At 35.4% G+C, this 72,089-nt stretch overlaps 4 protein-coding genes across 14 annotated transcripts; 2 read left to right on the top strand and 2 right to left on the bottom strand.

Moving 5' to 3' along the window:
* Nucleotides 1-8,529: 8,529 nt before the first annotated feature.
* Nucleotides 8,530-13,220, bottom strand: LOC140864188 (transcription factor bHLH84). 10 transcript variants are annotated; one of them, XM_073268182.1, is made up of 7 exons: nt 12,651-12,972; nt 11,062-11,246; nt 10,051-10,327; nt 9,682-9,951; nt 9,517-9,582; nt 9,366-9,431; nt 8,530-8,807 (listed from the first exon to the last, which is right to left on the bottom strand). In XM_073268182.1, the coding sequence occupies exons 2-7, from the start codon at nt 11,121-11,123 to the stop codon at nt 8,706-8,708; spliced, it is 843 nt and encodes a 280-aa protein (XP_073124283.1). In that variant the 5' UTR covers nt 11,124-11,246; nt 12,651-12,972; the 3' UTR covers nt 8,530-8,705. The 10 variants fall into 10 exon arrangements, with proteins under 10 accessions (XP_073124283.1, XP_073124284.1, XP_073124285.1 ...); XM_073268183.1 differs by having other exon boundaries at nt 12,684-12,972; XM_073268184.1 differs by having other exon boundaries at nt 12,838-12,972.
* Nucleotides 13,221-44,677: 31,457 nt separating this feature from the next.
* LOC140863500 (uncharacterized) lies at nt 44,678-52,191 on the bottom strand. Its single transcript, XM_073266965.1, has 9 exons — nt 51,985-52,191; nt 51,533-51,613; nt 51,327-51,447; nt 51,142-51,236; nt 49,732-49,803; nt 47,340-47,633; nt 47,120-47,228; nt 45,205-45,391; nt 44,678-45,054 (listed from the first exon to the last, which is right to left on the bottom strand). Exons 1-9 carry the CDS (start codon nt 52,006-52,008, stop codon nt 44,964-44,966), a joined length of 1,074 nt encoding a protein of 357 aa, XP_073123066.1. The 5' UTR covers nt 52,009-52,191; the 3' UTR covers nt 44,678-44,963.
* Nucleotides 52,192-52,921: 730 nt separating this feature from the next.
* LOC140865137 (mitotic checkpoint protein BUB3.1) lies at nt 52,922-56,615 on the top strand. Of its 2 annotated transcripts, none has more exons than XM_073269658.1 (10): nt 52,922-53,031; nt 53,148-53,282; nt 53,397-53,527; nt 53,800-53,882; nt 54,799-55,065; nt 55,243-55,318; nt 55,512-55,592; nt 55,943-56,021; nt 56,118-56,218; nt 56,315-56,615. In XM_073269658.1, the coding sequence occupies exons 2-10, from the start codon at nt 53,163-53,165 to the stop codon at nt 56,400-56,402; spliced, it is 1,026 nt and encodes a 341-aa protein (XP_073125759.1). In that variant the 5' UTR covers nt 52,922-53,031; nt 53,148-53,162; the 3' UTR covers nt 56,403-56,615. The 2 variants fall into 2 exon arrangements, with proteins under 2 accessions (XP_073125759.1, XP_073125760.1); XM_073269659.1 differs by having other exon boundaries at nt 52,949-53,041.
* A 1,044-nt stretch (nt 56,616-57,659) lies between these two features.
* Nucleotides 57,660-60,993, top strand: LOC140864504 (transcription initiation factor IIA subunit 2). The gene is made up of 4 exons (XM_073268731.1): nt 57,660-57,851; nt 58,308-58,457; nt 58,692-58,742; nt 60,640-60,993. Exons 2-4 carry the CDS (start codon nt 58,329-58,331, stop codon nt 60,778-60,780), a joined length of 321 nt encoding a protein of 106 aa, XP_073124832.1. The 5' UTR covers nt 57,660-57,851; nt 58,308-58,328; the 3' UTR covers nt 60,781-60,993.
* Nucleotides 60,994-72,089: the final 11,096 nt, after the last annotated feature.

The raw sequence follows: 72,089 nt of genomic DNA, 5'->3' as shown, positions 1-72,089 counted from the left end.
CCCGGAACATCTAATTCTCAATGAAAATGAATCAATTTGGCTCAATATGAATGCATGTAAACAATCATAATACATTCAAGTAAGACAATTAACATGCAAATATGTGATTTCTTCGAAACACTCGAATCAAGTCGGATTCGAGTAACTCGTTCAATTCAAGTCTAAGTCGTCTTATACCTTCTCGATGCTTCAAAATCTTCAAATCTATAAAGCACAAAATCTCATTCAAAACTCATTCAACTTCCTAAATCGCTAATAAAAAAATCAATACTATATCGGCTTCGATCTTCAAACGATACGAATTTTGTCAACTCCGAACTACACGGCCTTCAAACCAAACAAGTAACAAAGGCCCGGAATTAACAATCAAACCCAACTGAAAACGGTTCAACAATTCAACGAATCAAAATCCCAAAACTCAAACCGGCGGCATAACGGCTATATTATGATCAAACCTAAAACACAGACAACAGTATAACATCGAAACCAACTCAAATCAAAACCAAATCATCAATAAAGACTCAAAAACAAGAAATCTCAAAACTTCAATTTTCGAATTATGCCTCAAAAATCATAACAATTCCGAACGACGTTCTTTTTCTGATCTGATTGAGAATAAACGATAAGAACTAGTTCAAGAACATCATACCCAAAAAGAATCGAATTTCAACTACATCCGGAAAAATAAAACATATCTGATCGAAGAAATACTTACGATAGAACGAAGATCTCGCACCGTGATCGCTAATCTGCCTTCAGATTTAAATTCTACCGGACGGATCGAACAGAAACCAAAATCTAAAAGCTTGAAGTCACGTTTGGGGAAGCTTCAATGGAGGAGGGGGCATAGAGATGATGAAGGAGAAGGGAAAAATGAGACTAAGTCAACCATCCAATCCAAGATAATATAATAAATCCCAATTTTGCACTTTAGTCCCTGAAAATTACAAAAATTGCAAAATAGCCCCTGATCAAAATCAAATCGGCCCTCGACTTCTAAAATCTCTGATTATCTCAAATAAACTCAATTAAGATAAATTCGGGCCATTACACATGTACTAGTATCAAGTGATCAACATTATCCACTTGGTATATGAGCCACCTCTTGAGGCGACGGCGCAGCGTGCTATATACCCTGGGCCCGGTCTATGAGCTTGTTTCTTGACCTGAGAGCCTTGGTACCCAGTTTCACTTGCATACATGCACGTATAATACCGTATACTCATACTCTCGTACTAATCTTATCATGCTCACATCTCGTATTTTGTTGTATCTTGGCACCCTATTCCATGGGGCAGGTCTGCGGCTGGATGAGGCGGGTAGTTCCAGGAGGACCTAGGCGTTGGAGGACCAACAGGGTTATTGTCTAGGCTTTTTTTATGTATTTGTGTTAATACAATGGTTTATTCGATATGGTTGTAAACAATATTTAATTGTTGTTTATGGTTTTTTCTGTTTAAATTCTGATGATTTATTTTACTAAGTTAATTGCATGCTTAAGTTTTTGATTAGTAGGTGATCACGGTGCGGGTCACTACAGAGGGAGAAGACAAAAGATGATGGGCGAAGAGGATGGTTTTTAGCGTTTGAGTGGGTTGGGATTTTTTGATGGGCTTCGTAGATTAGTTATAATTCTCGAACAAAAAATTTAATAGATGAGAATATATGATTTTGTACAATAAATTAATTGAAAAGAATTTTATTCTATTGTTCTAAAGAAATAATTGAATTATGTAATATTGAAGTTATTATTTTTTATTGTAAATATAGATAGATAACGTAGTGACCGTGACAAACACCGCAACCCTTCCGCGACATGACATTGGAACTGGAATGGCAGTGACCGTAACGAGCACCGCAACCATTCCGGCGAACATGCTTTGGAGAAATGGAATAGCGATGTCCTAGAATTCTGGACCCTAATATTTGGAGGGTCCATGTGGTCACATATAGACCCCATCCGAGAACCGCCAACTGCCGGATCTCCACACTTGGTGCATCGAATGAAAGTCCAAAATGATCTCTTAAAACCGCGATGATTTGGTCTACAGAAACACCAACAATTGGGAGTTTATCGAATTGTTGTTCGGCATTTTCCGATAATGTAACTGATGAAAGTGGTCAACGGCGAAAGAAGATCTGGCGAAGTGGAAGATTTTTTGAGTTTGACTTGGTTGGGATTTTTTATGAGCTTCGTAGATTAGTTGTAATTCTTGAAAAATAAATTTAATGGACGAGATGATTTTGTAAAATAAATAAATTAAAAAGAATTTCCTTCTATTGTTCTAAAGAAATAATTGAATTATGGAATATTGAAGTTATTATTTTTTATTGTAAATATAGATAGATAAGGTAGCGACCGTGACAAGAACCGCAACCGTTCAGCGACATGACATTGGAATTGGAACGGTAGTGACCGTCACGAGCACCGTAATTGTTCCGGCAAACATTCTTTGGAGGGATAGAATAACTATGTCCTAGAATTTTGGACCCTAATTTTTGGAGGGTCCATGTGGTCACATATAGACCCCGTCCGAGAACCTCCAACTGTATTTCGTCAACAAAAACGCCAACAACAGTGTATTGGTCGAATAGATTCTCAAGCGAAGAATGTATGACTCCAGCACCTTGAATTTGAAAGACCAGGGCCATCGCAACGCTGTTGCAAAAGGGAAGGACTAGTAGCATGTTGGTTTGTTTTCACGGCTACCGCATAGGAGATCCAACCAGAACATGATGCTGGATGACATCTTGAGGATCCTAAGTTACAGTAGTACTCGTCCAATTTCCATAAATACGAATGAGGTAGATATTGGTCTTCTCATCAATAAACCTAAGGAAATTAATTATCAAAATGTTGTTCAGCATTTTTCGGTAATGTAACTGATGAAAGTTGTCGACGACGAAAGAAGATTGGGCGAAGATGGAAATGGTCTTTTTTTAGAGTTTGATTAGGTTGGGCTTCTTTGATGGGCTTCATAGATTAGTTATAATTCTCGAACAAGAAATTTAATGGATGAGAATATATTATTTTATACAATAAATTAATTGAAAAGAATTTCCTTCTATTGTTCTAAAAAAATAATTGAGTTATGGAATATTGAAGTTATTATTTGTTATTGTAAATATAGATAGATAAGGTAGTGACTCTGACGAGCACCGCAACCTTTCCGGCGAACATGCTTTGGAGGGATGAAATAGCGATGTCCTAGAATTCTGCACCCTAATATTTGGAGGGTCCATGCGGTCACATATAGACCCCGTCTGAGAACCGCCAATTGCCGGATCTCCACACTTGGTGCAACAAAATGAAAGACCAAAATGATCTCTTAAAATCGCTATGATTTGGTCTACAGAAACAACAACAATATGGTGTTGGTCGAATAGATGCTCGAGCGGCACGCGGAATCTAGAAGACCATGTCGCAACACAGTTGCAGAAGGGAAGAACTAGTAGAGCGTCTGTTTTTTTTTTTCACGGCTGCCGCAATTGGAGATCCATCTGTAACATGATGCTGGATTCATCTCTTGACTTCTTGAGTATCCGAAGTTACAGTAGTAGTCGTATAATTTCCTTTAATTCGATCGCGGTAGATATTGGTCTTCTCATCAACAAACCTGAGGAAATGAATGATCGGAATGTTGTTAGGAATTTTCCGATAATAAAACTGATGAAAGTGGTCGACAGCGAAAGAAATCAGGAAAAGAGGACGGTTTTTAGAGTTTGACTTGGTTGGGCATTTATGATGGGCTTCGTAGATTAGTTATAATTCCCGAACAAGAAATTTAATGGACGAGAATATATGATTTTGTACAATAAATTAATTGAAAAGAATTCTCTTATATTGTTCTAAAGAAATAATTGAATTATGGAATATTGAAGTTATTATTTTTTATTGTAAATATAGATAGATAAGGTAGTGACCGTGACGAGCACCGCAACCTTTCCGCGACATGACATTGGAACTGGAATGGTAGTTACAGTGACAAGCACTACAACCGTTCCGGTGAACGTGCTCTGTTGGGATGGAATAGCGATGTCCAAGAATTCTGGACCATAATTGTTGGAAGATCCATGTGGTCACATATAAACCGCGTCCGAGAACCGCCAACTTCGTGATCTCCAAACTGGGTGAATTGAATGAAATACAAAAATGATCTCTTAAAACCGAGATGATTTGGTCTACAGAAACACCAACGATAGGGTGTTGTTCGAATAGATGCTCGAACAGCACGCTGAATCTGGTAGACTAGGCAATGTAGGACATCACAACACAGTTTAAAAAGGGAAGGACTAGTAGCGCGTCGGTTTTTTTTCACGGTTTTCGCAATTGGAGATCCATCCGGAACATGATGCTGGATTCATCTCTCGACTTCTTGAGTATCCAAAGTTACAGTAGTAATCGTTCAAATTCCTTCTAATTGAACGTGGTAGATATTGGTGTTCTTATCAACAAACCATAGGAAATGAATAATCGGAATGTTGTTCGGCATTTTCCGGTACTGTAACTGATGAAAGTGGTCGACGGAGAAAGAAGATCGGACGAAGAGGACGGTTTTTAGAGTTTGACTGGGTTGGGATTTTTTGATGGGCTTCATAGATTAGTTATAATTCTCGAACAAGAAATTTAATGGACGAGAATATATGATTTTGTTCAATAAATTAATTGAAAAGAATTTCCTTCTATTGTTCTAAAGAAATAATATAATTATGGAATATTGAAGTTGTTATTTTTTATTGTAAATATAGATAGATAAGGTAGTGACTGTGATAAGCACCGCAATCGTTCTGCAACTTGACATTGGAATTGGAACGATATTGATCGTGAAGAACACCACAACCATTCCGGCGAATATGCTTTTGAGGGATGGAATAGTGATGTCATAGAATTCTGGACCCTAATTTTTAGAGGGTCCATGTGGTTACATATAGACCCCTTTCGGGAACTGCCAACTGCTGGATCTCCACACTTGGTGCATCGAATGAAACGAAAATGATCTTTTAAAATCTCAATGATTTGGTCTACAAAAACATCAACAATATGGTGTTCGTCGAATTGATGCTTGAGCAGCACGCTGAATCTGGAAGACCAGGAAATGTAGCCCATCGCAATACAGTTGCAGAAGGGAATGACTAATAACGTGTCGATTTTTTTTCATGGCTGCCGCAATTGGAGATCCATCCGAAACATGATGCTGGATCCATATTTCGACTACTTGGGGATTCAAAGTTACAGTAGTGTTCGTCCAATTTCTTTCAAATCGAACGCGGTAGATATTGATCTTCTCATCAACAAACCTAAGGAAATGTGTTAGCAATCAATCCAGAAATTTAATATTTTGAGAATTACCAGACAATTAAGAACACAATCCCAAAAATAAGATGAACCCAACGCAAACAGATCAAACACAAACTCGCGCGAAATCAAATAAACGATGCAAATATTTACGTGGTTCGGCAAGGAATTTGCCTACGTCCACGGGAGAGCAACACAACCACTTTATTAATCACCAACAGATAAAAATCCAAGATCAAGAATAGAGCTTATTACAGAGATAGACTAAAATAAACTCTCAAGCTAGATACAGACTCAATTCAAGATTTTATACTTGAATTCTTTCCGTCACAATCTTCGTTTTGGTTTTCTCCTCCGAAATCTCTCCTTCTTCTATCTCAATATATTCTGAAGAATTTTGATTTTCTGTTATTCTCGTTGGCGTAGCTTCGATCTTATGTATAGAGAATTACACCGACTTTCTTCTTGGGCTTTAGGTCAACAGTAACTTAAGACCCAATTATAAAGTCAACATGGTCCAACCCGATAAGCCTTCTCACTTCCGTCTGATCTGCTCTAGTACATTGATCTGCCTCCAAGATTACAGCTTCACGAACACTTCATTTGACTTCTAACCAAGTCCCAGTACTCGAGCAATTGATCTGCCTGACTTCATCTGAAAACTCATCTGACCATCAACTTTGATCTGATCCCAGTATTCGATCTGACCATGAACTCATCTGATTTATGAGCTCATCTAACCTGTACTCTTCGATCCGATCTCTTCTTTATTCTCATTCAATCTGATAGAAGCATACTTCAACAATCTCCATATTGATTCTTTCAGGTTGAATGCTGCTCTCCAATCTAGCCTTCATAGGATAATTTCCAATCACCGCATTAACTAAGTCCAAACATTTCTTGAACTTAGCATACTGCAGTGACTTTGTCATAACATCTGCAGGGTTTTCTTCTGATGCTATCTTCACGATGATTACATCTCCTTTTTCAATTACATCTTTGACGAAATGCATCTTCACATCTATGTGTTTCGATCGTTCATGATAGACTTGGTGTTTCATCAAGTGTATTGAACTTTTATTGTCACAGTGTACTACAACTTGATCTTGTTTCACACCAAGCTCTGCTATCATCCCCTTTAACCACAATCCTTCTTTTATGGCCTCAGTAACAGCTATGAACTCTGCCTCAGTGGTAGAAAGGGCAACCACTGACTGTAGATTAGACTTCCAAATGATCGCTGAGCCATAAAAGGTGAACACATATCCAGTCAATGACTTTCTCGTGTCTAAGTTTTCAGCAAAATCTGAATCCACATATCCAACCAACGGATCAATTCCATCTTGTTGTTTCTCAAACTTCAACCCCAATCCAGTTGTGTTTATGAGATATCGGAGAATCCATTTCAGAGCTTCCCAATGATATGTACCTGGATTAGCCATAAATCTTGACACAACATTGATTGCGTATGCCATATCAGGCCTACTACACACCATTCCATATATGAAACTTCCCACTTCACTAGCATATGGTATACCAGTCATCTTCATCTTGTCTTCCTCACTTTCAGGTGACTGATTCACAGATAGCTTCAAATGATGTACCAGAGGGGTCAAGACAGATTTTGCTTGATTCATATTATACCTCAGAACAACCTTTTTCAAGTAGTTCTTCTCATTCAGATTAATCTCCTGCCTTTTCCTGTTTTTCACTATGTCCATGCCCAATATTCTCTTCGCTTATCTCAGATCTTTCATCTCAAACTCTTAGTTGAGTTGTTGTTTCAAGTATGATATCTCTGTCCTACTTTTACTTGCAATCAATATATCATCAATGTAAATCAGTAGATACAAGATAACCTTCCCTTCATCCTTCTTCAGATAGATACATCTGTCATTTTCATTTATTTTTTAAAATGAAAGCATTTTTATAAATATGTATATTTATAGTTTAGAAGTTGAATTATATATTCAATCATATAATTATGGTTAATCTAACATTTTATTTAATGTTTGTCTTAAAATAATTAAAATTATAGTAAAAATTAAAAACGATTTTTCACGCTTAAGCTCGTTCTAATCTCGCTTAAGCATGAAAAACTTGAAGTTTGACCTCCACGCTTCGACATGCTCACGCTTTTTAGAACCTGGAATTTTGGATTAAGTATCTCTTAGGCACAATGCTATGCGTTAATGCACCCTCTATATCATCAAAAAAATATGAGTCTCACTGTTAATAACACATACTTCTTCCACCCACAATTTTTTTAACATTAACATTCATTATTTATGGGTCTCACATTCCACTCAATAATTTAAAATTATTTTATATTAAATAATACATTTTAAATATATTTTATAATATTTAAATTATCATTTATTTTCAAAATAATAATATTACTTTTTCAGTTTTAATTTTATTAATTTAAAAAATAATAATAAAATTATTTTAATATATTTATTTAATTCAAATATAAAAAAATTGAAATTAAATATATAATAAAAATACACTATCAATCCGTTGAAAAAAAAACATGTACACATTTCATAAAATATTAATATTAAAAAATAAAAATAAAATATAAAATATAAAAAAACAAATATATTATTTTTCATCTAAAAGATGATTCATAGGTTTAATAACGAACATATTCACGAATTAAACCAAATATTGCAAATTATGCTTAAGTTTAGTTCGTTTATCTTAACACATAATAAAACGATTTTTTATCGAAGCGATCTTCGGAAGCTCACAATCGGCTTTCATTAATTTGAATTCCTACCAACAATGGAGTTTGTTTATACTTATAAATATATTGTATCAATTTAGTTAGTTTTTGATAACTAATAAGAACCTCACTCTGAACTATTTTATTTAAAATATCACGTGTCGAACAATACTAAAAATATAATTGTTTGGCATGTGTGGCCCGTTCCTTTTTCTTTTTTTTTACTTGCGTTACTTTTAGGTATGTCTTAAATCTTAATAACCCATTGTGATCCCTAAAAATATCAAGTATCAACCGAGTAATTAACTTAAAGAACTGATGATAATTATGCTTATAATGTAAAACTATTCCTTTCATGTTGTATGCAGACATAATGAACAAAATGTTGGAGTTTAACTTGGAAAACAACCAAAAAGAAGGAAAACCACAAAGTACACCGGTGCATGGTATTATTAAATATTAATTAGACTCAAGAAAGGAACAAGAATTATTAGGCCTCGTAAAAGAATTATATCGCCGGTATATATATTAAATTAAAATGTCAAAAAGGAGGGGAAAAAACAATAAAAAAAAAGTAGCAATTCTGTATTTATGTATGTATCATGTGATATTTATTCAAAAAAAAAATTCAATCGAATTAAGTCGTCGTCGTCGTCTTAGTCGTGGTAGTCACAGTCAGAATTAGGATTGTGTTTTTGGGGATGGAATCTTGAGATCGAGCCCGATGTCCATCCCATTGTAGGCGATTGGAGCATACATCCATAGATCATCAGAGCTCAAAAGCTGCATGACATAACATTAATCAAGATTTGGAAATCCACAAGCAACTCAAGCTCCAAAAGATATAAAGCCACAAAAAGTTTTATTTCATAAAATCTAGACGAGAAAATAATACATTGAATAATCAAGTGAGTGTTTGCTATCACTTAAAAATTTATTATTGGTTTTTTGCTTTAAAAAAATCAGTTTTATGTGTTTATTATGAGTCAGCTTATCTAGTGAGATGGAAGCAGCTGGTTCTGCTTCTACAAATGTGATATTTTGTTTTCAAACACTATCTACTACTTCTTTTTTCCCAGCCTCTCCATAATCTATAAATTTAATCACTTTGTTAACACTCCCGAAAGTTACATTGTCAACACAGGAGGTAAAGGTTCTTCATTAACCAATTTAGAGGTGGAGCCAAAGGAAAACTATCATGGTGTAATTTATTTTAAAGCGTGACATTTGCACGTTCCCATCTTAATTGCTTTCTTTAATGGTCTTCCAAATTAAAATACTGGTTTCCTTCATGCTTACATCACTCTAGATCTGCATGCCAAATTGTAGAACAATTCTTACCTTAATCTGAAGTTGCAAAAATTTTACATATTGAACAGCCTCTTCAAGCATTGTGCTGATGTCAACCTATCAAAACAAAAAATGATTATCACTTATCAGATTCCCCTTCCAAATTTCAATGGCGAAGGCGACCCAATTCAACCGAGCTTACCTTGGTTCCATTAGGGACAAGGCCCTGCAAGATTCTCAATCTCTCATTGATTCTCTCTCTTCTTTTCTGCAAAATGGTGAAAAGATTATCATTAGCAAACATATGATTGGATTACCATCTAAATCTAAATATGTTAAATAAGCACAATACTTTGCAGATAATTACCCTAGCATAGAGGCTCTGAGGATCAGTTGCTGAACCCCTACTGGCTCGTGTCTTGCCGCTTGAGTTGTGAACTCGACCACCCTTCGGAATTGAAGTTGAAGACACCCCATGCGTATGCTCAAGTGAAGCAATCGATTCATCCTCCGAGCACCAGCTGCTAGTGCGCTGCATTAAAGTTGCATTACTGCTATTGTCATTGTAGTTGTTTTCATAGTCATTGTTGTCTAGCTTCGGGAACTTCTTGAATTCCATGCTCCTGTTACTTTGATCCTGAATGGCGTGAGAAGACAAATAAGAAACCGGTAACTTTAATCCCATTCAATCGTCAGATGAAAAATTTGTCAAATAAAATCTATTTTCTGTTCTTACTTCTCCAGGTAGTCGAGACCTTTTCTTGCGCATCTCTGAAGGGACACAGAATTTATCTTCCGCCAATGGTTCCAGCACCGGTGTTTCATGCACCATTCCTAGCTGCAAGTTGTTGCCTTCAAGAACATCACCAGGTACTTTCTCATTAGACATCAAACTGTCGTTACTGACCTCCCGGTCTAAGAAGTCGTCCGCTTCCCTCACATTGTTAGTAAGAAAACAAACTCGGGAGCCATTGTTCTTAGCCTCCATCATAGAATAATCCATGGTCATTAAACTGTTGTTGGACACAAAAAATTGTTGAGAGGCACAGGAGTAGTAATTGTCATGACCTATAGAGGGAAAAAAGATAGCAGCCTCTTCATTATAATTAGTATTCCCTCTTGAAAAAGAATGTGTGATAGCATTTTCGTGTGATGAGTACATCGTACTCTCATCAACCTCAACAGATTTGTCGTTGGAGTCGGGATCAGGTGAAACAAATCTACTTGGCATCTCGCTTGGAAGCGAACAGTTACCAAGCATTTGTGCCACAAAATCAGCCTCCTCAGAGCAGAGTCCATTGAAGGAGCTCCATTGCCCTTCAGAAATTGCTCCAATGGTTTCCATATTCTATTAAGAATTGGAGATTCAACAGGAAGCTTTTTTTTTTTTTTTTTAGGCTTTTAGAACTGTTAAAGGAAAGATATTGGGGAGTATTGAGGAGCAGGGATGCAATATTTATACTGTTAGCTATAATAAGAAAATAATATTATTGACGCAAGCATAGAACATTTTAAAAATAAACAGAATACAAGCTGGACAAATTATACAACTAATATACGACCAAGTGAAAGAAATAAGAAAATATTATGCAACCATTCAACCCTTATAGAAATTCCAATAAATTGGAAACACAAATCATTTTCCATATGAGGAGAAGTTTTCATACACTTCCCAATCATTTGATATACAGGGTCAAAGTGTCACCACATAATTACAATTTGGGAAAGGTTAAATAAGGAATCTTACCTGGCAATTGAGAAAGCAATAGGATAGTAGTTAAAGAACAATAGATGGAGACATAATGACATAATCTAAAAAATGCATTTGAGGAAATTTCTCTGACATCCTTAAGACTATCTGGAACAGTGCAGCAGACATAATCTTTTATAATTTGGCTCCTTGTCCCCAATGCTCCAGAAGTTAAAAAGTATCTAAAACAGGAAATTCTCGAGGTTAACGTCTATCTTTCGATGATCTTTGACTGTAGAGAAATGAAAATTTCATAATCAGATCAGTCATATGGATTGCTGAATGAATCTAGCAATGTTTCCACCATATATTCCAGCATAACTATTGACTGTTAAACATCCTGGAAAACTTTTACAATACTAATTTTGATAATTTGTTTAATAATCAACAATTTATCTTGAACATTGGTAATGATTGGAAAATCCCAGATTCAAATTATATATATTTAAGTTTTACATATTCAACATGCAAAGAAAATAACAATGAGTCTTTGGACTTGATCACATTTCCCCCAAACTTCACAGAGTAATAATTTTATCATAGCACAACATTCGTCTGAACAGAATCACTAGTGCTCACCAGTATAAATCATAAGGTGGCAGCCCAGAAAATTGAATAGATATGACAGAATCTCACATGGATTTGTGAATTATGTAAAAAAAATCAAATCTAAATCACTATTCCCTATAAGAAAGATGGAGGAAATAACAACAAATAATCTTAAGAATCTGTAAGCTACGTGGGAACAGTTGAAAATACATTTTTTTTATCCAGAAATATATTGAGGTACGCGTGGAGAGAAAATTACATGCATATAAAAATCTTTAAGAAATTATTATTACAAAATCCAATAGCTAGGCATCAGGCTAATAAAGAACCGAGTCATAAATACTATCAGAAGAAGTCACACGTATTAGCCACATAAGCTGCTGACATAAATTAATATATTATATATAGCTCATATTTTACCAACCAACTTGTTTATGAGAATATTAAGATCCATGTAACACTGCTAAGCCTAGCAAAGGTTTCTCCTGACGCATTTTCTAGAAACCAGAACCCATTCATCTATAGCCTAATAGAATTATTAAAAAAATTGTGAGAATCTCATATTAATTAATGAAGTAACTTTTTTTGGTATAAGTTAAACAATTAGAAACAGATTGGCATGAACTGTGAATATAATAACTTTCAAAACTTTAAAAGGAAAGTATGTCCAAGGTACAAGTAATATATTATATAAATCCCATATTCCCTAAAAATACAGGACAAACTAAATTTTTTTCACCATTTTCCTCTAAGGTTGATCTTTTCATCAAAGTAAGGTAACTAGACAAAAATGCAGATTAACATGTATGTTTACACATTCTATTAATTAAGCAATTAACACGCACAAACAAATTAACAACAGAGAGATTTCCTTTATGCACAAATGTAGATTTCACAAAACAATATCATCGCTGTCCTCTGAACACTAGCCATGGATTCTGAATGCGTCATCATTATGATGAAATGCGTTGGTTCCAACATTTTTACAAGCACAAGTGATTCATGGACTCCATATATCTACAAACTTGCTATTTTACCAGCAAGATGTCCACATTGTTAACAGAAATTACCCACAAGATCTTGCATACTTGACACATGTCATCAACTTTTCAAGTAAAGAAAATTGCAACTTTTGATCACACTTTGCTAATATTAAATCAGCTGAAAATTGAAGGCATTTTCTTGTTTACTTGTACTTGGATCATAAAATTAGGATCACCTAACTTCCAATTTAAAACACCATCCCACACCAATTCAAAGCCAATTTCAAGAATTAAAACAAGTCCAATCCAATTGCACTGAGAAGTGGAAAAAAGGGGGGAAATTTTAACGAACGAGCGAATCTTCGGAGACCCTTTGGTGAATATGAATATTCAGTTGTAGGAGTAAGACTAATACCTTGGAGAATGTGTAGGGGCAGCCCCCGACATTCCGGCGATGCTTACGCTTTCAATTACGCGTGAAAACAACACGGAGATCTTCCCTACAATATCAATGTTTTTTTTTACTACTCCAAACCATTTTTTTAATATATCCAATCAAAATTCCATTTGAAATTTGAAGGTTTTGGGTGCATCCAGACTCCCATCATGTTCTCGTTCACCTAACTCAACAATGTCTCATACAATGTCGCGATTTTGAAAACATGGAATGACAAAAAGATTAAACAGAATGGGATGAAAGTCGAAATGGTAAATTGTTATCGGTCTCGAATACATAATTTTAACATGATATCAGAATGTTCGTTAACGTGTGTTTGGACCGACTTCAAGTCATCCTTCCATTAATATCTTGTAAATTTCAAGTATTTTTTAAAACATCAGACACTTCGTTCGTATCTTGGTTACGTGTTGGGCTAGACACCCACTAATCCATTATAAGCTTCATGGTCTGGTACTTCGGTTGGTTGTGTTTGACTATTCTTATAACTCACTTTGCCAATCAATTGTTCATTTCTGAGCATGAAAAAATAAATGTTAGATGACTCACATCAACTGAATTAAGTTCTTGAGAATTGTATATATGAATTCGACAATCTTTCCCTTTCTTTTGAATACAATATTCCTTGTGAGTGTATAATCTTGAGTTCTTGACATGTTCTACTATTTAGACACATGGTGTTACCGAGCCAAAAAAAAATTCATAGCATGATTGTAAATTAAATTTTCGTGTGTACTAAGTAACTAATTTTCCCCCAACTCAAGTAACTAATTTGATATCTAGAATATATTAATTTCTTTGCTAAAAAACTTGTTTCATATGATTATATTATTTTATATAAAACATTATTGTACATAAAATTATACTTTGTACTAAAATTAATATGTCTATAAATGTTACATGCCAAAAATCTTCAGTGTCATGATCTTTAGAGATATTATAAAATATATATTTAAATAGTATATATGTAATTATAACTTATTCAATAGGATCATGATCTGTATAAATGATTCAATTTCTTAATTTCTCTACGTGATAATACATTATTTAATTTAATTCTAATTTGAATCATATTAATCTGAAATCCAAGCTAGTTTCTCTGCTCAAAAATCTTAGTACAAATCGGATCTTGATTTTAAAAAATTTAGAATCTAGATTATTCTATTCAGTTATGATCTTAATAAGACTTAATAAATTTTATTAGACAAGGTTAAATTATTTATTCACATTATTAGTTAATTATTGCCGCACACTTTGCCATTTCAAGTTTAAAAAAAAAAAATTCAACTGATTGTCCCTATTATTTTATGGTTCACTACAACACCATAAATATGAGTCATTTATACCCTTGCCTAATTTTATTAGACGCATAAATTAGGTAGGAAAAAAATTAAAAGTACACTTTACATAAATGATAAATATCATTATAATTTATTCATGAGATTACATTTTATATCAAAATTTAAAAAAAACAAAAAAAACGATGATGTGATGATGAATGGAGATATAAGAAGTGTGAACGATAAGAATAACATGGTTATTTCTTAACTCAAATTATTGTAAAATCTAGATGAAATGTAAAGTAATGCAAGGTTATTGAATCTCCCGTATAATATAATTGTGTAGGTATCTTTCAATATTATCCGGTAATTTAATGGTGTTAAATCGTGTAATTTAATCTATTTGTAAACTATTTAAATAGGAGTACTGATCCATAATCAAGTTGTTTTGCCTATGCACGATCATCATTGAATAAAATTTTAAGAAATTTATTTGTTAAGAAAATAAAACCATGCATAATGCACAAATAAATTAAATACATTAAGATTTTAATAAAGACATTTTTTAATGGCATATATAAATAAGAAAATCAGATTAAAATAATTGGTTTGATGGGCATAGAGAATATATATGTGTGTCGACCGCCCTGCACGTTTGGGTTAATTAATTAATTATAATTTGGTCTTCAAATCAGAACTATGATTAGCTCATCTACCTGAAAAAAACAATAAAAATTCAACTTGGTATCTGCAAATAAATTATTGTTTTAATGACAGTAGCAAGAGCCAAATTTAATGACTTGGAAATCTGCCATTGTTATTATTGTTATTATATCATGTGTATAAAATAAATCTCCGAAATAACTCAATAACATGCGAATCACTCTAATATGAAATGGCGGAGCCTCATTGATTGTCACCCGGGCTGATACAATTTTTTTTAAAAAAATTATATATATATATATACATTTTAGAATAGTTTGATATTAGTTCAAGTAGCTTAATTCAAAATACTAAAATTCAAAAGGTCAAAATTCTAGTGCTAATTAACATTTGAAACTATATTGGGCCATATTGAGGATTTTGGAAATATAGCAATACAAGTTTCCAGCAGAATATTTTTATATAAGGGACAAAAAATAATAATTAAAAATAGGAGATACAGACTTGTAGTGGAATTTAAAATTTTAAAACAATAATATATTAATTTTATTAATTACGTAATTAGAAAGCTATCTTTCTCATATATTATCAATTATCATGACATTGATCAACAATTGCATGCCCCCCTGAGAATAATAAAGCGGCGAAATATAACATTGTGAACTGTTAATTTATTAAATTTAAAATATTTAAATATCATGGTTATCATCAATTATAGATATTGATATAATGATAAAATTAGATCCAACAATCAGTATCACAATTACTAATATCACATATTTGATTCCTAGGAGGTGAAAGTCGTATGATTGGGATATATCTTTGGGTAAAATGTCATAATATATTTGTGTGAGCAAGCATAATCGAAATTCAATATTACACAAAAACTTATGTGAGACTGTCTTATGGTTTAATTTTGTGAGACGAACCCCTATTTGGGTTACTCATGAAAAAATATTACTTCTTATGTCAAAAGTATTACTTTTTATTGTAAACATGGGTAGGGTTGACTCGTCTCACGGATAATGATCCGTAAGACCGTCTTACAAGAAACCTACCCTTAAAATTATAGATATTGAAAATTAATTCTTAATTCATGAGTTATAATTTTCAATATATACTGTATAATAATGCATCAACCTCTTAAAGTAACTATCTTGGTAATTTAATTCAACCAATAAAAGTTGTTAACAAACTTATTTTAGTAAAATTAAAAAATAACTAAATGATTTGTTAATCATAGTCAATATCTTAAAGGTTTTCTTTTTTAAAAAAAAACTTAGAATTTTTTTAAAATATTTAATTCCATGAAAAATCTATGCACGCGAATTATCACGTGCATGATTTGCTAATATCAATTCGAGTAACATTCCTGTGAGACGGATCAACCATATTCATATTTATAATAATAAGTAATACTTTTGGCATAAAATGTAATACTTTTTAATGGATAATCCATTATAAGAGACTCGTCTAAAAAAATAACTTTTGAGACCGTCTCATATGAGTGTTTGACTATCAATTGAGATGCAAATTATGCTATATAAGAGTAAATATCACCTGTTTTGTTGAAAAGGTAAATGTTCTTTCCGTTGGCACAACGATCGGAAATGCCATGTTGAGTTATTGCATGGTTTAAATTTTTTTAATTAAATTGGTACCATGAGTTTTAATTATTGATAAAATGATAAACACTTGTTCTTATAAATTGTAATTAGTACCAAAAATGAGGTTTTGCGTTCGATTTCACAAGTTACAAACTAATCATGTGTTGGGTGGAGAATGGAAAGCAACAACTATCTATGTTATCCAGAAAATTTACAATTTTGGTAATTCGTACTCATTTATTTGTGATTTTGATCATGAAAATTTTCATATATCACCTTGTAAAATTTCAGTTTGCTGATAATTTCATATGAAAATTTTTGAGTTGATAACCCCTGTGATTTCAGATCTGTAGCACACACTTCTCCAACTAATTTTTAGTTGCGAATATCCAAGTTTTTTGGATAAAAAATGACTAAAATACACTTAACTAACAATATTGAAAATTTTAATTAAAACATCTTATATTTCTAATTAAATGTATTTATACAATTACTTTAATTAATTTAAATATTAAATTATATTTAAAAATAATTAAAATTATTATTTAATGTAATGTAATAAATCAATTTACAATTAAAATATATTTATCGTATAACTAATATTAATATATAATAATTATATATAATTTTCATGCTTATTTAATTAAAAGTTGATTGTTTATTCAATTAAATATAAAATTATAAACAAAATTATTTAATTATTTATTTAAATTATGGCAATTTTGTCATTGTTATTTTTTATTTGACTAAATTCTGAGTTAAGGTGCGTATTAGGGCTGTAAACGAGTCGAGCCGGCTCGCAAACTTTTCGAGCAAGTTCGAAAAAATATTCGATTCGGATTCGAATTTTTCGAACTCTAGCCGAACTCGAACTATTATACGAGCCGAACTCGAGCCTAAAATATTCTGTTCGAACGTTCGTGAGCTGGCTCGCGAACCTTAATATAATATACATATATAATATTTTATATAATATATATTATATAAAATATTATATATATTATAAATAATATTATATATAGATAATATTATATAAATATTATATAATATATTCGAACTCGAACTCTCTATCGAATCGAACTCGAGCCGAAAATAAAAAAAATTCGAGCTTCGAGCCGAACTTCGAATATCTCAATTCGAACTCGAGCTCGAACACTAAAATTTTGCTAGAGTTCGGCTCGGCTCGTTTACAGCCCTAGTGCGTATGCTATAAATCAAGAATCACTGGGGGTTTATTAGTTTTAAAAAATTCCACAAAGAGTTTAGTTATCAACAAATCGAGTATTTCACGGGATGATATATATATATATATATATATATATATATATTAATTTTTAGCTGTCCAACCATTCCTGTCCAACTCGTCCCTGACCACTAAAACCCGCTACCGGGTTTTAGTTGTTTTTTAAAAAAAAAAAATTGTATCACTAAAACCCACTACCAGATTTTAGTTGTCGGGGATGAGTTGGGCAGCTGAAAATTTATATATATATATATATATGCAATTTCTCCTTTTGATCATCAATATCGTTAAATTTTAAATTTTCTACGTCATCTTTACTTCTTTACTTCTTTTTTTGGTTAATCCTTTTTTCACGTGATCTTGATGTCACAATTACATGTCACATAAAAGTATTTCCATAGAAAAAAGAACTAACTTGCTTATAAAATTATCAAACTTTCAAAAAATAAAATAAAAATAATTCGAGAGCAAAGAGTCAATTTTGATTACATGACGAACCAAATTTGCAGATAGTTTTTTTTTTCTTTTTTTGAAAATAAATTTGCAGATAGTTAAACACAAAGGACGCAAAAAATAAATCAATTTTCCCTTGTTATTAAAGAATAGAATTACGACGTACGTTTCGGTTAATATGTTATTTAAAGTATTTATGTTTCACTGATATCAACAACCATAACTTTTTATATAACGACTAATATTGAGTTTTACATATTCAAATGCTATAAATTACATATTGGTATTTCAAAAAAAAAAATTACATATTGGAAAAACATTTAACGGAATAAGATTGCTAATTATATAAAAGTTAGGGTAAATTGCATATATCACCCCAGTGAAATCCCGTGTTTGCTGATAACCGCCTATGAAATTTTTTTGAGCTAAAAGTCCCTTATGATTCTAAATTTGTAGCATACACCTCCTTCTGGCTAAAAAATGAATAAAATGTCCTAAATATTATAAGATAATTTAATATTAAAATATATTTCGTGTATGAAAAATATTATGATAAAATAATTATATATAATTTTCATAGTTATTTAAATAAAATTTGATTATTTTACTCAATTAAATATATAATTATAAAACAAAATTAATTTAATTATTTATTTAAGCAAGGGTATTTTTGTCAATATTTAACTGAAAAAGGTGTGTATGCTACAAATCTAGAATCACATGAAGTTATTAGCTTAAAAAAATTTCATAGGAAGTTATTAGCAAACTCGGGATTTCACAGGGGTTATATATGCAATTTTTCCTAAAAGTTATCCATATTCGATACGGTTGTTTCCGTAGCAAAACATCGATTATGGTTCAATATATTTGCATGATATAATTATCATCAGTTATAATTTTCATAAAATTTTGGATACATTATATATAAAAAAAAATTATAGTGGTTATTAGTAAAAATTAACTTTCATTCCACAATTCTACTTGGAAAGAATCGATTTCATGTTATCATCATTTAATTAGGCCCCAAATCATCCTTATTATATTGTTTTTCTCATTAAAAAAACATTATTTTTATTATATTGTTGTCTGATCTATATTGGTAAATAATAAAACAGAAATCGTGCATACCTCGTGCTTCAATATTCAATAATAAATTTAATGTTAAATAATATTGGCTATATGCTTTCATAATAATTTGGTGTAAGTGGGAACTAAACCTAAAGGGATAATTAGTTAAATTATTAGTGTTGCTGATACGTACGACTATATAGCAGTTAAGCTAATTGAAGTACAGATTCTTCCCAGAATTTCAACTCTGTGTAATAAATCATTATTTTAAATAAAACTAATAATCCCTTTTATTTACATGCACTTTGTGTAATTAATAAAAATTATACATATTTGAAATGTTTTTTAAATTTTTTTTAATGTATTCTTGTTTCATATATAAGAGTAGAATGTCACGTAAAATACCGATGAATATTAATTATATATTCAACCAATCAAATATTACTTAAAGAAATTTGTTTAATTGACTAATGACAATTAACTAATAACCATGGTGGTAGTGCTATTCGAATGCAAGAGCTCATGATCAATTTAAAATCTTATTTTCGGGTCACTATCATTTTGAATTTAATACTGAAAATTATAAATTTTCAAGACCAAATAAAAAAATAACAATAATCATTGTCATTTAGTTGTATTTTATGAGTTGTGATTAAATTAATAAAATTCGGAAATTTAATATTGACCTATATATATAGAAAAACCAATATTTAATTATCATGGCATCGTTACCTTTTCAAAAACCAAGGAGCCAAATATATGATGCAAGATTTTTTTTTAAAAAATTTAATATATAAATTAGTCTTAAAACTGAGATAACTCGTCCTGAAATCTCACTTGTGAAAAATAATAGCCATTTAAGTGTCTATGTATCTATATCTTCTATTAATAATGTGAAGCTTTTTTTTTTATAATTCCAAACATACCCTTTTATACATTAACTCCTAAACATCTATTAATAAAGCAAGAGGGATTAATAATAACTGTTTTTTTGTGAAGCTTTTTTTTATAATTCCAAACATACCCTTTTATACATTAACTCCTAAATATATTTAATTTTGTAGAGATGTTTAATTTCTCATATTTTATATAAAGAATTATCTTACTAAATTTTATATCATATTTATTTTTGTACAATATGGTAATTAAATTGAAATTTTCAAAAAAAATGTATAAATTAAACATATTATGTTTCACACACAACGTATGTGCTCAGTTGCTAGTTTTTATTAAAAGAAGCTCAAATAACTTCAACTTCACAATTTCATGTGTATGCACTCATTTAATACTTATGACAATGTGTAATTCACATTTTACGTGCCTGAATGTACGGAAAATTGTCATTAAAAATTTAAAACCATACGACAAATGTTTTTATAGTTCAAATGTAATCATTTTTACAGCATGCGTGACAGTATAAAATTATCAAATAAATAAAGTTAAAATATCATAGCTTGACAGAATATAATGTGATTTGTATTCATTTGTAGTGATTAGATTTTGCATTATATGCAGAAAATATAATGAACAATTACTTTGTATACAACAAAATGGTTAGAATCATATACATGTAGTTGGAAAACCGTATTTTCCGTCAGCGATGGTTAGTTGAAAAACCGTCGCTTACTGCGATGCGACGGTTTAACATAAACCGTAGCTTACTGTAATGGTTTAACATAAACCGTCTCTAAATCTAAGAATGAATTTATTAATGCAGTCGCTAATCACCTTGTTTTTTTGTAGTATATTAATATTTTTATATGTGATATATGTGCTTTTTTAAATATATATATATATATATATATATATATATGTATAGATTTATTAAATGTCTACTTATTTTCACATGGTTATTACTTTTTTGAGATTTTACATGAGGGTTGTATGCAATTTACCTATCAAAAATTAGGAAAATTTCAACCTCTAGCTCATGAGTATTACCCCCATGGAACATGTGTATGTATCTTATTTGTTCAAATCATTTGGACCTTATATAATTCAATGGGACCCAAATGATTTGAACCAACCAGTGATTGTCATCTATCCCATGGGGTAAGATCTAACCTACCCAGAAATTAAATAGTTTGTATTTAAATTCAAAGATTTACTTTGCCATTGGAAGCAAATAAGTGTATATGTTTCTAAAAAATACACATTATATGATCCGAATCTTCTAGTTATGGGAAGATTGTATCTGATAATCTTCTTCATTTTACTTTCAAAAAATAACAAATGTGGCAATTATAGCTTTTATTAGCAAATAATTAGTGAGGATTTCAAAAATTCTGATAATTTAGGTAATAATATATATAGTTATTATGTACGGCATATGGAACAAAAATTATTCGAAAAAAAATCCGTAAATTAAAACGAAAATATTAAATCTCGGAGACGATTATCTTGTTTGATTAGCCACTAATCTGCTCTTGAAAACCATTAATAGGCACTGATAGTTAATAATACGTTGGACTTTATAACTAAGAACAGTATGCTTTCTAAAAAAAAAAACGAAGAACAGTATTCTTGTTGACTTTTTTTTATAATAAAACGAAATTTTAATGATTGTATTCCAACTATGAAATTACAAAATGAAGCGTATATTATACTATTTCGTTATGGTATATTCTCATATACCTTTATTCTTGTAATAAATAAGTGTATTTATGGGAGTATATTCGTTTCAAATGTTGACTTTGGATATTAAATAATTCAAATTTGAATGTAAAATGTCTCAGTTTTTCAGACATAATAAGCAAAAATCCAACACGGAAGCAGTCAATAAAAATAGGACTTTTTTTTGCCTTCAAAAAAAAAAAAATAGGACTTTTGCGTATTCCATTTAAAAAATAATAAAAAAATAATAATAATTAATTCGATATTTTAAATAAAGTATAAACATTTATATATATACATATTTTTTCAAAAAAAAAATATTTCGTTTTATAGAAATCACAAAAATCATACATAAATTTTTTTTTTTTAAAAAAATGACAGTCTATAGCACACGGTATTTCAAAAAAAAAAGAAAAACAACAACAACAACTCAACACAAAACTTAATCGAAAATATTGCTTCGATTTAGTTATCTTTACATGAAAATTTATTGCATATAAATTTATGTTTTACATTAAATGTATGCATATATTGTGTGTGAATATCATATAATATTTTTAATTATTGATTAATGGTTGATAGTAGAGCCGTCAATTTATTATAATATATGTATTTTTTAATAAAAGTTATGAATTTTTTTTGTATTAATTACTTTATATAAAATTTGCACACATGAAATTTAATTTAAATTTTTATTAATATATTTCTATTAATATTTATTTATGAAATAATATTTATAATTAATTATAATTTTATTTATTTATTTTTATTTGTCGTGAGTCAACCCGCGGGCCGGCCCGCCTAACCCGTAACCCACCTTGGGTTGGGTTGGGTTGGGTTGGGTTGGGTTGAGGATTTTCGGCCCGCCAGGATGGTGGGTCGTCCCGCCATCGACTCGCCAAAAGGTTGATTTTTGGTGGGCCGTCCTGCCCCGCCATGGGTTGGCACGTTTGACAGCTCTAGTTGATAGTTGATGTGTTAATTACAACACAAAATTAAATAATATTTACATTAAACCACACGCTTGTTGAAATAAATTAACTCGCTTGTTGAAATAAACTTATGAAATTTAATTTATTTCTTTATGGTATCAATGTATCATGATTAGCACTATTGTGACAGCAATTAAGCTCTCTGAAATCATAATTGCTTTGTTAAATTAATTAATATATAGTGGCCTCTCCAATTTTTTGTTACATTTAGGTGACATATTATGCCCGTTTCGAGTGATTTTCTCAAGTTATATTTGGATCGATAGATTTTATATCTATAATTTCAACTTTATCGGAATGTGCTATGTTCAAGTGAAATTGAAATCTGCTATATTATATATATATATATATATATATATATATATATATATATATACACGATCGATCCCACGTACTCAGCAGGATCGAGCGCGGGCCGAGAAGTTGAAAATAGAGAAACGCATATTTTCACGCGATCGATCAGACGAACTCACGCGATCGAGCGCGCGCAAGGAATTTTGGGCAGTGAATCGTGTAAAATAGCGCGCTCGATCGTGCGTACTTATGCGATCGAGCGCGCTCATCTGTCGGGAAAAAAATAGTAATTTTGAAAACTTTGTTATTTTATTCTCTAGCCTTTATTAGACTCTTAATTCCGATTTTGGAGGATTATTATCAGATTTCGAGACTCTCTCTTGGAGGCTAGGTTTTATTCTTGAATTTCTATCTCTAGTTTTCTTCTTTTCTTTGAATTTTTATGAATTTGGTGATGAATCGTTGTAGCTAAACTTTTTAATACTTGGTTGAGGGAGACAAAACCTTGATGTATTTTATTCATGAGATTTGATTCGTAGTGTTTAATCTTTATTAAGTATCAATTTTTGATCTATATTATTTCATGTTTGTATGCGAGATTTTAGGATTGGCCATCTTAGGATTTTGTTTTGCAAGCGATAGCTAAATTAGAATTCAAATCCGTAATTGTTTGAATAAACTAATTTGTGAAGCAACTACGTGTGATAATTTCTGCTGTTGAATTTATTATTTTGTAGGATCAATTATTGACTAGGCTAAATACAACCGCTGGTGTTTGTGTTGTCTAGGTTCGTCAATTTTACTAGTTTGAATGCTACCGTGGATTTAAATCTAGATTGCTGTTATCGGGTTAATTCATTGGTAAGGGTTAATTTAGAATGCTGTTTTCTAATTAACTAAAATTACGGTAAAACAAGAATTTAGTTTTCAGTGACGAATATTTAATAGGACTAATTATTTTTAGGGAATCGATGATTGAATGAATGAATATCAAGGGTGTAGTCGACCGATACCAAGTATCGCCTCTTATTGATTTCTCCAAGTTTATTATTCAATCTTGCATGTTAGTGAATTTTAATTGTTTAAAATTTTCAGTAGTTAATCTCAAACTTCAAATCCCCTTTTATTTATTTAGAACACATTAAATTTACCTTTTCTCGTGAGAATGATCCCTACTCACACTACTGCATTATTTGTTTATCTGATTGAGTCGAGTAATTTGGGCGTGACACGATTAAGCTCTACCAAATTTTGGCGCCGTTGCCGGGGAACGGTGTTAATTTATTGTGTTCCTTTTCTTTTTGTTTTGTTTTGATTAATCTCACTCTCTTCTTTTTTCTTTGTTCCTAGTTCTCTCTAGTTCATGCTTTCAGGTGATCTTGCTGACGAAGACTTTCTCTACGATCCGGAAATTGAAAGGACTTTGCATAGGCGAAGGAGAGAACTTCGTAGGCAACAACAAGAAGCCGCTGCTCGAGCTGCTTTTCCGAAAGAAGAAGAAGAAGAAATGGCTGCTAATGCTAACCTGAGTCTTAGACAATTGGGCACTCCTGATCCCAATCAACAACCTTTATACATTACTTTTCCTACATTAGAAAATAATGCTACTTTTGAGCTTAAGTCTGGATTAATTCACTTACTACCTTCTTTTCATGGTTTTGCAGGTGAAGATCCCAATAAACACTTGATGGAGTTTCACGTGGTCTGCACGAGTATGAAACCCCATGGAGTGACAGAGGAACAGATTCAGCTGAGAGCCTTTCCTTTCTCTTTGAAGAGTGCTGCTAAGGATTGGCTATACTACTTGCGCTCTGGTTCCATCACAACTTGGACGGAGATGAAAAGAACCTTCCTGGAGAAATACTTTCCAGCCTCTAGAGCTGCAAATATCCGGAAGGAAATCTATGGGATCAAGCAATACTCCGGGAAATAACTGCATGAATACTGGGAGCGGTTCAAGAAGCTTTGTGCTAGTTGTCCGCAGCATCAGATAAGTGAAAACCAATTGATTCAATTTTGCTATGAAGGTTTGTTACCTCATGACAGGAGCATGCTGGACGCAACCAGTGGAGGAGTTTTCGTTGACAAAACTCCGGTACAAGCAAGAAATTTGATAGAGAATATGACTGCCAATTCTCAACAATTTGGCACCATCAGGAACGAGCATCCACCAAGGAAGAACAACGAGGTAAATGTCTCTTCCCTTGAACAGCAATTAATTGAATTGACGACTCTTGTGCGTCAGATGGCTGTAGGGAATGGACAAACTGCAAAGGCATGTGGAATTTGTGCTGCAATGGGACATGCTACTGATACGTGTCCCACACTTCAAGAAGAATCAGTTGAACAGGTCAACGCTACTGGAGGATTTACTGGACCACCCCAGCGAAAATATGATCCTTATTCCAACACATTCAATCCTGGTTGGAAGTATCATCCAAATCTAAGATATGGGAATCCTCAAGCAAATCAATCGGGGCCTCAAGCACCACCACATAATCAAAATTATAGGCCGCCGTATCCTCAACAGCAACAACAGCGACCTCAGATACCAACACCAGGTGAGTTTCTCGAAAATATAGTTAAGGAACTTGACACTAACACTGCAGCTTTTCAACAGGAAACAAGAGCAAGTATCCAGAACATGAACACCCAGATGGGACAGCTCGCCACCGCCATCAACAAGCTAGAAGCACAGCATTCCAATGCTCTACCATCTCAAACAATTCCAAACCCAAGAAAAAATGCAAGTGCAATCACTCTTAGGAATGAGAAGGAGTTGAAGATCAAGGAAAAAGAAGTGGAGACTTCACCCAAGGAGAAACAGCAAGAAGAGCCGAAGGAGACTGATGGAGAAGCATCCAAGGAAGAAGCGCCAAGAGGTAAGTTTCCTCCACTTTCTGAATATAAGCCTGTCGCCCCTTTTCCCTTAGCACTAAAAGAGTCTAGAAAAGATGAAGGGATAAAGGACCTTTATGAGACTTTTCGTAGATGTGAGGTGAATATTCCACTATTAGATGCTATTAAGCAGGTGCCTCGATACGCGAAGTTCTTGAAAGAACTGTGCACAGCCAAGAGGAAACAGACATTGAAGGGTTGTCAAAAAGTGGAACTTGGTGAGAATGTATCTGCTGTGATCCAAAGAAAATTGCCTGCAAAATGCAAGGATCCAGGTATGTTTTCTATCCCATGCACCATAGGGAATGTTAGACTTGAGAAGGCCATGTTAGATCTAGGAGCATCAATCAATGTTATGCCTTATTCTATCTATGCATCCTTGAAACTTGGCCCATTGAACAAAACTGGAATTGTTATTCAGTTAGCTGATAGGTCTAATGCATATCCTAGGGGAGTAGTAGAAGATGTGTTAGTACAAGTGAATGAATTGGTGTTTCCTGCAGATTTTTATGTGCTAGACATGGAAAATGGTGATCATAATAGTCCTATTTTGTTAGGCAGACCGTTTTTGAAAACTTCCATGACAAAAATTGATGTTCACAGTGGCACACTTACTATGGAATTCGATGGCGAGGTTGTGAAATTTAATATTTATGATGCCATAAAATTTCCTGATAGTGATGATTGTGTATTTTCTGTTGATATTGTGGATTTCTTGGCCCAAGATTATTGTGAGCATGCAGGGAAAGATGAGCTAGAGGTGGCTATTACAGCACCCATTATGCAGACAAAAGATGGGATTCGATGCAGTCATGAAGTGGAAGAGATTGAGAAACTTCTGAATAGTTCGCCTGAGCTACCTCAGTCAGGTAATGCCTCTTACTTATCCTTGCCAATCTCTAATATTAGGCGTCTTCCATCTGTTTTGCAGGCACCAGTGGTCGAATTAAAGACGTTTCCAAACCATCTGAAGTATGTTTTTCTTGGTGAAGGAGAAACACTGCCGGTTATCATCTCCAACAGTTTGGAAGTCGATCAAGAAGAGCAGTTACTCAAAGTATTGAAAGAGTACAAGACTGCTATTGGATGGACTATAGCAGACATCAAGGGAATTAGCCCTTCCACATTCATGCACCGAATATTGATGGAGGAAGGAGCAAATCCTTCACGTCAACCACAAAGAAAGTTAAATCCACCAATGATGGAGGTGGTAAAGGCGGAAATTCTGAAGCTGCTTGAAGTTGGGGTCATCTACCCGATCTCTGACAGTCAGTGGGTCAGTCCTGTCCAAGTGGTACCCAAGAAAACCGGAATTACTGTGGTAAAAAACAAGGATGACGAGATGGTTCCCATCCGTATTCAAAATGGGTGGAGGGTTTGTATTTACTACAGGAAGCTGAATGCCGGAACCCGAAAGGACCACTTTCCTTTACCCTTTATTGATCAAATGACTGAAAGGTTAGAGTGTCATCCTTACTATTGTTTTCTTGATGGATATTCTGGTTATTTTCAGATTGCTATCGCACCGGAGGATCAGGAAAAGACGACGTTCACATGCCCGTTTGGCACCTTTGCATATCGACGGATGCCCTTTGGACTTTGCAATGCACCGACCACTTTCCAACGGTGTATGGTTAGTATTTTTTCGGACTTTATTGAGCATATCTTAGAAGTTTTCATGGATGACTTCACTGTCTATGGTGATTCCTTTGAAAACTGTCTATCTAACCTTGCACTTGTCCTTAAGAGGTGTGTCAAAACCAACCTAGTTTTAAATTCTAAAAAATGTCATTTTATGGTTGGGCAAGGTATGGTTTTGGGTCATGTTGTGTCATCTAAGGGCATAGAGGTAGATAGGGCTAAAATTGATATCATTCAGTCTCTCCCTTATCCCACATGTGTGCGGGAAGTGCGTTTTTTTCTTGGCCATGCATGTTTTTACAGGAGGTACATCCAATATTTCGCCAAGATCGCATCCCCCATGTGCAAGCTATTACAAAAAGATGTGTCATTTGAGTTTAATGAGTCATGCAAATCATCCTTTGACAAATTGAAGAACTCCTTGACATCTGCACCAATAATCCAACCACCGGATTGGAGCCAGCCATTCGAGATTATGTGTGACGCCAGTGACTATACCGTTGGCGCTGTTTTAGGCCAGAAAGTTGGGAAAGCATCGCATGCTATTTATTACGCTTCGCGTATACTGAACGATGCCCAACGAAATTATTCCACTACTGAAAAGGAGCTTTTAGCTGTTGTTTTTGCATTAGAAAAATTTCGCTCCTATTTACTTGGTGCTAAAGTTATTGTTTACTCTGACCATGCAGCTCTTCGTTATCTGATGGCGAAGAAAGAGGCAAAACCAAGGCTGATCCGGTGGATACTACTTATGAGCGAATTTGATGTGGAAATCAAGGACAAAAGAGGGGCCGAGAATCAAGTTGCTGACCACTTGAATCGTCTAGTTCATGTTGATGAGGAGCTGAATTTGCGAGAAGAATTTCCTGATGAACAGCTGTTTTCGGCGAGCGCCGAATTACCATGGTACGCAAATATTGTGAATTATTTAGTTACTAATGGTTTCCCCTCTGAATTTTCCAAGGCACAAAGAGACAAAGTAAGAAGCGATGCGAAGTATTATGTGTGGGATGATCCATACTTGTGGAAACACTGCGCTGATCAAGTTATACGTCGATGTGTCCCTGCGAGCGAGGTAATCCCTATCCTCACGTTTTGTCATTCTTATGCATGTGGTGGTCACTTTGGAGCAAAAATGACATCAAGAAATGTGTTGGACAGCGGATTTTTCTGGCCTTCCTTATTTCTAGACGCTTACCTGTTCTGTAAGTCGTGCGCTCAATGCCAAAGGACAGGTAACATCTCCCAACGAAAGGAGATGCCCCAACAACCTATTCTAGTTTGTGAGATCTTTGATGTGTGGGGCATCGACTTCATGGAACCCTTTCCGAGTTCATATGGTTATGTTTATATATTACTTGCTGTGGATTATGTCTCGAAGTGGGTGGAAGCAAAGGCCACCCGTACTGACGATTCTCAAGTTGTTGTAGAGTTTATCAAGCATAACATTTTCTCTAGGTTTGGAATTCCGAGAGCCCTCATCAGTGATAGAGGTACACACTTCTGCAACCGAACTATGGCGAGTTTGCTTAAAAAGTACCATGTGACGCACATGATCTCCACTGCATATCATCCACAATCCAACGGTCAAGCTGATGTATCAAACAGAGAGATCAAATCTATCCTGGAAAAGACCGTGAATCCTACTAGAAAGGATTGGAGCTTAAGGTTAGATGATGCCTTGTGGGCATATAGAACCGCATTCAAGACACCGATTGGAATGTCTCCATATCGGTTAATTTTTGGGAAAGCCTGTCATCTGCCAGTGGAATTGGAGCATAGAGCCTATTGGGCTATCAAAAATTTTAACATGCAGATGGATGAGAGCGGCGAGCACCGAAAGCTACAGTTGCAAGAATTGGAAGAGATCCGGAATGATGCCTATGCTAGCTCTAAGATTTACAAGGACAAAACAAAGGCCTTCCATGACAAGATGATCTCTCGACGAAACTTCGAAGTCGGTCAGAAAGTTTTGCTCTATCATTCACGACTTCGGTTGTTTCCAGGTAAGTTACGTTCGCGTTGGAATGGACCGTTTGTTGTTACTAATGTCTTTCCTCATGGTTCAGTCGAAATTCAAAGTTTGGACACCTCCAAAACATTCAAAGTAAATGGCCACCGGCTGAAGCACTACTATGAAGGAATCCAAGTGAACATCGGAGAGGATGAGCATGATATCACCCTTGATGCTCCGCAAAATGTCGACTAAAATTGCGGCATGCAGCCGAGCTATAGACTGAATGTAAATTTAGCGCTGACTGGGAGGCAACCCAGTGTTTCTTTCCCTTTCGTTTTTACTTGCTTTTCTTATTTTGGTTTATTTTCGCTTTATTTTGTTGTTTTTGTTTTTCGGTAAATTATGGAAAAATAAAAAAAATAAATTTTTTTTAAAGCTTTGTGCGCTCGATCCTGCGTACTCACGCGATCGAGCGCACGTTTTTCCCCAAGTTTTTGCCCCGGAATTTTAAAGGGCGCGCTCGATCCTGCGTATTCACGCAATCGAGCGCGCGATTCCACCCCTTGTTTCTGTCCGGATTTTAAATGGCGCGCTCGATCCTGCGTACTCACGCGATCGAGCGCGCTCCCCTGAGCCCGTTTTTTTTTTATTTATTTCCTTCCTCCCCTTTTCCCTTCACTTTCTCTTTCCCTCTCTCTCGGTTACTCTAGAACCCTAAATCCCCAAATTTGAATTTTTCAAATCGTCACCAATTTCTCTTGACAAATTGCAGGTCTCACCACACGGATTGCACTCACCCTCCTATTTCTCTTCTCCACTTCTCCAGTGCCCGATTTTTCCAAGAAACACCGGAATTCTTAGTGCACGCCACGTGTTCGATATATTGTCCCGGTCAAATTTCTTGCTCATCTCACACATTTATGGGCCCAAAACGCACTCGAGAGCGCGGAGAATCGTCTCGCCAAGGAGTTAGGAATACCCAGGACCCAATCCACCCAGCCGGCCAATTCGTCAACCAAGCGGCTCGGGATCGATACGATCATGCTAAAGCCCATCGCTCCCCTATTACTGAGAGGGGTTTTGCTCTAATGGACTACGAAAGCGATGTGTCTAACCAAGTTGTCAACCGTGGGTGGGGGCCATTTTCTCGACAGCCATCCCCGGCTATTGTCCCTATTGTGAGGGAATTCTATGCCAATGCAGCAATGCGCACGGATGATAAGGCCTTCGTCCGGGGTATTCTAGTTTCATATGCACCACAAGATTTGAATAGCCTTTTGGAGACGCTCGACGTCGATGACAGTCTCTACCAAAGCATAGCTTCCGGCCCGGATTTGTACGAAGTCATTCAGCAAATATGCATGTCCAAATTTCATCTCAATCCGACGGCTAGATCTTTGGATATGAATTTTACAAAATCGCTGCTTGCTGGGAGAAAAGTTGCTCGCTCGATCCGCAACATCTTGCCGATCGAGCGAGACATGCTGTTCGGGAAAAAATCTGTAATTTAGGAATTTTTATTATTAAGGACTCTAGCCTTAATTAAAAGAGATATCTCGAATTTTAGAGTCAGATATTGATGGGGAAGAGAGAGGAGACGCAGAAGAGGCTCAAGAACCATCTTGGCGGCTAGGTTTTATCTTTATTGTTCTTAGATTTTAATTCTTCTTGTTTTTATTCTTGGTTGAGGAAGACGAACCCTTGAATTTATTTATCTTGTGAGATTCAGATTTTCATTGTTTGATTTTTATCAAGTATCAAGAATTATTCTGAATTGATTGATATGCTTGTGTATGAGATTTTTAGATTGGCCATCTTAGGATTTCATTATACAGTCGAATGCTAAATTAGAATTCAAATCCGTAATTGTTTGAAACCTCTGATTTGCGAAGCAACTATGATTAATATTTTCTGCTGTTGAATTTGTTAAATCGTAGAAATAATAATTGACTAGGCTAAATTCATCCACTTGTGTATGGGTTGTCTAGCTTTATCAGTTTTACTAGTTTGAATGCTACCGTGGATTTAAATCTGATCGCTGGTATTGGGTTAGTTTATGGGGTAAGGGTTAACTTAGACTGCTGTTGTCTAGTTAACTAAAATTAAGGTGAAACAGGAATTAAATTTTCAATGATGAATATTCGATGTGAATTAATTATTTTTAGAGAATCGATGATCGAGTGAATGATTTCAAGGGTATAGTCGACCGATACCAAGTCTCGTTATTTTATTGATCTTTCTTATTTTAATTCTTGCTTAGTAGTTTTTTAAATCCAAAAAAATTCCCTTTTATTTATTTCCAGTATTTTTAAGAACACAAATAAATTTCATTTTCCTCGTGGGAACGATCCCTACTCTCGCTACTACATGTTTATTTAGTTAATCTGAGTTGGGTTAATTTGGGCGCGACACGACTAAGCGTTACCATCGGGTCTCTACTTTCCGATGATTATCACGCAACTGTGCTTGCGCGCTGGGATGCCACATCGATCCGACGAAGAATGGTTACAACCCATGCGTCCTATTGACGGCGCAACTGTCGATGCCAAAAGAGAATATCGGAGGAGCCAGTTCATGGTGGACGATCAATTTGTGCCGGTGCCCGACCCACTACGCCCTCTACCGCTTCCACGCCGAACCACTACTATCACGGTTCGAGCGTTGGCCAATCAAGCCCAATATCAGAATGCTTTCAATGCAGTGGTGGCCTCGAATTTTCAGGCCTTGGACTTTATTTGTCGAGGAATTTCCGAGCGGCTTGGGATTGACCCCACCACATTGCCCCCGGCTATCCCATTTCCACAGCCTTCTGACTTTCAAGGCACCGATCCCGTCCTACCTCCCGAGCATGAAGAGGAAGATGCCGCCGACCATTGAACCAGGGGAGTTTTGCTTTTCTTTTGTCGCTTAGCATATTGTTTCGTTGTTTGTTTGTGTTTTGTCTTGTAATGCATTGAGGACAATGCTTAGGTTAGGTGTGGGGGGGTGCATTGTTTGCATTTTGCATTTTGTTTCTTTTGTTTTGTTTTTTTCTTGTGTTGTTATGCATCGTATTGTTGTGTTGTCGTTTTTGTTGTTCAAATGCATAAGTTGAGGATGAGTTGTTAGCCTATGATGGGGTAGTTGAAAAATGAAATTTTTGAAAAATTTTACTCTTGATTGGACATGAGAAACCATAGGTTGATTGTTGAATATTCTTAAGCATGTATGTTTAACCAGTGAAGTGTAGCGATGTATTAGATATCGTGGATGTCTGTTGGATCATTGCACGACAATAGGTATTTGTGGAACTTGATGGTTCTTAATTCTTGATGATCCTGTTGATTTAGCATTTACTCTCTTGGGTATTTTTAGAAGTAAAAAAGAAAAAATCAGCTTTTATAGCATGTTTATGAAGTAATCAACTCCATCCGGGTTTCAAACAAGATGTTTGAAATCCTACTCATCTTGTTTGTGGCTAAGTCTGCGGAAAAAAATAAAATGGGGTTTAGCCTTGAAAAAATAAATTAGTAAGACATCAGTTCCATTCGGGCTTGAAATGTGTTTGAAATCCTATTCACTATTTCATAGCTAAGTATGCGGGTAATTATTGGGACTGCAAAAGAAATCGCAAATTAGTGCTTAGTTAGCTTGAGAGATTTGTGTTTTGTTGATGGATTGTTGGGAGGAGAGTTCTTGATTGTGAGACTTGCACTGAATTGTTATAGGTCGGCGAACAGTCTTGAAACTTTGTTCTTTTGAAGTTGCATATAACTGGGGTAACATGGCACACACACACGCTCGCATTCGACTGAAGGTGTATCATTGATGATTGAGAGTAGCTATGAACTTGTTTTTTTGATGAAAGTGGTTTTCTCTGAGGCTAAATTTTATGCATAATCGTTCTTGCTTATGTGTTTATCCTGTTTCATTTTGTTTTTGCATGACTTGCTCGAGGGCGAGCAAGGATTAAGTGTGAGGGTATTTGATAGTCGTGTTTTGTTTGCATATTTTGTTGTTATTTTATTGGTAGTTTGCATGCATTTAATTGTGTTTGTTCATGTTTTATCTTAGTTTTGTCTTTTGCATGCATTTATATTCATAACATACTCCCGGGTTTAATGTGTAGGAGATTTCAAGATGAAGAAAACGAAGGCAGAATATTGGTTTTTCCCATGCGATCGATCCCACGTACTCAGCAGGATCGAGCGCGGGCCGAGAAGTTGAAAACAGAGAAACGCATATTTTCACGCGATCGATCGGACGAACTCACGCGATCGAGCGCGCGCAAGGAATTTTAGGCAGTGAATCGTGTAAAATAGTGCGCTCGATCGTGCGTACTTATGCGATCGAGCGCGCTCGTCTGTCGGGAAAAAAATAGTAATTTTGGAAACTTTGTTATTTTATTCTCTAGCCTTTATTAGACTCTTAATTCCGATTTTGGAGGATTATTATCAGATTTTGAGACTCTCTCTTGGAGGCTAGGTTTTATTCTTGAATTTCTATCTCTAGTTTTCTTCTTTTCTTTGAATTTTTATGAATTTGGTGATGAATCGTTGTAGCTAAACCTTTTAATACTTGGTTGAGGGAGACGAAACCTTGATGTATTTTATTCATGAGATTTGATTCGTAGTGTTTAATCCTTATTAAGTATCAATTTTTGATCTATATTATTTCATGTTTGTATGCGAGATTTTAGGATTGGCCATCTTAGGATTTTGTTTTGCAAGCGATAGCTAAATTAGAATTCAAATCCGTAATTGTTTGAATAAACTAATTTGCGAAGAAACTACGTGTGATAATTTCTGCTGTTGAATTTATTATTTCGTAGGATCAATTATTGACTAGGCTAAATACAACCGCTGGTGTTTGTATTGTCTAGGTTCGTCAGTTTTACTTGAAACATCCTAAAACTTCTAGTGAATTTTTTTTTTTTATTTTTAAAATAACTCTCTAACTATAAAATAATAAATATATATATATGCACATGCATATATATATCGTACTAAAAAAAATATACTTTACTTAATTTAAAATACATATACACAATAAATACAATAAAAGTACTCGCATGCAATTAAATACTTAAAAATAACTTTTCTTAATTTAATATATATCTACACATTAAACATAAATAATAACAAAAGTACATGCATGAAAATAAATACCTAACATTAAATACTAAATAATATTTTATAAGAATTCCATAATAAAACTCCTAAATAATATTTCTTTCACAAAAATTCATGAAAACTTAGAAAATAAATACTTAAATCAAAAATCCATGCATATACTAAATATATATAATAATAAAACTTATGCGGAAATAAATGTTCTAGTCTCAACATAAAATTCATAATTGAGCGATGGTCACGGGTACTAGCCGCCTGGATACTCATACGCCCTCGCCGCCAGTCGGGAACACATTAACTTCATTAATAATCTTCTCACCTGCACCATTTAAATCTAGTGAGCCTAGAGGCTCAGCACGTTCTATCCTTATATAACAAAATGAAACCACACACCAGCACACATCATATAAAATACGTGAATATAATTATATGTGCATGATCTTAAAAATATATGCATATAGACATGAATAAATAATTATAATGCTTCATCATCATGCTAAACATAAACATCATATTTAATAAATCTCATTAAATACTTTTCATCATTTCTTAGTTCTCAACAGGTCGTATCCATGTCGGTGGCATCATACTAAGCGATTGATCAATCTATAAACCAACGTACGCGGTGGTGGGATTTCCACCTCTGTGCTGCTACTTCACCAGCCCTCTCAGCTGGATCCATAAGCTCATCATACTTATACATCATTAGGAAGGTCACCGGGCCCAGGTATCCCGGCCTCCAACCACATCACTTTCCACCTTCACTTCAACTTCCATAAAAATATATTTTTCTTAACATGCAATTAAACTTATCATAAAAATTCTTAATGATGCATGAACATAAAAATTCTCATATATTTCTTTATTTTCATGAAAATTCGCCCGTAAATATATATTTAATTTATTTTCTTAAAAATAATACTTATATATCTAATAAAAATGCATGCATGAATTAAATATATATTTACGGACATTTATTTTTCCAAGGACTTGTTCGAGCTGCTGACCACTAGACTTAACTCAAAATTTCCTAGACTGGCTCAAAAACCCAAAAGCTCAACCTGACCTGGCCCATTAAGCTTCATGGGCCCCAGGCCCATGAGAAACTAATGGGCTCACTAACAACATAATTTAGGCCCCTTAACTAATTAACTTAAAATTAAATTAATAAAATTATTAACTAACCATTAACTTATAAATTAAACGATAAAATTACTAAACCCGACACAACCTGGCCCAATAATTCTCATGGATCACACGGCCCATGACAAATTAGTGGGCTCACTTCATTAATTATTTAATCCCATTAAACTAGTCCAATTAATTAATTAATCAAGCCCAAACCCATTAATTGTTAATTAATCTCTTATTTAATTAAAATAAAAAAAAAACACCCGAGCCTAAATAATAAAAATCTAGACCCGGACTAAAATTATTTGACCCATCATTTTAGACCCGAACCGGACCCGGATCCAAGGACCCAAGCCCGGCCCAAGAACAACCCAAACCCACGGCCCACTTATAATTCCCAACAGTACGTACGACATGCACACACCATCACCCATCTTCATTAACCCTCGGCCGTGAGCAGTTCTTGCTGCATGCCTTCGGCCGGCCAGCTCCGGCCACCCTTGGCCGGAGCTCCAACCCCTGAACCTCCCCAGAACCCAGACACGACCTTAGGACTAGGCCAGACTCAAGCCAAAACTCAGCATGAACTGCCCGATCCTCTCATTCCTTGCTTCGATGCGCAGGTCACAACCCTTCCCTTTTTTTTGACCGGCTCCGGCCAGCACCGGCCGGAGCTCCGACACCTGGACCACCCCAGGGTCCAGGCGCAACTTTAGGACCAGGCTTGGCTCAAGCCAAGACCCTGCCTGAACCCACCGAAGCCCCCCAACTCAAAATCAAGCCGCTGCGGGAAATTCGTCGAACCGAAGAAGAGTTCTCACGCCCAACCCTGGTTCCAGCCTTCTCCATGAACAAACCACCCCACTATACCGACCCTAGGGACTCTAGTTAGGACCCCGAACCCAGGTGCAGCAGACCCGAACATATCATGGACAAAAACATGCAGAAATCGGGACATGCATAAAACGTGAAAACAAGCATGAGCCATGAAGAATGTCATTCAAATTAATCTAAAACACATGCGCATAATCTCATCATTCATCTTTTAAAAAAAATAGTTTAATATAATCCAAATGGTGTTCAAGAATGGAAATCAAACATGCCTTGTGAAGTTTTAAATCCCAAAAACCCGATGTCGATGCGTAGGAGGATCACGTGGATGAACGACCTTCAAAAGCTTGTTTAAATCTTCGGAAAACCTTCTGAGATGTGTGTGTCGTGATGAGGGAAAAGCATAATTATTTGATGGCGGCTAGGAGAGTAAAAACGTGAGGGAAGGTGGGTTTTTAGGTTAGAATAAATTAAATTACACTAATTAAACTAAGTAGATAATATAACATAAATATAAGATTTTTAACTTTTTAAAAAATATCTACTAATCTGATATATAATAGTAAATCACGAAATATAGAATTAAAGGATTTTTAAAGATCAATAAAAGTCATTAAAATGACTTATTTTGGCTAAAAATAAATCCTTAAATAAATATATTATTAAATACTAAAATTTTCTTGACAAAATACCTTAAAATAATATTTTAAAGCTCCTAAAAATTCATAAAAGAATTTGGGTGAAAATAACATCTCTTCCGTCCACGGCCCCGCCTACGCGATCATAAAATAAACTTTCTCAAATAAATTCATAAATCACATCATACCGATTTAAATGCCGAACCAATATTTAAAACATGCCAATAAATCACATAATTCACATAATAACATATAAAATTAATTTAACACATTTTCACATTATTTTAAAATTATTAAATCCCCTAGTTATGCATGCGGATTTACGTGCCGAATTTCTGGGCGTTACAATTCTCTCCCCCTTAAATGGAATTTCGTCCTCGAAATTGAAACGAACTCTAGGCAAGAACAAGTTTCCTCGTGTAGTTCCCAATAGAGCAATCCAAATATGACAAATTTAATGCATTAAATTAAATTACCCGTGACGTGCAAAGTATCCGGTGCTGCTTCCTCTGCCTGCATCACAAAGACTCGTCCAACAGCATTCTTCTTGGGACAATGCAGCATAATGTGTCCCGGTTCCTTGCAATGGTAGCACATGCCTGATCCCCTCATACACGGTCCTGGATGGGGCTTCTGGCATTTCTGGCAGAGAGGTAGTGCTTCTGCACGAGGAACGATAGCTCCTTGCTGTCTCAGTGGACTTGGGCCTTTCGACGGCCCAGTAGACTGCTTCTTTGCATCCCGCTGTGGATACGACTCATGGTACGATGTTTGTAGCTGCCTCTTCCTCTGTTGCTCCCTCAAGATATCCTTCCTACCCTCCTCGGATCGTAGTGCCCTACTCACCGCTGCCTCATAAGTGGTGACGTCCAACATGCGTACATCATGCTTGATGTCCGCCCTAAGCCCATCAACAAACTGTCTCAATTTCTCCGGTGCACTGTCAGCAATAAGGGGTACGAAGCGACACCCCCTCTCGAACTGTGTAATGTACTCCACCACAGACTTGTCCCCCTGACGGAGACTCATGAACTCCCGGATCATGCGGCTGCGCACATCCTCAGTGAAATACTTGGCAAAGAACATACGTCTGAACTCTATCCAAGTCAAAGTAGGTAGGTTCATGCCTCTAACAGCGCCTTCCCACCACGAGGCTGCATCCCCTCTCATCATATAAACTGCACACTTGACTCTGTCCACATCTGTAATCCCCATGTAGTCAAAGATAGACTCTAGTGATCGGATCCATCCCTCGGCAATGAGCGGATCAGTGGTGCCTGTAAACTCCTTGGGTCCCTTCTTCTAGAACCGCTCAGCCACATCCTCATCGTGTGAAAGCCTCGGACGTGCCGCCTGCTGCTCCAACAGAGCAGTAATCCCAACCATCATATTCGCATTGGCCTGCTCCAATGCTGAAAGAGGATTCTGTGGAGGTGGAGGTGGAGGTGGAGGTCCCCCACGTCTGTTCACTGGTCTCGGAGGCATTCTGTACCACCACATATTTCTTTACGTAAATCGCCATGCATAACTAATATTTTTGACTTTAAGACTGTCGTAACTTTAAATTCTCATTTTCATAAATAAATAAAAACATAACTCCTGTGTCCCATGCATAAATCATAATTTAAAACACTTAAAACTTACAGACTGGCAGTGCGGCTTCTGAGCTCCGTGTAGCAGGCTAGTAACCCTCCAAGGACCAAGGCTTTGATACCAAATGAAACATCCTAGAACTTCTAGTGAAATTTTTTTTTTTTTTATTTTTAAAATAACTCTCTAACTATAAAATAATAAATATATATATATGCACATACATATATATATCGTACTAAAAAAAATATACTTTACTTAATTTAAAATACATATACACAATAAATACAATAAAAGTACTCGCATGTAATTAAATACTTAAAAATAACTTTTCTTAATTTAATATATATCTACACATTAAACATAAATAATAACAAAAGTACATGCATGAAAATAAATACCTAACATTAAATACTAAATAATATTTTATAAGAATTCCATAATAAAACTCCTAAATAATATTTCTTTCACAAAAATTCATGAAAACTTAGAAAATAAATACTTAAATCAAAAATCCATGCATATACTAAATATATATAATAATAAAACTTATGCGGAAATAAATGTTCTAGTCTCAACATAAAATTCATAATTGAGCGATGGTCACGGGTACTAGCCGCCTGGATACTCATACGCCCTCGCCGCCAGTCGGGAACACATTAACTTCATTAATAATCTGCTCACGTGCACCATTTAAATCTAGTGAGCCTAGAGGCTCAGCACGTTCTATCCTTATATAACAAAATGAAACCACACACCAGCACACATCATATAAAATACGTGAATATAATTATATGTGCATGATCTTAAAAATATATGCATATAGACATGAATAAATAATTATAATGCTTCATCATCATGCTAAACATAAACATCATATTTAATAAATCTCATTAAATACTTTTCATCATTTTTTAGTTCTCAACAGGTCGTATCCATGTCGGTGGCATCATACTAAGCGATTGATCAATCTATAAACCAACGTACGCGGCGGTGGAATTTCCACCTCTGTGCTGCTACTTCACCAGCCCTCTCAGCTGGATCCATAAGCTCATCATACTTATACATCATTAGGAAGGTCACCGGGCCCAGGTATCCCGGCCTCCAACCACATCACTTTCCACCTTCACTTCAACTTCCATAAAAATATATTTTTCTTAACATGCAATTAAAATTATCATAAAAATTCTTAATGATGCATGAACATAAAAATTCTCATATATTTCTTTATTTTCATGAAAATTCGCCCGTAAATATATATTTAATTTATTTTCTTAAAAATAATACTTATATATCTAATAAAAATGCATGCATGAATTAAATATATATTTACGGACATTTATTTTTCCAAGGACTTGTTCGAGCTGCTGACCACTAGACTTAACTCAAAATTTCCTAGACTGGCTCAAAAACCCAAAAGCCCAACCTGACCTGGCTCATTAAGCTTCATGGGCCCCAGGCCCATGAGAAACTAATGGGCTCACTAACAACATAATTTAGGCCCCTTAACTAATTAACTTAAAATTAAATTAATAAAATTATTAACTAACCATTAACTTATAAATTAAACGATAAAATTACTAAACCCGACACAACCTGGCCCAATAATTCTCATGGATCACACGGCCCATGACAAATTAGTGGGCTCACTTCATTAATTATTTAATCCCATTAAACTAGTCCAATTAATTAATTAATCAAGCCCAAACCCATTAATTGTTAATTAATCTCTTATTTAATTAAAATAAAAAAAAACACCCGAGCCTAAATAATAAAAATCTAGACCCGGACTAAAATTATTTGACCCATCATTTTAGACCCGAACCGGACCCGGATCCAAGGACCCAAGCCCGGCCCAAGAACAACCCAAACCCACGGCCCACTTATAATTCCCAACAGTACGTACGACATGCACACACCATCACCCATCTTCATTAACCCTCGGCCGTGAGCAGTTCTTGCTGCATGCCTTCGGCCGGCCAGCTCCGGCCACCCTTGGCCGGAGCTCCAACCCCTGAACCTCCCCAGAACCCAGACACGACCTTAGGACTAGGCCAGACTCAAGCCAAAACTCAGCATGAACTGCCCGATCCTCTCATTCCTTGCTTCGATGCGCAGGTCACAACCCTTCCTTTTTTTTTGACCGGCTCCGGCCAGCACCGGCCGGAGCTCCGACACCTGGACCACCCCAGGGTCCAGGCGCAACTTTAGGACCAGGCTTGGCTCAAGCCAAGACCCTGCCTGAACCCACCGAAGCCCCCCAACTTAAAATCAAGCCGCTGCGGGAAATTCGCCGAACCGAAGAAGAGTTCTCACGCCCAACCCTGGTTCCAGCCTTCTCCATGAACAAACCACCCCACTATACCGACCCTAGGGACTCTAGTTAGGACCCCGAACCCAGGTGCAGCAGACCCGAACATATCATGGACAAAAACATGCAGAAATCGGGACATGCATAAAACGTGAAAACAAGCATGAGCCATGAAGAATGTCATTCAAATTAATCTAAAACACATGCGCATAATCTCATCATTCATCTTTTAAAAAAAATAGTTTAATATAATCCAAATGGTGTTCAAGAATGGAAATCAAACATGCCTTGTGAAGTTTTATATCCCAAAAACCCGATGTCGATGCGTAGGAGGATCACGTGGATGAACGACCTTCAAAAGCTTGTTTAAATCTTCGGAAAACCTTCTGAGATGTGTGTGTCGTGATGAGGGAAAAGCATAATTATTTGATGGCGGCTAGGAGAGTAAAAACGTGAGGGAAGGTGGGTTTTTAGGTTAGAATAAATTAAATTACACTAATTAAACTAAGTAGATAATATAACATAAATATAAGATTTTTAACTTTTTAAAAAATATCTACTAATCTGATATATAATAGTAAATCACGAAATATAGAATTAAAGGATTTTTAAAGATCAATAAAAGTCATTAAAATGACTTATTTTGGCTAAAAATAAATCCTTAAATAAATATATTATTAAATACTAAAATTTTCTTGACAAAATACCTTAAAATAATATTTTAAAGCTCCTAAAAATTCATAAAAGAATTTGGGTGAAAATAACATCTCGTCCGTCCACGGCCCCGCCTACGCGATCATAAAATAAACTTTCTCAAATAAATTCATAAATCACATCATACCGATTTAAATGCCGAACCAATATTTAAAACATGCCAATAAATCACATAATTCACATAATAACATATAAAATTAATTTAACACATTTTCACATTATTTTAAAATTATTAAATCCCCTAGTTATGCATGCGGATTTACGTGCCGAATTTCTGGGCGTTACATTACTAGTTTGAATGCTACCGTGGATTTAAATCTAGATTGCTGTTATCGGGTTAATTCATTGGTAAGGGTTAATTTAGAATGCTGTTTTCTAATTAACTAAAATTACGGTGAAACAAGAATTTAGTTTTCAGTGACGAATATTTAATAGGACTAATTATTTTTAGGGAATCGATGATTGAATGAATGAATATCAAGGGTGTAGTCGACCGATACCAAGTCTTGCCTCTTATTGATTTCTCCAAGTTTATTATTCAATCTTGCATGTTAGTGAATTTTAATTGTTTAAAATTTTCAGTAGTTAATCTCAAACTTCAAATCCCCTTTTATTTATTTAGAACACATTAAATTTACCTTTTCTCGTGGGAACGATCCCTACTCACACTACTGCATTATTTGTTTATCTGATTGAGTCGGGTAATTTGGGCGTGACACGATTAAGCGCTACCAATGTCACAGATCTATATTCGTTAAATGGGTCGACCACATCGCAGATCCGTTTCCCAAAATTAACCCGTTAGACCGCTTCATAGGAGTTTTTCATATTTTATATAGTGAGATTTGATAAATTTATCTTAAAGATATAAATGTAATACATTCACATACATAAAATATAAACTTTGATGTCGCTTGAAATTGAATATACTAAAGACTCGATTACTTGTACTTGTTGGTTTCATTATACCTAAAAACAAGGCACCTTAGGTGCAGAAATGCACTCATCGGGAAGCTAAAAGTAATCACTATCGCCATTAGACTTTGAAAAATATGACTTCCTTACATAATATGTACAATACAATAATAAAAATTATTAAATTTAGTGGCTGTTGTGAACTAACTAACTAACCAATTAACTAAACTATTCATCAAGTCGTGGACATTATTAACCAATTCCAATTTCCGCGTCCCATCCCTTGTGAAACAATCATTTATCACGATGAACTAATAAATGTGACAAAAAAAAATAGAATTTGTTAAAAATCGCAATGATCAAAATAAATTTCACTATTACACATTTAACTAATTCCCAAACAAACGTTGGAAACTAACACAAGAATGAGTAGAACTCGAGACGATTCGTGACGAGTTTCGCGGAGTCGGAAGTAATGGCATTCATAGGATGAGAAATAAATTTCAGTCGAGCAAATTCAAAAGGGGGGAGATGACTTCGACAAGTTGCGAGAGGTTGACATTTAAAATGTCAAACACTAAAATAATGCTACAACTCTTGTGAATGAAGTACAATGAATATATATATATATTTTTTGAACATAGTACAATGAATATTTTAAGTAATTTGACAATAAAAAAAATGCAATTTTAATTTTTGGGCAATTGTATTCATCCATACATCAACGTCAAGAAATTCAGCAATGGGAGTAGTCGTATTCCCACCTCTTTTGGGTCGGCCTCAACCTGTCCCGTATACATACTACTACAAAACTAGTTCTTTCTTTGATATTAACTTATAAAATTGATGCACTTTCTTTGGTGCTGATGGACTTTAGGAAATATGTAAAAGATTTCCATATAAACAGTCCACTTGAGATTTTTATGTCTTACGTAGGATGAGTTTCACTTATGTAGTGTGGTTAAATGTGAGTTTTTTTTGCCGATGACTTGTAAATAATCTAGTATCAAAATCTCAAGTGTGAGACGAGATATCGAGTTCGAGATCCAATTATAACAAAAACTCAATGAAAGATGTGATTAGTTCGATTTTAGCATATGGAGACTGCTCTAACATTTGTTGCAATGATTATAGGGGAAGTCATGTCATCCTTCATGTGATGGAATGAATAAGGCAACCAAACATCGACCTCAAATTGATCAAGGCAACCTTTTCATGTTACCATTCTCAATTTGAAATCAACTCATATTTATCCATAATCTGAAGTAAAGTTCAATAAGTGGAAATAATTTTGAAATAAAAATTAATATTTTTGATAAATTGGATCGAGTAAAATACTAACTCACATAACTCACAAAATTAATCCATGAGAAAATCTAATAAAAGTTTTTGTGTTCTTTGAGTCAACCATTTGTATCTTCCAATCACGATTTATCACAAATCTCTTATTTAAGTCGATGTTGTAAATTCCCGAACAATGTAAAACGTCCAGCTACCGACACAACAAAGAACTCAATACTATTAAAGTAGTGTTTGAGAATGCTTCTAAGAAACGTTTTTGAGTTTTTCATTCACAATCCTAAAAACAATATCAAACATCACCTAAAACTGTCGCTGGTTAGCTACATGAACTCTATCCGAGCTGAAACGCACTACATTGAAAAAACGCTGACAAACTGGAACAATGAAATTGCCTTGGAAATCGAAAGATCGAGTGCAAGTTCAGATAGAGGCAAGCAGAAGGGAGGGACAAATACAAAAAAAAAATCTTAAGGGCACTAGTCCAATCTATTTAATAATATCTTCTCCAGCCAAAAAAAGTACTATCAATGCTTACGAGTTTCCCACGCGAAACAATCGGATTTTGGCCGATAAAAAAACCCCAATCTTTAAAGCAACATCGCTATAACAAGCAATCAGAAGATCACCAGATTCACTAGCATGAGTTTGTTAAGATTGATTACTGAGGCTCTTCATCAGGTAACTCTTCGCCGCCCAGAGCACGTTGAGAAATTCGGTAATATAGAATCCCCATTGTTGCCATGCACGCCCTGCATCCAAAACATGGAAATTATTCTTCCCTTCTTCGAGAGGTCAGATGTGCAAAAATTTGTACATGTATTTAGCGACTTATTTAACAGAAAAGGAATAAATGCAACAGATGCTGCAACATAAAAACAAGAAAGAGTAAGAGATATTACATGATAGCTAAAATTAAAAGGAGTTTCCTTGGATCCATTCTTGATGACCTATGATGTCGCACACGGCCTTCTGAGACATCATCTGCATGTGATACGTCTTTCCGAGGTGGTGCAGTCACTGGTAGAGTTGGCAATGCACTTGACCAGAAAGGCAGCAATGACCGGAGGAACTTGTGGCGAAATGTGCCTGAAATAAAAAAAATCCAGTAAGTTGGAGTTAAATTCTGGAATAATAAGAGAGCAGAGAGATCAGACAACACAAAATATTATGTGGTTCAGCCATAATGCCCACGTCTACAGATGAGTCAAAAGGATTAAGACCTTGTTGAGTTCTCTTGATTTCAAATATAAGAATCAACTCTTCATATGCACGACATTCTAGGTTGGAACGTCAAAAGACAGAAAAAATCTATCTGGCGATAATGAAAATGAAATAACATATATAGCACATTTTTAATTATATCAAAAGTATACTGACAAATCAAACTGATGTCCTCTTTTAGTTGTATACCTAGATTTCATTAAACTGCTTAAGCCAAGATGAACGGGGTTTCCACTTCAAAATGTGGAAGACCAGTCACCAGCATGTTGATTAGAAATAGACATGGAACAACAGTTTCCGTGTTATACCAAGGCGTCAACCACACGTATCATGTTAATTTTACGAACACGGAAAGACCATTGGGCATTTGCGGAAGACAGAGCAAAGCCACCTAAATTCAGAAATGAAAGGAGTGACTATCGCACAATGTTCTTACCTTTTCATATAGGTAAATAATTACACTTGAATGAAGTAACTTTAACTTCAACTATAACAATAATAAAGTCAGATCCCAAAATTTTCACGATATAAAAGATATTTTTAAATGAGGTTCTAACAAAATCATGCAACATTACTACAGTTAGGTACAGTTAATTTCAAATACAAAAGATTGTGAAGTAGCATCTACAGTACAACTAGAATTGAGACTCAGGGATCAAGTTTAGATATAGGCTAAAGGCAATGTATGTTCAACCTTGAGTCAAGGGTTGATTGTTACGGTGTGTTTGGATGTCTAAAAAATAGAATTTATAATTGAATTTGGATTTGGATTTGGAATTGGAATTGGATTTTAATTCCATGAAATTGAAATTCCATTTTGGTGTTTGACAAAAAGGTAAAATATATTTTGGAATTTGATGGTATAAAATTTGGATAAATGATATTTTGTAAGAAAATATGAAGAAAACTTAAAATTTACAAGTATATAAATTTATCATTAATTTTTATTATTATTTTATAAATTCAAATCTCATGAAATCCGACCAGTTTTGTTAGGATTTCACTTAGTTAAATGAAATACCATGAAATTCCATCAAATACCAATCCCGTTTTGAAATCTCATTTTGCTAAGCACTGAAACGATATTTTCAATTTCAATTTCCAAATCCCACCAAATCATGTTTGATTCCATGATTCTAAACACACTGTTAAGATCATAATATTCTTTTGTCTCTTCCAACCTTGTTGACCCATTTTGATAGATGTAATAGAGGGTTAATGAGAGAGAACCTCGAATATCGTTCACACACTTTATTGAGAAAACTTTTTGGTTGATATTTATTTCCAACTTCTGCCACATAAATACAAACTGACCTGATCTTAATCTCAGCTGAACGTTTCAACTAAAAGATAAAAGAGTTCCCTGTTGAGCTAGGTCTTAATCCCTTGTGTATAGAGCTCATGGATATTATCTTTTACTAAAAAAAACAAAAAATAATCAAGATAATCTGCAATTTAACTTCATGTGTAGCAAGGGCTGGATGAAACCTTTCTGAATGGACATGCAGAAGTACTTCCTTCCACTTACTGATTAGCATTTCTACTCGAAAGCAACAACAAAAAGGGGTGGAACAGCAAATTAAAGATCATCACCTCTTCGAGTGTACTTCTTCCTGTTACCATCTTCATCATCAGCAAAATATGAGGACTCAGAATTCTGCCTTTCAGCTTGCAATGCACTCTTTCTCGTGGTTGCACCAGGCTGGGCAACAGAAAAGTGCAAGAAACCACTAAGAGAACATCGAAAACACCGCATAGAACATGAAATAGGTAAACAACGAATGCTACTAAAGCCAAAAATAAGACATCTTACACCAGAAGGGCTTGAGCTTTTCTTGAAATTGGACTCATGATTAGGCAAAGATGATGCTGCTGAGCTAGGTCCATCTATCTCCACAATGTCTAAACTTGAAGGTCTTGCATAGCCTGCTGCAATAGAAGCTGCATTTTCTCCAACAGATGACAAAACACCACCAGGGTATTCTCCACCTCCAGTAGCAGAGGAATGCGATAGCGGTTCTGAAGCAAAGGCAGGTGGAGGACTTCGAGACTCTGTTCCATGCAATGAAACTGGATGATTCCCAAACAAGTTCTTCTCCAAACCAGTCTGAAAACAGAGGACATGCGCCAGTCTTAGATGGACGGAGAAACTTCCCAATCCCAATACCCGCACACATACACACTCACTACCAAGGGCAGAGGGATGTTTAGTTCCTGGGGGTGAAAAATTATGTGGTTTCTTGTATCTGGCCCCACTCAAAAGTAGAAATCAATTAGCTTGGTCAAAATTTATAAGATAAAAATAAAGATATTAATTCCACTTTATCTTGTTTAGTTGGTTTTGACTCAATCAAGAAAAACTATTTACATTTTCAAAATTAAATATGTTCTGAGAGAGAAGATACATGTAAAGTTTCATCACTTGAAGTCATGGCCTTGGTAAAACTCAAAAATCAAATTATTATTTTAAAAAAAATGAATATGCTTCAAGTCTGAAAAAGTACAAACATAAACTTCACATTGGTACTAATTTGCATTATCATGCTAGTTATTTTAATGTATCGTACAAATCCAAGTATCCAACTTAAAAATTTTAAGGTTTTTTTAAAGAGTTGGCTATGGAACATCTTCTTGTACCAAATGTCTCACTCTAGAGAATCATTTTTATGATTTTTTATGAGTCTATTGCTTCATTTTGCTCAATCTATTAATCTTAATTCAAATCAGTTGATTTACTTGATCCATAAAATCAACTAAATAATTCTACGTTGGCCTATGTTTTTGTGATTATTTTATAAATTTAAACGGGATAACAAGCCAGCCTCGGAAATGGATGAGATAGGAAAGATCAAAGATCTTATGTACAAATTAGTGCAATTCTTTTTTTTTAGGAAAAGCCAACTCAGTTTTACTTGTAGGCGATGCGACTGTAAGGAAAAATGCCATAAAGATTATGAAGAGTTATGTGCATAATTGAATTAAAGATCTTTTGATGCATGATTGATTGGTCACTTGCATTAAAAACCGTATTTTAAGCACACTGTAGATTAGTCACAAATTTTATAATGGTTAGGAACAAAATCAAATTCTGTAGACATGTGTCCCCCTACTGCCGGGGTGCTTACAACACCCTTCTCACTAACACTAAGAAACATCGCCCACAAGATCATCTAGTGAGTAGTGATTAGAAATTATAATAAAGATATAAACGAGCACATCAAAGAGAACATAGAGGAAGAGAATGGCCAGAAGACAAGAAATTCAGCTTTGTGCAACCTATTACTAAGTCAGACACTCAGACTGTCACATGCCATACAATCAAGAATGAGAAGGGAACATAAGAGGAAAAAATTGAATATTTTCAGAGTGGTTGTGTGATATCGTATGCCGAATATTTTTTCAGATAAGAATATTTCATTAGGCCATTAGGGTAAGTCAGTTAATTTTATATGCTCAAATTGCAAGGTTCATGAATCCTTCTCAGTTTGCCTTCTTTTTTTGTTAGGTATACAAAATGGAAAACCATACACACGCACACACATAGATGTGTCCCGCTAAAATCGAACGATCCTTATTAAAAGATTCAGAGTTCATCTTCCAAAATGTAATGACCTATGTTGCATGGATACGGGTACGGGTATCGTATCAGATACGACACGGATACGGCAATGCGGAAAATTTTTAAAATATAAGACACGATACGGCTAGGATACGGCGATGATTAAAAACTATAAAAAAATATTTTATATATATATATATAAATTTAGTATTAAAATTTTAAAATACTAGAATAGAAAACCATATTTCATCGATGATGAAATAACAAGACCAGGAAAGAAACGGGAACGAGAAAGATTGAAGAAGGAATGAATGATGCAGGGATTTTTTAGGCCCAATTATTTATTAATTAGTCCTCAAAAAATTATTGTTTTTCAATTTAACTCTTGAAACTTTTAATTTTTTGCAATTCAGCCTTAAACGTGTCCAGAAACGTGTCCGAGCCGTGTCTGACTGGTCAAACTTTAAAAAAGTCAACGACACGGTTTTTGTCGTGTCCGACACGCGTATTTGCGTGTCGTGTTTGTATCCGTGTCGTGTCCGACACTTGAGAAAAAAAAAAATTTGCCATGTCCATGCTACATAGCTCATGGCATGAATAAATTTATTCCTCCAAAGCTATAATGTAGATAAGTGCAACATTTTACCTGCATAATAGCTTCTTTTAGTTTTGAATGAAGCCGTGATCCAGAATCCTTGATGCTTTTCGGTGGCCATATCTGCAAGCAGTCAGACATGATTGACAAGATACAAAAGCATACCGGCGAACAAGCAGTTATACTAATGTGAGCAAAATCGAAAGGCCATCATATTAGACAGATGTCTGTGATGGAAGAATCTGGTCTCATGGTTGCTTTAGAATAACCAGAGCTTCGTCTCATGTCAAGTTGAACTAGAATAATTCATCCAAGGTAATTATGGTTACCATTTTTTTCCAATACAAACTTAGTTCATAAGTTGATGTGACCATTTATCTATTATTTGGGATACCCATTATTCATTTAATAGCAAAAAATATAGCCTTGATAAATTTAATATGGTCATAAAAGTGTAAAAGACAAATTTCTAACATGTAAAAAGAACCAAGTTTGCATCAATATATGTGTTCCGCTCAAACATCCCAAAATTCATCGTGCAAACAAAGCGCATCGCAGTTTCCCACACCACTAAACTTCATCTCTCACTTTATTTTCAAATCTGTTTTAAAGCATGACAAATCAACTTATATTGGGTAAAGATAGTCGCAACTTCTCAGATCTCTGATAAAAACTTAGGAGAAATATACCACAGTAAACAAGTTATCAACCTCTTTTTTACAACTAATTGTGGCTACCACAGAAATCATAATTTCCAGTACAACCAAGGTTCTTTGAGTAAGATACACACTACTCCTGTTATATTTATACCATATTATTACGCATGAAATTCTTATACTAACTACCTTTGGCATAATGGTGCGTGCTTCTTATTAAATACCAAATATATCTTTATCTTATTTAGTATTAGGTATTTTAAAAAAAAACTATATCTTTTTATTGCAAATTCACTAATGTGTGAAATTATATCGATCTTATCTGAATTTTGTTCAAATTACAAATGATCATATCACCACTCGTCCAAAATATACTATAAAACGCCTTACATTTTTCTAAAAAAATCTTATAAAAATTAATATCTATAGTCTTGAATTTTAATATAATCTGTAATTTTTTGCATAAAAATAACTAAATACAAAAAAAATTAATGTATACGGACACATTTCATGCCAATAGGAACTAGTGAAGCTTAACTCTGAAGACCTAAATCTAAAACTCAGAACTCATGCAAGAAGTTCATCAACATCCTGACCATCATACATACATCACCATAAGGAGTTGCATGGCACTAACAGCTGGTCTCCATGATACAGGTCATAAAAGATTCAGAATATGGCCATCTTTATGACATAGCACAATCAAATGCAGGAACAACTTTGTTGCGTGAAGAGGTTTAAATGGACCATGAAAACAAGGTAACAAGACAATAAGAAATGACACTGTTTTCTGGGCAGAACTTACAGACGTTGAACAGGCAGGACAAATATATCCAGCAGGGGCAGTGTGTGGAGGAAAACTTTTAATGTGTTTGACTAAGCAGCTTGTGTGGATAATATCTGCAAAATGGAAAAATGGGTTAAGTGAGAAGAACGATTTAAAACAATTGCTCAAATGAAATCTGTAAATAACCAAGAAGGTTCACTTACGCAAACAACCCAATCGAGTGGTCTGTGAGTCAGCTGCTTCTTCAACCACAGCTTGACAATAGCAGCATTTAGGAGGCCAGTCATACTCACCATCGATTACCCAATCAGAGTAAGTCCTCACCTAACATGTAAAAGCAAATTTCCTTTCTAGTTTATTCCAAACACCGGCATCTGAGAAATGAAAGCATTGGCCGGAATGATCATACCACACAAATTTGGTGCTCCGGGAAGCATATACATTCTCCACAAACGGGTACCTTATGGACGAAGCAATACAACTTGGTCGCCTAAAACCCAGATTATACAGAATGCATTGTCATTATTGCGTTCAAGGAAAACTAATAAATCAAATGAGCAATCGAGATACAGAATTCCACGGCAGCAAGAGAGCAGTTAAATCGGCCAATTGACTGTCTCGCACCGTACCAATAACATAACCAAAATCCTAAATTGAGGAATTTTATTCGAATCACAAATCATCTAGTGCTCAAAAACCCACGTCGTAAAGAAACTAGCCAATAAAAACATCTCCGTAAAAGAGAATTCAAAGCTCGATCGGATCTAAATTCAGCAAAATGCATGTCTTACATTTCACCAAAATTGGATTTGAAATGAAACACCGATAACATACACCGATGCGTGCGTAGAAACAGAGTACCTTGCGGCATTTACAGACCACCATCGCATGGAGTGGCTAAGAAACCGAGTATTTCCAGATCGAGATCTCGGGAGCAAAATATTACAGTTTCAGACACTTTCAATCCGTGCGAATTTAGCTGAGCCGAGATAAAATAAGATCATCGGATTTGGCTCTGATTAATGTCTATTTCCAGTTCGTATCTCTTGGATTTTTAGGATACTGAATCCTCTCTGTTTCCCGAGTCTTGATTTATTCGCTCGTGTCATTTCATTTGAGATCATTCTACTCTGTTAGGCCCATTGAGGCTTTATTGGGCCTCTTAGATTAGCTTGATTTGGGTTTCATGAATAACGCGATTTAAACAGTTGCCCATATAATGTTGCGACGATGAGACCCGTGGCCCAAATCATGCTTGTTGCGAAAATTGTACCAGGTAAATTCAGATACGAATGGTCAACCTAGTATTGAAACAAGAAATCGAACTTATAGCATATTTCCTGCTGAAATATTGTGGGGAGTATGCTCTGGGGATTGGGCCATGTGCTCCCTCCTTCAGGTCCCTGCCGCTCGTGCACATCCCTCGATTTACCCTCCGCATGAGCCAATGGGCCTCTGACTTATGTGGAATGGGGTCCCCTTCGGGGTCAACCTTTTAAAAAAAAAAGAAATCGAACTTATAATATTTTTAACCATTTTTTCCGGAACTTGAGCTGACGACGACTAAAAAATATCTTATTTGACAATCATACACAGTGACACAAACGCGTTGTGAGATGTTCATACGAATATTTTGTTAAATTTTATTTCAAATTTAATTTTTAAAATATAGGGGCAAATATTTCACGGTTATTTATGGACGTCGAACCAGACACATATTACAGATATTGAAATTAACTAATACTCGCGTTACCCTTTATTACTCCCAATTGAATTTGGACTTTTGCCTTTGCTTGTACACACACAACTGATTGTATCAGTATCGTTGGTAAAGACAATATATATTCCTAAACTTTATGCAAATCCAGCCTCCGAGGTTCAAACATATGAACGGAAGCATACTATAGAGTATAAATAAGTTCCAACAGTTAGAAATTTGAATTTGAATTCCCCCTCACTGTCGTTTAATTGTTTCAAAATCCCTAATCTGCAAATCTGCAATCTCTCTCTCTCTCTCTCTCTAGTGATAGACGATCATCATGACGGCGGCGCCTCCACCATCCACCGGCCGCGAACTGGCAAACCCTCCGACGGACGGAATTTCCAATCTCCGTTTCTCCAACCACAGTGACCACCTCCTCGTTTCGTCATGGGACAAGGTTTTTTTTCACCGGTTCTTTGTAACCGGCGGGCAATACCTTTTTAGCTGTTGGAATTATTTTTGTTTTAAATGCTGGATTTATAAATTTTTAGATTTTTCTGTGGGTTGTCAGAGTGTTCGATTGTACGATGCCAGCGCCAATACTCTGAGAGGAGAGTTTATGCACGGAGGTTCGGTGCTTGATTGTTGTTTCCATGATGATACGTCTGGGTTTAGTGCTTGCGCAGATTTTACTGTTAGAAGGTGATTTCAGTTCTGAACCATGTTTTCTATTTGATTTGTTTGACCATCATTTGGCCTGTAGAAGCCTGCTTTCTTTGTTATTATCTATCGTTTGGCTTGTAGAACCCTGCTTTCTATTTAATTTAATTTCATCTTGGCATCGGTTGACTTTGAGCTCCAAGAATGCTGAATTTGTTCTGCTTGATTTTACTGTTCTGTGTAATCATCAGCCTTGTATTGTCAATATCTGTGATTCAACGATGCTTACAGAGACTCTGCTTTCTATGCTTCAGGCTTGTATTCAACTACAACAGAGAGGATATTTTAGGGAGGCACGAAGCTCATGTTCGCTGTGTCGAGTATTCCTATGCAACTGGTGGGTTTTCCTATAATTTGTTTGTTGCTACCAAGTGCAGAACTTCCTTCGTAACTCCAATAGAATTCCCTAGACATTGGTTCCAAATTTGTTGGACTATTTGATAGCTTGAAATATTGTGATCCAGAAAAACTCTACTGAATAGGCTCCTTGGTCTCGCAGCTTTATCTCAGGCATTTCTTTCTGCCCATCTCTTTTATTCCCTCGTGTGCCTATCTTGGCTTAAAAAATCTAACATGATCGAAAAAGATGTAAGCAGAGGAGACTTGTCATGTCTTTCTTTTCTGCTTCAAATGGACCATGTACCAAGTTTTGACATTATATTCTTCTAATTGGGAGTTTGGGCTAGGAAATAGGATTATCAAGCTGACCACATTCGTTTTATTTATATATTTTCAAGACGTGGTTGAAAAGTGGATTCTTTGATGAATCCAAAGTCATGCTTTTTGTTATGTATATGTATATATATAAACTAGCGTCCGTTCGCACACGATGTATGCATCCATATTAAAATTTTTTGGATCAAATATTTTTTTTCCGTCCAGTCATTAATAACTTGATTATTTTTAGATAATAGTAGATAGAAACAACGCCTCTAAGGAGCCCTATTAAAACCAAGGAATATAGGTGTGCCTGCCATCCACAACAGAATAAATAGAGTTTTCTGAAAAGAACCTTTTAGTGAGGAAGACCCCTAGACATGGAGCTAAAGAGAGAGCCATAAAGGGATCTTTCGTGTATAATCCTGCATAATCTCGAATGTTCTCAGTTTTGGTACGTAGACCAAATTGTGACAATGTTGTGAATCCAGTACTTGACTGTAGTACTATTTCCACGTTACTGTTATCCGGTGTGCGACATACTTGGAGATATTTTTTGTTCATTATCGGTAAATATTACTTGCAAATTATTCCAGGCCAAGTTATCACTGGTAGTTGGGACAAAACCTTGAAGTGTTGGGACCCCCGAGGAGCAAGTGGTCAGGAACGCACACTTGTGGGTACATACTCTCAACCTGAGCGTGTTTATTCTATGTCGCTTGTTGGCAATCGATTGGTTGTTGCAACTGCTGGAAGACATGTAAATGTCTATGATCTTCGAAACATGTCTCAACCTGAGCAACGAAGGGAATCTTCCTTGAAATATCAAACAAGATGTGTTCAGTGCTATCCCAATGGAACAGGTGCTGTTCTTGTCGTACAGTATTTTGGATTGCTGTGTTCTAAATTTTTCTTTCAATCTATCTTGTTTCGTAATAGTTTCGGAACCTCGTTTCTAGTGTTTACATGATTTCTCACTGAAATATGCAAATTATCGACTATGGCATATGTTTTTCTCACGTGTAACTTTAGATTTGCAGGTTATGCTCTTAGCTCTGTTGAAGGTCGAGTTGCAATGGAGTTTTTCGATCTCTCTGAGGCTGGTCAATCCAAAAAGTATGTATCATCTCACACTATTTACAATGACTTGGATCTTTTTCCTTGTTATAAGTAGATTTTTAGAACAACGAAGACAACGTAGCATAAATGTATTTGAGCTCCTACATTCCTTCATGATCAGAATCTATATAGGTTTTTTACTGCATCGTTACGAAGAGTAGGCTACCTTTGTTGATGGTCTTTTTTCCAGGTACGCATTTAAATGTCATCGGAAATCAGAAGCAGGAAGGGATATCGTCTACCCTGTGAATGCCATTGCATTCCACCCTATGTAAGTTATTCTGCAGTTGATCTTTATTCTTTCTGTTCCACCATCTTCAGATCTGAGCTATCAAGTTCACCTTATTGGTTTTACCTCACATGCTAATAAAAGAAACAGCTGTTATGTGCACAAGAATTAAATGTGGCTGTACTGTTAGAGGCTAAAGCATTCTTGGATAAGCATGCTCAGCAATCTTTATGAAATGATCGAACTATCACACTGATTTACGTGTCACCATACATGGAAAGAGTTTGGTTGAGTTGGGTAATCACATAATCGGGATCAATGATGTCATTGTTTTGTTCTCCTGCCAAAGATAACTTTGCCACCCATTTCTTACGCCAACATTTGAACTGTAGCTATGGCACTTTTGCAACTGGAGGTTGTGATGGTTATGTCAACGTTTGGGACGGAAACAACAAAAAGAGGTTGTACCAGGTAAGAGCACGATAACACCTAGTTTTATACATACCCTCCTTGTTGCGATGCTACGGAGGTTGATTCTATATTTGTTGCTTCTTGTTTGATATGAAGTACACGAAGTACCCGACAAGCATTGCAGCTTTGTCCTTCAACAGAGATGGAAGACTCTTGGCTGTTGCATCTAGTTACACCTATGAAGAGGGAGAAAAACTGTAAGATTAACCATTGATTTTCAGGCCCCGTATTCTGTCTGTCTGTTTCTTGCTCCGAGCATGCTTCTCATATCTTTAATTCATATTGTTTTGCAGCCATGAGCCCGACGCCATATTTGTCCGCAGTGTGAACGAAGTAGAAGTTAAACCAAAGCCAAAAGTGCTACCCAATCCTGCTGCATGAGTGAATCAAGATTCGCTATTTCTGTGATATTTTTGAACAAGCTTTGTATTTTTGGCGAATTTAGCAAACGATCTCTGCTGTTATAATCATTTTCTTGTTGATTATTCTGAATGATTAGTTGGGTTTGTGTTGAAATATTTTAAGACTCGCAGCGTGCTCTGTTACAATTAGTTTTATGGTGCAATATGATGCTACTGTTAGCATTATCTTCAATTGACAAGTAAGATCCTTTTGTGTCCTTCGCTCTGCAAAATGCGGGCTTTTTTATTGAGTGAATTCCACTTTACAACAAATTTAAAAGTAATTAACTATAAGACAACGAAAATTACATCCAATCAATATATGTATGTAGTAGTCATTTTTTTACTGAATCGACTTTGATACAACATCATTTTGATAATTATATTTATTAGTAAAATTTAATGAATTATAAAAAATGTGATCCCTAGATTTAGAGAATTTAACGAAAAATTTAAGATCACAATGACTCAGAGACTTTTTAATTATTTATTTTTATGTTATGGGAATCCGAGCTCACATGAAATAAATCTCCATTTTTCACGACTATGTTATAAGTTATAACTTACAAACCCATGTTGTTTGTGTAAATGAAAGTTCCATACAACATATACCCACTCCAAATTTAAGTGAATCAATACTATTATATAAAGGTCGAGAGCATTAGAAAAATTACTTTTTGGTGTGGCATTAACACACCAAAATTGCTTTCCTATTTTGATCTTCTTTGATATAAATTTATACAGAACTTTCACACTAAAAAAAACTCAATCACCTTTTAAAAAAATTATATATATATATATATATATATATATATATATATATATATATATATATATATATATATATATTATGTTGCACATGCAACGCGTGTGCTGCATCACTAGTATTAATTAAAAATAATAATAACGAAATGCTCATTTACTCCTAGAGAGATTATATCATGCACAAAAAAAATACTTCTTTTCAATTATATTTTTTAAATATTCGCGCGAACATCACGTTAACCACACCAAATGTTCGCTCGAAAATTTTAGAAATAAAAAACATTTGGACTCCATCAATATTTTCGTACGAACAACTAAAAAAATTGAATATAAAAAACACCAATGTAACATAGAATAAGATAAGGGGAAAATATCGGAGGGCATTATCGTCTTTATCCATCTCTCCCTTTCATGCTCCCCTATATAACTCCTCATCTACAAAATGAAGGGTATAAATATCCCCAAATCTACTCCCTCTCCCCAAATTTCAGATCTGGCTTCTTTCGATCGCTTTGAGTGATGAATGATCTCTGTTTGAAAGTTCATCGTTTTATGTTCTAGACTCATTCGCACCCGAATCTCCAAATTGTTTTCAGATAGGAAAATCTGTAAATTTATATTCTTCGAAGCTCCCGTCATCGTTGGTTCTCGATTCTTTTTTAAGGCTAGTTTTCCTTTTTCCATTTCTTGAGAAAGTCTAAAAAGAAAAAGGAAAAAATAAGAATTTCCTTGTTATTCTTTTCATGTGAATATGCTGTTTTGTGATAATAAACTCATGTATTTGATGGATTAATTAATCACTGGGTTATGCTATTTTTTTGAACTTGTTGCTGGGTTCTGGTTATCTCTGTTTCTTGAAAGTTAATCCGTCTGTTATGTTGTCTTTTTACCACTAGGAGCCCTCATGAATCTGATAATTTGATGGACGAGTCCTCTCTTTCTTCTACATAAACATTTCCGTATTTCTATATTCACAAGCAGAGAACCCGCTAAATTTCTTGATCATTAAGTGCTGATCGTTCAACTGCAAATTGCACGGATATCTCTTCTTTTTTTGCAGTTGGGTTTTTTTAGCACTGTTTTCTTATTGTAAACTAGTTTGCTTAATACTGGTGTGTAGGTCTACTGTTTGGCACGAAAAATGGCGACTTTTGAACTATACAGGAGATCCACTATCGGAATGTGCTTGACAGAGACACTGGATCAGATGGTCTCCGGTGGAACTCTCAGCCCGGAACTTGCCATTCAAGTTCTTATCCAATTCGACAAGGTTTTTTTAATTTATACCCGCATGCTATGTTAGGACATGGCTCTTTCCACGAGAAATCAATTCCCTTGTGGAAGATGTGTGAAGTTTGATTAATTCCGTTGAACGGGAAGGTTATTATCCCATATAACTGTATAGATGAGTGCATCTTTGTGCAGATGATCATTTGTTGTAATGTTTTTTGTGCATGCTTCACTCCAATATAAATTATTTAGTTTTTTGCTTCATTTTTCGCAGTCAATGACTGAAGCTCTGGAAAGTGAAGTGAAGAGCAAGGTTTCCATTAAGGTCAATTGCTTTCCGTTTTAGGGAGAATGAATCTGTTTATAAATGCTCGCGTGCATGCCTCATTTTTGTTGCAAATGATTTGTAATTGAGTTGGATTTTGATAGTGGAGAAGCTGATACATGGCATCAATGCCTCTAATTATGCTTGTGTGAGTGCTTTCCCAAAGGCCCAAAGTTGTGTTTTCAAAGTCTACGCTGCCATCTGCTGTTAATTGAAGCCAAATTTCAGTCCAATTCCTATATTTTCTGCTCATTAGTACTGCCACTAGCCATATGTTCATGGGGTCACAAAAGATTGATGAGAATTCAAGTATTTGTGGTCCATATAATTCTTGAGAGTAGGAGCTTAAGTTTGGAGACTATGAACTTTTTGATTCACCTGGCAAATATTAGCTCCAAATCCTAGATATTGAAGCATTTTTTAAGAGAAGTAATTTGCTTTGCTTTCATTGGGAACCCCATAACTCGACAATGGATTTCTATTTTCTAACTTTTTTTTGCTGAATCAAATCTTCAGACAAAAATCTTGTCAGTAAGAAATGAAAAAAATTATTCAGTGTAGTCAAGAAAGAGTAGTTGTAGAGAAATTAGAAAATCCAATATATTACATGTTTACTTGTTGCTATTTGTCGATTGGAGGACTTCATTTCATACCAGTATCTTGGTCTTTTTCTCCGATGCATGGCTTGTCCTTCTTTAGTTGATTCATCTCTCATTCTTTTGGTTGTGTTTCTCTTCCATTTTGTGATTCTTACTTCTACAAGCTAGCAAGATAGGAGTTTCCATCTTTGGGTCCACCATGATAGATAAAGGCATCGTGTCGTAAGAATTGTTGAATTTAAAATTGTGTTTTCTCTGCTCGTATTGTGTTCCAAAAGTTATGCATTCTTTCTAACGGATAGCTTTCGGAAGTTGTTTATGTTCTCTGTTAATTTGGGTAATTGACCCTCACCTATTTCTGTAGTAGTAGATACTTTGAATCTGTCCTTTTGTGGCCGTGGTATTTTATATGAGTCTCTCGTAAAGAAATAAAACCATCAGGCTGATGTCAGTCATGGTGATTTGTACCTGCTGAGTGCTTCCAATTCTTTTGAACTTCCCTTTTAGTTATTCTACTTAAGTGCTATTGTAGTGGTTGTAGTGAATAACGTTGGCGTTCGTAAAACTATTTAATAAAATGAATCTGCTACTTCCTCATTTGGCCTCTTGAGTGGATCTTGCTATTCTTTGCCTTCAACATAGTAGGATAATCTGGTTTATATTCAACCTGGGGAGGGTTTAGATGGAACTTTTCTGTGCAGTACACTTTGGAGGCTTTTCTGGCTACAAATGATAGATTCACACCAAGAACACAAGTGTATTGCAACGAATAAAACCCAGAGAAAAACCTCTGTTACAAATCTTTCTCCCTAGCTAAGTGCTAGTCGCTCGTCACGTGGAAATGTCTCTCACCAACTTCCCCCCATACAATTCATTTCTGTTATGTAACCCCACCCCCATCACGTGTATTTCTCTTGGATTTCCTCACATACACATTAACGATCTTGGGCTTCCACTTTCCATTTCTGCTTGGGCTTTCTGGGCCTGAAATCTCTGGGCCTATTGTATTTGGATTCATAACAGCTGCTTTCCGATTTTCTTAGGTTTTTGCTAGCTGTTTGACTTGCTTTTTTACTAGTGCTGTTGCTTAATTCGCATCACATTACCTTAAATTATGTTACATGTATTACTTGTAATTTTTTGCTCCTGCATATATATCCAAACCTTGTCTTTTTAACTAGTCATGTTGCTTAGTTAGCATCGCATTACCTTAAGTTATGTTACACGTATTTTCCATGTCTATGTTTTCAATGCTAAAAGCTCTGTTTTTTTCCTTCCCACCTATGCGCTTGCTACAGGGGCATCTTCACACATACCGATTCTGTGACAATGTTTGGACCTTCATCTTACAAAATGCTCTTCTAAAAAGCGATGAAGGCCAGGAAGTCGTTGATTCTGTCAAGATCGTTGCCTGTGATTCCAAGTTACTGACTCAGTGAATAAAATGCTGCATTCTTGGGTTTGTAATGGTAGTTTTATGTGTATTTTCTTGTAACAGAGAGATGTTGCTAGACAGAAGATGACATTAAGCTAATTGGATCCAATTTTGTATTTTCTGATAAAACTACTGGAAGAAGAATTGGACATTGTTTATAAGCCAAAATGTAATTGGGCTAGGACTTTTGATTATGCTGCATGAACCTTTTCCATAACATTTGGTTCCATTGATGCACTCCTCTGTTTGCACAATATGGTCCTATCTCATTCCTTGTTCCATGTCTCAGCAACTTTTCACTTCGGGTATTTGGGATCATTTGCTCTCAAGTTTCGAAATTTGTTCTTACATACTCGCGATTTCGGCTTTTTATGGACTTGAACTCCAACTTGATGAGATTGGAAGAAAATGAGGATGATTTTAAGCTTCACTTTTCGATTTGTTGACCTATACAATGATACAAATCGGTAGTCCTCTTTTATATTAAGAAAAGACCAAGTGAAGAACTATGTCCTTAAAAAATATGGATGTACAAAAAGAAATGGGGCTTAATGCGAAGTTTTGCAGTATGAAAGTCTTTTCTAACAGTGATTCTCACCACCCGAAACCTCGAAACAAACCCTTTAATGGTCCAAAAAAGGGCCATAGGATAAGGTTGGAAAACGAAATCTTAAACAAATAAAATAATTTTTTTACGTCCCTTTTTTTTTATATATGACTTGAATAAGGTTTGTTTTTCGAGAAGCATAAAATATTCAAGAATCGATTTTTATACATATTTTTATTCGGTAAAGTATCATTTAGTACCTAAACCCAAACAAATATACATGTTCAGTCATTCGTCAGAAAAATATTTGTTTAAACTCCCTGGGCCCACATTTTTTTCTCGGATGAAAATCAGTACAAAACATTAAAAATAAGGTAAGAATACATGATATTCCAGTACAAAACATTGAAAATCTGGTATAAATGTATGATTTTTGAGTACTCAAATATATAGATAAATATTGACATTAATGACAAATTGTATGTTTTGATGAAAATGAGTACAAAATATCAGAAATAGAGCACTAATATATGTTTTTTGAGTACGAAATATGTTAGATCTGGTACAAATATATGATTTTTGAATACTAAAAATATTAATATTAATGACATACTTTTCTTATTAATAAAAATGTTCATGTTAATTTTATACTCAAAATCTTAGTTTTTATACCAGATTTTCAATGTTTTGTACTGGAATATCATATATTCGTACAATGTTTTGTACTCATTTTTATCCGAGAAAAAAATATGGGCCCAGGGAGTTCAAACAAATATTTTTTTGACAGGAGACTAAACATGCATATGTGTTTGGGTTTAGGTATTGAATGCGAATTTATCCATTTTTATTTTTAAAAAAGACACCAAATGAAGTGCTGGCATTGAAAGTAACACTAAAAAGTAAATTGCATAATAAATAAACTTAGGGGGCTGATGGCTACGATTGATTGAGGCACAAGTAAATATTATGATGATTTCTTTTATTTTAAAAATTGTTTTTTTAAAAAAAAAAAATTATTTAATTACTCGCTGCAGCTCATCATCTATGAGAGTAGGCTGTTGCAGTCTCGCAGAGCTCTAAGCGTAGCCTTTTTCTTTAATGCCTTCTGAAACACCTATTCCTTGTATATTTAATGGGGAAGCTCAAACTAAACAAAGGCTGAGTTAATAGGACAAGTACATGTCTTTGGAAAATGTTAAGAAAAAATCGTTGCAATTTTTTTAAGAAATTTAATATTACATCATTCTTTCTTACAATGTTTTATGAGGGAATTTGTGATAAATCGCCAATAGTAAATATGAATTCCTTTTCAGTTCCCGTTTCAAAAATTTTTTGTTTTAAATCTCTGACATAAGCCTATTGTTTGTTACAACTCCCTATTTCGGTCAGTTTACCAAAATATTCCTAAAATGATTTAAACACCCAACACTACCCCTCACTTTAATTTTCAAATAAAGAAAAAACCAGAAAAGATTGGGACGATCGGTAGTTTCCCTCCCTCACCCAACCGATTCTTCTCGCAGAAAAGCTGTGATCTTTTGCGACAAGGTTTTGAGCTCAGAAAATGACACCGGTAAAGAGACGAAGCAGACACACTCAAAAGATAAGTCAATTGAAGGAGCTTGTAGAGTGAGGAATGAAAAAAAATCGAGCACTTTGAAGAAGTCGAAGAAATCAAAAATAGGTGAACCCTATTTTAAATTTTTTAAATCGACCGCTATATATGATTTGTCTCGAGTAACTGAGAAAATTGTTCGTTTAGAGGAATAATTTTGGTCATCATTGTATGAATCTTTAATATTTACGTGTTTCCATTATTTTTAGTGTTTTGTGGCCAATGGCGGAGCCATAAATTTTAATCTACCCGGGCTAAATTTCTAAGCTCTCGTATCCTTTAATATTTTGAATTGAGCTACTTAGGCTAACACCAAATTAAACCAAAATTATTCAAAATTTTTATATACAAAATTCAAAAAAAAATTCGGTGCCCTTGAACGTGGCTCCGCCACTGTTTGTGGCTCAAATGTATTGCTACCGTTCTTGTTTGCATATATTTGTCGAAACATTCGCATCATTATTCCTAATTTTTGTATTTAATTTTGACAGTTCCTCAGTTTAAAATATTTATCCACAATTTTTAAGGTTTTGTTCTTGAAATTATTTTTGAAGTATATCTTGGTAAATGAATGTTATATTGTTATGTTGTTTTTGATTTATTGAATATATATTCAATAATGTTATATTGTTGAAGACAATTGACAAATTTATGTACACAAGTACCCAATTGTTCCCAAATTTAAAGTTTTTATTATTTTCCATGCATATTTCATTCTGTTATTTTTATAATGAAAATTTTTGTAATGATTTTGAATTATTAAAAATGGCTGATGAAGGGAAAATATGTGATGATTTTGAGTCGATCAAAAGTGGCAATGTTATATTTACTCGATGTTCCCCTGCCTATTGTAAAATAATTATGGAGGAGTTGAAACTGGTCATAGGGAATGAACAAATGAGCAGAATAAAAGAAACTCCAGCTGGAAAATGGATAGACATGCATGTTCTACCTGTGAGTAATGGCAGGGTAGACTATCTGTAGTACCCCGTAATCGAAATTGGTAATTAAGAGATTAATTATGTTAATTAAACCAATTTGATATCTGAAGGATCGGAAGCTCGTAAGGTGAGATCGGAAGCTCCGATGCAGGATCGGAAGCTCCGATCGATATTACGTCAGGCATGACGTGTGGCAGGACCGAAAACTCCGATCGAGATCGGAAGCTCCGATCGCCCTATCCGAAGTCAACCAGTGAGATTTTGACATGTGGCAGATAAGGATGTTCGGAAGCTCCGATGGCAGGATCGGACGTTCCGATCAAGGATCGGAAGTTTCGATCGAGGATCGGAGGTTCCGATCGATGCCTATAAATATAAGGTCCGAGGCATTCATTTCTTGCCAATTCCGAATTCTCTCCTTCGCCCTCGTGGTCCTATTTTTAAGGCTTTGGGCACTCTTATTTTAGAGTTAGAGTAGGATATTTGTTTTAGTATAGTCAGACAGTGTCTGACATAGTAGCGGAGCAGTGCTCGTGTTGTAGAGCAGTGTTCGAGGCTGTGGATTCGCAGCAGGGGAGTGCCCTAGTTGCGGGATAGTCACCATCAGTGGGCTGACGACGGACGCAGGTATAACTATGGTCTCCTTTAATTATTTAGGAGTATGCAATAGCTTAGTTAAGGCTTTTAGCGCTTATTGAATGATGCATGGGTATTTGCATTGTAGACTTGATGATAGGCTTGGAACCTAGAGTGGGACTACTAGGACTGCCTTAGAAAGGTACGTAAGTACTGACTGAGATTGCCAGCGGATATGCATGCTTATATGTTGCATTTATGTGTTTGCATATTATTATTGTTATTCGGCATGTGCATATCATCTTGTGCCTGTACATCTGTATATCTTTCGAGATGAGCCAGTTAGGGTTGCTCAGCCCTGTTAGGACGTTTGATATCGAGTACCCTTAGGTACTGATACCTCGAGGACTCCGCGGTCCACGTCCGGGATTCGGGAATGAGTGGTCGCACACAGTGGTTAGCTACCCCGATGTGACGAGCTTATATCCCAGGCGCTAGTTTTGTTGGAGAACGGCGATCAGATCAATCAGAATTGATACCCGGTGCAGCGGAAGTTTAAAAATTTTATATGGAACGATTCCATAATGGGTATCAAAACTTTACGATTAAATTGTGTGTGTAAAAATTAAATAAAAATTATAAATTTTTACCTCCAATCTCGAATCGAGATTATGGACACCAACAGATTGCTCTGCTCTTGTTGTATATCCCTGGAACTGATGGACGAACTGTTCTTCAATCAGGTCCACGAACAGAGATTTAATCCCTCTGATAGATTGCACTAGAAAATCTATCAGAAGTTTCTACGAAGAGAATTAACGAATTTGATCCGTTAAACCAGACTGTAATTCAAAATTCACAGGCTGGATTTTTCCCGAGTAGAGAGGGAAGGGGGGGCGGCCACTTTGAGAGAAAATCAGCTAGGTTTTCGAAAATTGTGACCTTGTTGTTTAATTTCTGTACTGCAATAACTTATTTATAATGTGGGCTCCTAACAGCTTAGGGCCCATTAGTCATAAGTTCAAGCCTGACAAGCAAAGCCCGCATGTTCAGAAATTAATATAAAATTCATCGTGACTCAGATTGATAAACCGATTTTACCAATGTTCACAGAAACCATTTCTGCACCTTTTAAAGTCAAGATAAATTTTTCTGAATCCGAATTCAGTGATTTCCAAAAATGCCCATCCCTATGTCATTTTAGGAAATCTTACTCCTCTACTCTTAAATAAGAAGTCCCACTTCTTTGTTCATTAAATTTAACTCTTTAAATTTAACTATCTCAACGGGGATTAAAAATCCATTACTCTGTGTGACCCTCAATGGTTCAGGGATACAGCTAGCCGTGGGCTCACAACTCCTTGTGACTCGGAACAACAATTTCCGACTTGCCCATCGAATCATGGTAAAAGCGCCTAGCAACATCGCCCCATGATTCCCTAGGTATCAGTGATAGTGCCTGCAAGAACCAATAGATTTTGGTTAGCGTACAGTACGGTCCCTTCATCCATATATCCCGATCGAATCAACAACCATTGGTAAATCGAGAGTCGTTCGAGATTCGATAACTATGCAATACATCTTGAAGATCAAATAGTGACATCGCATGTGCTACTAAGAAACCATTTCTTAAAACACATCATGTACTCTGGCCAGAGATTCGTCACACTAATATCTCCTCAGATCGCATAGGATATCCACACTCGCAAGTATGTGGTGAATCCTTGACAACAAAGCATCGACTCCTATATGTGTTGTAACTGTACCCAATCCCGACACCTGATGACCCCAATAGAGTCGGTAAACGAGTCAAAGCACAGTACTAGCATATAGAGTCTCAATGATGTTTCAAGTAGTAAGGACTAATGGTGTACAACCAAAACCGCGGACTTTATCCACTCGATAAGTGATAACCACTTGGAAAGTCCGGATAGGGTAGTTCGATCATTCATCGTATGAATATCCATTTGCATGTTTTGAACATCTCTATGTTCCTTACCAATGAAACGTGGTACTCTGCATCGCAAATGCTAATCTCAAACTCGAGCGATCCTTATCCTTATTATCGGACGGCTCAATCGACTAGGAACAGTTTAGAATATACAGTGACTATAAGATGTGTTTCATGATAGCCATCCCCATGTGCTACCACATCTTACATACACTATAGTATATTCAAGGTCTTTATCAAAACAACAATAGTATATCACAATATAACAATATGAAGAAAGATAAAGTCATTGCCATTAATAAAAGTGTAAATTATATTAAACAAAAGATTGTTTATACAAAGAGTCATCAAAGCCCTTAGCCATAAGTTGGCTCACCGGGCACCCACTCTTTCAATCTCCCACTTGCCTTAAAGCCAACTAGTCATACTACGTAGACCCATTGCTTCGCGATGTTTGTCAAATAATGGTCCTGGCAAGGGCTTAGTAAGTGGATCAGCGATATTGTCTGCAGAGGCCACTCTTTCGACAGTGATGTCTCCTCTTTCCACAATCTCCCGGATGATTTGGTATTTCCTCAGTACGTGTTTGGATCTTTGATGAGACCTTGGTTCCTTTGCCTGAGCAACGGCACCCGTGTTGTCACAGTACACTGGGACTGGACCAACAACTTCAGGAATGACGCCCAACTCTTGGACGAAATTCCTCATCCAAACGGCCTCTTTAGCAGCAGCTGATGCTGCAATGTATTCTGCCTCAGTGGTGGAATCCGCTGTGGTGTCCTGCTTGGAACTGTTCCAAGAGACAGCACCGCCATTGAGCATGAACACAAATCCAAAGGTTGACTTCGAGTCATCCACGTCACTTTGGAAGATAGAGTCGGTATAGCCTTCCAATTTTAGTTCTCTTCCTCCATATACCATGAACATATTCTTAGTCCTTCGTAAGTACTTAAGAATGTCCTTCACGGCTTTCCAATGCATTTGACCGGGATTAGCTTGATATCTGCTCGTGACACTCAGAGCAAATGCTACATCCGGTCTGGTAGATATCATCCCATACATGATACTACCTATGGCTGACGCATATGGTACATGTGTCATTTTCTCTATCTCTTCATCAGTCTTGGGACACATAGAATTGGATAGAGAAACTCCATGACACATGGGTAGATGTCCTCTCTTGGACCCATCCATTGAAAACCTTTTCAATATGGTGTCGATGTAGGTTGCTTGAGTGAGTCCTATCATTCTCTTAGATCCATCTCTATAGATCTGTATCCCTAGAATATAGGATGCCTCACCCTTGACTGCAACATCCCTACATCATTCCCAATGAGTAGGATGTCATCAACATAAAGTACTAAGAATGTCACAGCATCCTTAACTACTTTCTTGTACACGCATGGTTCCTCCGGGTTCTTGATGAAACCAAAATCCTTTATTGTTTCATCAAATTTCTGGTTCCAACTTCTTGATGCTTGTTTTAGACCATAGATCGATCTCTGAAGCTTGCATACGTTATGCTCGCTTCCCATGGATGTGTATCCCTCAGGCTGCGTCATATAGATCTCTTCCTTAATGTTTCCATTAATAAATGCAGTCTTCACATCCATTTGCCATATCTCATAGTCATACCAAGCAGCTATGGCAATAAGGATTCTTATGGACTTGAACATTGCAACTGGTGAAAAGGTTTCATCATAGTCAACTCCTTGTCTTTGAGTATAACCTTTCGCCACCAATCGTGCCTTATAGGTCAATACCTTACCATCAGGCCCAAGCTTTCTCTTGTAGATCCATTTACACCCTATTGGAACAATTCCATCAGGAGGATCTACTAAAGACCAAACTTGGTTTGTATGCATCGAATCTATTTCCGACTGCATAGCTTCAAGCCATAAATTTGAATCCGCATCAGAAATTGCTTCTTTGAAGTTTCTTGGATCACATCCAACATCGGGTTCATCTTGATCCCCTTCAAGAAGAAGACCATATCGAATAGGAGGTCTAGAAGTTCTCTCGGATCTTCTAGGTATAGGCGTGTCTATCAATGGTTCCTAAGGTGTAGGATCGTTATTTTGTATTTCGGGTTCTTCTCGAATTTCTTCGAGTTCCATCATCTCGCCTTTCTTATCCAATAAGAACTCCTTCTCCAAGAAGGTGGCATTCCTTGAAACAAACACCTTTGTTTCAGCAGGATGATAGAAATAATATCCGATTGAATTCTTCGGATACCCTACAAAATAACATAAGGTGGATCGACTATCCAACTTATCTCCCACTGTCTGCTTCACGTAAGCAGGACATCCCCAAATCCTCAAGTACGAATACTTAGGAGCTTTGCCATTCCATAACTCGTATGGTGTTTTGTCCACTTCTTTGGTGTGGACGTTGTTCAACAACAACACCGCCGTTTCAAGCGCGTAGCCCCAAAACGAAGGTGGAAGCTCAGTGAAGCTCATCATAGATCGAACCATGTCCAACAAAGTTCGATTACGACGCTCCGATACACCATTCAGCTGAGGTGTCATAGGAGGAGTCCACTGAGAGAGAATCCCATTCTCTTTCAGATAGTCCAAAAACTCGGTACTTAAGTATTCTCCACCTCGATCCGATCGAAGTGCTTTAATACTTTTACCTAGCTTGTTTTCTACTTCAGCCTTGAATTCTTTGAACTTTTCAAATGCTTCAGACTTATATTTCATTAAATATAAATACCCATACCTTGAATAATCATCAGTAAAGGTAATGAAGTAGGTGTTGAAAGAGTAGGTGCCCAGTGAGCCAACTTGTGGCTAAGGGATTTGATGACTCTTTGTATAAACAATCTTTTGTTTAATATAATTTACACTTTTATTAATGGCAATGACTTTATCTTTCTCCATATTGTTATATTGTGATATACTATTGTTGTTTTGATAAAGACCTTGAATATACTATAGTGTATGTAAGATGTGGTAGAACATGGAGATGTCTATCATGAAACACATCTTATAGTCACTGTATATTCTAAACTGTTCCTAGTCGATTGAGCCGTCCGATAAAAAGGATAAGGATCGCTCGAGTTTGAGACTAGCATTTGCGATGCAGAGTACCACGTTTCATTGGTAGGGAACATAGAGATGTTCGAAGCATGCAAATGGATATTCATACGATGAATGATCGAACTACCCTATCCGGACTTTCCAAGTGGTTATCACTTATCGAGTGGATCAAGTCCGCGGTTTTGGTTGTACACCATTAGTCCTTACTACTTGAAACATCATTGAGACTCTATATGCTAGTACTGTGCTTTGACTCGTTTACCGAATCTATTGGGGTCATCAGGTGTCGGGATTGGGTACAGTTACAACACATATAGGAGTCGATATTTTGTTGTCAAGGATTCACCACATACTTGCGAGTGTGGATATCCTATGCGATCTGAGGAGATATTAGTGTGACGAATCTCTGGCCAGAGTACATGATGTGTTTTAAGAAATGGTTTCTTAGTAACACATGCGATGTCACTATTTGATCTTCAAGATGTATTGCATAGTTATCGAATCTCGAACGACTCTCGATATACCAATGGTTGTTGATTCGATCGGGATATATGGATGAAGGGACCGTACTGTACGCTAACCAAAATCTATTGGTTCTTGTAGGCACTATCAGTGATACCTAGGGAATCATGGGGCGATGTTGGTAGGCGCTCTTACCATGATTCGATGGGCAAGTCGGAAATTGTTGTTACGAGTCACAAGGAGTTGTGAGCCCACGGCTAGCTGTATCCCTGAACCATTGAGGGTCACACAGAGTAATGGATTTTTTAATCCCCGTTGAGATAGTTAAATTTAAAGAGTTAAATTTAATGAACAAAGAAGTTGGACTTCTTATTTAAGAGTAGAGGAGTAAGATTTCCTAAAATGACATAGGGATGGGCATTTTTGGAAATCACTGAATTCGGATTCAGAAAAATTTATCTTGACTTTAAAAGGTGCAGAAATGGTTTCTGTGCACATTGGTGAAATCGGTTTATCAATCGGAGTCATGATGAATTTTATATTAATTTCTGAACATGCGGGCTTTGCTTGTCGGGCTTGAACTTATGACTAATGGGCCCTAAGCTGTTAGCGGCCTACATTATAAATAGGTTATTGCAGTACAGAAATTACACACAACAGGTCACAAAATTTTCGAAAAACCCTAGTATTTTTCCTCTGAAGTGGCCGCCCCCTTTTCCCCTCTGCTCGGTAAAATCCAGTCTTTGAATTTTGAATTACAGTCTGGTTTAACGGATCAAATTCGTTAATTTCTTCGTAGAAACTTCTGATAGATTTTCTAGTGCAATCTATCCGAGGGATTAAATATCCGTTCGTGAACCTGATTGAAGAACAGTTCGTCCATCAGTTACAGGGATATACAACAAGAGCAGATCAATCTGTTGGTGTCCAAAATCTCGATTCGAGATTGAAGGTAAAAATTTATAATTGTTATTTAATTTTTACACACACAATTTAATCGTAAGGTTTTGATACCCACTATGGAATCGTTCCATATAAAATTTTTAAACTTCCACTGCACCGGGTATCAATCCTTATTGATCTGATCGCCGCGTTCTACAACAGTGGTATCAGAGCCAGGTTGCTCAGATCAAGCGATTAAATTAATCGATTGTACAAAAATTTTTTAAGCCTCGGTTTTTGAAACAAAATAAATATTTAAAAATAAATTTTTTTTTTTCGGGCAGAAACCCGGGCAGCGATTGGATCGCTGCCCAGGGGGGGCAGCGATCGTCGCTGCCCCGGGCAGCGCCGTGCGCCGCCCTGCGCAGCGCCTAATCGCTGCCCGGCCTGAGCCCTTTGGGGCGCGGGCAGCCCGGGAATGTCCCGGGCGGCCCGCGGAAAAATTAATTTTTTAATTTTTAAATTAAATTTTAATATGTTAAAATTCTATTTTTGGTCCGATCGAAAATTGTTTTTGATTGGTCCACGAGGCGTCGGATCGAATTGTTCGAGTCCGAAAATTTTAAAATTGATTTTTGGATAAATTTGAATTTTTGGAAAATTTAAATATTTTATCCGTTAAATTGAATTTTGAAATTAATTATTTTTGGTACAATTGATGATAAGATATGATCTTATGGATATATTGAGTAAAATATGATTTTATGTATAAAATTGGATTTTATAGATAAAATATGATTTTATTTGATAAAAAGATAAAATATGATTTTGTATGTAAAATAAGATTTTATATATGAAATATGATTTTATCCTTTTAAATTTAAATTGCCATTGCATGTTATCCAATAAATTGATTTTGAATTAAATGTTATTGGATAAGGATGATCGATTTCCATGACCAATTTTGTAGGTGTATGTTAGGAATTTACATTTGTTTTTATTGTTGTTGGATTTATTAATGGGCCTGGTTTATGGCCCAATATGAATTGTCATATGTAATAAAAGTGGGCCTGGTTTATGGCCCGTTCCCACCCCTTAAAATGTATCCCCTACTTGTCATTGTTATTTATTGTAAATACATTATATTTAGTGGGGGATGAAGATTTGAAGACGGAGGTGGGCCCAGCAGACAATAAAGACAGAAGAAATGTAAATTGGAAGCACAATGTAATAGGATTGCATTGCATAATGCATATTACCTAGGATTGGACTAAGACTCGTGATTGGCAACCACG

Source organism: Henckelia pumila, chromosome 4 (genome assembly GCF_033568475.1).
Source record: "Henckelia pumila isolate YLH828 chromosome 4, ASM3356847v2, whole genome shotgun sequence".
In the NCBI taxonomy this organism is placed as follows: Eukaryota; Viridiplantae; Streptophyta; class Magnoliopsida; order Lamiales; family Gesneriaceae; genus Henckelia; species Henckelia pumila.
The sequence above is the reverse complement of the archived record's forward strand: the minus strand, read 5'-3'. Positions and strand labels throughout refer to the sequence as shown.

Bases quoted from the DNA above. Each gene is read 5' to 3' on its own strand.
- LOC140864188 (XM_073268177.1), bottom strand. From the start codon at position 10,659: ATGGAAACCATTGGAGCAATTTCTGAAGGGCAATGGAGCTCCTTCAAT. The intron at 9,583-9,681 runs GTAATTATCTGC...ACCATTTTGCAG, and splicing joins CTCAGAGCCTCTATGCTAGG to AAAAGAAGAGAGAGAATCAA. The intron at 9,432-9,516 runs GTAAGCTCGGTT...TTGTTTTGATAG, and splicing joins TTGTCCCTAATGGAACCAAG to GTTGACATCAGCACAATGCT.
- LOC140863500 (XM_073266965.1), bottom strand. From the start codon at position 52,008: ATGGTGGTCTGTAAATGCCGCAAG. The intron at 47,634-49,731 runs GTAAAATGTTGC...CTCTGTTTTCAG, and splicing joins TAAAAGAAGCTATTATGCAG to ACTGGTTTGGAGAAGAACTT. The intron at 45,055-45,204 runs GTAATATCTCTT...TTTTGGATGCAG, and splicing joins CTTTTAATTTTAGCTATCAT to GGCGTGCATGGCAACAATGG.
- LOC140865137 (XM_073269658.1), top strand. From the start codon at position 53,163: ATGACGGCGGCGCCTCCACCATCCACCGGCCGCGAACTGGCAAACCCT. The intron at 53,528-53,799 runs GTGATTTCAGTT...TCTATGCTTCAG, and splicing joins GCAGATTTTACTGTTAGAAG to GCTTGTATTCAACTACAACA. The intron at 55,066-55,242 runs GTGCTGTTCTTG...TTAGATTTGCAG, and splicing joins GTGCTATCCCAATGGAACAG to GTTATGCTCTTAGCTCTGTT.
- LOC140864504 (XM_073268731.1), top strand. From the start codon at position 58,329: ATGGCGACTTTTGAACTATACAGGAGATCCACTATCGGAATGTGCTTG. The intron at 58,458-58,691 runs GTTTTTTTAATT...CATTTTTCGCAG, and splicing joins TTCTTATCCAATTCGACAAG to TCAATGACTGAAGCTCTGGA. The intron at 58,743-60,639 runs GTCAATTGCTTT...CGCTTGCTACAG, and splicing joins AGAGCAAGGTTTCCATTAAG to GGGCATCTTCACACATACCG.